Raw genomic sequence first — 63665 nt, 5'->3', positions numbered from 1 at the left:
GGATAGGCGAAGGCCCCTATCCGTCTCGGCGGCGTCACGCCCCCCTGCGGCTAGTGGGTTTCCATGGAGACCGCGGGCGGTCCAGGCCTGTGGGCGGGGCGATGGGAGTCTGTGGTCCACAAGGGCCAGAGTCCCCAGCCTAGTGATGTCGGCGCTCTATACGGAGGTGCAGAGGCCTGACAGTATCCTGAGACCACCAGGGCAGGCCGAAGAAAGGGATTTGCAAAAAAAAAAAAAAAAAAAAAATGAGATTCGATTAAAAACATCTTTCGTCGAAAGTAGGGACGGCCTGGTGGGATGACGATGACGATAATGGTAGAATCTATCGCTTATATAGCACTTCACATGTGCAAGACACGGTTCTGAGCTTACAAACAATTCTACGTAGTAAGTCGCTGTTGTGCCCATTTTACAGATAGCAATACTAATAATTGTTGAATGCCTGCTGAGTATCATTTTCATATGTGTTAGCTCATCTAGTCTTCACAACAGTTTTGTAGATAGGTCCTTTATAAAAAGATTTTTTTAATGTTTTTTTTTTTTTTTAATTTTGTGAGAAAAAGACAGGACGTGAACAGGGGGAAGGGCAGAGAGAGAGGGAGACACAGAATCTGGAGCAGGCTCCAGGCTCTGAGCCATCAGCACAGAGCCCGACTCACGGTTCGAACCCGTGAGCAAGATCATGACCTGAGCTGAAGTGAAACGCTCAACTGACTGAGCCACCCAGGCGCCGCTAGATAGGTCCTTTTATTACGTCCATTTTACACAGGGTGAAACTGAGGCTTACCGTGTAGTGCTCCTGAGTACCCGGCACGCATATGCCTCAATTATGGCTGTAATCAGAGAGGGAGTGAATGGATCTTGTTCTTTGTACTCTCCCAGCCTCTTGAATGCATTCCGTGCATTCATTTATGCAGCAAATATTTCTTGAGCACCTACTATGTTCTAGGTTCTAGGGGTACAGCAGTGAACAAGACAGATGATAAAGAAATAGATTTCAGTTACCTAATTCCAATTAGGATTAGAAATCAAAGAGAAGGAAGAAGGCTGTTCAGGCCAGTTAGAGAGAGGTCCCCATGCAGGTGAGGAGGAGGAATATTCCAATAAAGACAAAGCCTTCAGAGGGATGAAGGTGACATGACTGAAAGACCCCAAAAAGTCCAGTTGGGCCAAAGCAGGAATAAGCAAGGAAGAAAGTAAGCAAGTCAAACAGACAAGGACCGGGAAGTGGGCAGGGAGTGTCAGGTGAGCAAGATAGTTGGATTTTACTCTTAAGCATAAAGTGGAGCCTCTGGAAGGTTTTTAGTAGAAGATGATGGAATCTGATATGAGATTTAAAAGATCATTATGATCCATGGAGCACCTGGCTGTCTCAGTGGGTAGAGCGTGCGACTTCTGATCTCCAGGTCTTGAGTTCAAATCCCACAGTGGGCGGAGAGATTACTTTAATTAATAAATAAACAAAGAAATAATCATTGTGATCCAAAGAATTAAATAAATACCCATGAGTTCATACTGGTGTAAATAAATGATTGAATAAAAAATGGGCGGGGGGGGGGGGAAGAGACCACTCTTCCATATAGAAGATGTTCAATTAATAAGTGTAGAAAGAATGAGGGAAGTAGGAAATTATCATCAGGCAAACACCGCAATTACAATTTGCAGCAGGCGAGATCTACCAATGAGTGCTAAAATTTGTGGATGAAACTGGAAGGAGAAACACCTACCCCAAAAGTATCTCTCCCAAAATATTTATTAACTACTCGGTTTTTTTAAATGTATGTCCACAGATTGTTTGATATGCCTCCTTCCGGGAGGTGGAGCTTAATTCTCCACCTTGTTGGGTGCGGGCTGGATTTAGTGACTTGCTTCTAAGGAATAAAGTTATGGGAAGGGAAGCAACTAACTTGACAGTGGAGAAATCTGGCAGACATTACCTCAACCAGGTAACCAACATTGTCATCATAGCGATGAGTCATGTGCCCGGACCCTTGATATGATATGATGAGGAGGACACATCGCCTCCTCAATATCGTCACTTAAACCCCCAAACTCAATCTAGTTGTGAGAAACCATCAGATGTTTGTCCCAACTTGAGCGACAGTCTACAAAGACCTGACTAGGATACTTCAAAAACGTCAGGATCACGAGAAACGAAGCCTGACCAAGAAACTGGCACGACTTAGAGAAGTCTTAGGAGACGTGATAAATACATGAAATGTGGTGTCCTGGATGGGACCCTGGACCAGAAAAGAAAAGGACATCAAAGAGAAAACTGGTGTCACTCATATTAAGCCTGTAGTTTAGTGAACAGTCTTGTGCCAAGGTTAGCTAACCTCTTAGTTGTGACAACTGTACCGTGGTTATGCAAGATGTTCACATTCGGGCCAGTGGGTAATGGGTAGACAAGAACTTTCTGTGCCTCCTTGCAAATTATCTTAACTCATTGAGCTGCCATATTAAAACTACTGTAGACTGGGTAGGGTTTACAACCAAATTTGATTTCCCATAGTTCTGGAGGCTGGGAAGTCTAAGATCAAGGCACTGGCATAGCCAATCCTGGATTGTATATCCTTGCTATATCCTCCCATGACTGAGAGAAACAGCGAGAAAGAGGAGAGAGCAAAGGCACACGAACACTGGCTCCTTTAAAGGGCGCTAATCCCATTCATGAAGTCTCTCCATCCTCATGACATAACCACCCCCAAAGGTCCCACCTTCCAGTACCATCCCATCGGGGCTGGATTTCAACATATGCCTTTAGGCAAGGCACACACATTTAGTCCACAGCACAAATCTTCTGTAAATTGAACATTATTTCAAAATACCAAGGTTTCTGAAGAGAAGACTCTTCAAAAGTTCATTTGAACTTCTGTGTGGAGGATGTTGAGGGGAAGAGGGGTGGTGGGGCAAGAATGGCCTCAGGGAGGCCAGAGGGAGAGGTTATGGTGGCTCGGATTCGAGTAATGGCAGTGAAGATGGAGAAAAGCGGCTGTATTCGGGGCCCATGGGTCATGTTCAAGGACCGGGTGTCGGGGTAGAGATAAGAGGTAGGTTTCAGGGGCGTCTGGGTGGCTCAGTTGGTTGGGCCTCTGACCTCGGCTCAGGCCATGATCTCGCGGTTCGCGGGTTCGAGCCCCGCGTCGGGCTCTGTGCTGACAGCTCAGAGCCTGGAGCCTGCTTCGGATTCTGGGTCTCCCTCTCGCTCTCTGCCCCTCCCCCACTCACATTCTGTCTCTGTCTCTCAGAAATAAATAAAAATGTTAAAAAAAAAAAAGAAGAAGAAGAAGTAGGTTTCAGTTACTCTACATCCTTGCCAATATTTGTTATCTTCTGGGTTTTTTAAAAAAATATTTATTTATTTATTTTGAGAGAAAGAGATAGAGAACAAGTAGGGAGGGTCAGAGAGAGGGAGACAGAGAATCTCAAGCAGGCTCCATGCTGTCAGTGCAGAGCTCCGTGCAGGCTCAAACTCACAAACTGCGAGATCATGACCTGAGCTGAAACCAAGAGTCTGACACTTAACCGACTGAGCCACCCAGGTGCCCTGGTCATCTTTTTTTTTTTTTTTTTTTTTAATAGAAGCCATCCTAATGGGTGTTATCATTGACATTTTTTAAAATGTTTATTCACTTTTGAGAGAGAGACAGAGACATAGTGTGAACAGGCAAGGGGCAGAGAGGGGGGGACACAGAATCCAAAGCAGGTTCCAGGCTCTGAGCTGACAGCACAGAGCCCGATGTGGGGCTCGAACTCACGAACCGTGAGATCCTGACCTGAGCCCAAGTCGGACGCTTAAGTGACTGAGCCACCCAGGTGCCCCTCCTTTTTTTTTAAGTTTATTTATTTCGAGAGGGAGAGAGAGTGCCCATGTGTAAGGTGGGGAGGGGCAGAGAGAGAGGGAGAGAGAGAATCCCAAGCAGACTCTGAACTGTCAGCACAGAACTTGACACGAGGCTTGAACCCACAAACCATGAGATCATGACCTGAGCCGAAGTCAGACGCTTAACTGACTGAACCACCCAGGCGCCCCCTCACTTATTTTAAATAGGTATTACCTTTATACAGTCTTAAATTCAACACGGAGGAGACATAGAATGGGCCGTGAGCACGTGAAAAGATGTTCAACATTATTAGTCGTCAAAGAACTACAAATAGAGTCACAATAATATAGCAGGACATACCCACCAAAATGGCTAAAATGAAAGACTGACCACAAGTGTTGACAAGGGCTCGGAGGAACCATAACTCTCACAGCCGCCAGTGGGGGTGCAAAATGACACAACCACGTTGGAAGGCAGTTTGGCAGTCTCATAAAAAGTGAAATGTGCACTTACTGTGTGATTCAGCACATTTCACTCCGATGTATTCACCCGAGAACGTCTTTTTTTTTTTTAGATTTTTTTTTTTTTTTTTTTTTTTTTTTTACATAATCTCCACAGGCAATGTGGGGCTCGAGCCCACAACCCCGAGATCAAGAGTCACACGCTCCACCGACTGAACCGGCCAGGCACCCCTACCCAGCAGAACTTTAAAAAAAATTTTTTTTTTAACGTTTATTTTACTTTTGAGACAGAGACAGAGCATGAACGGGGGAGGGTCAGAGAGAGAGGGAGACACAGAATCAGAAGCAGGCTCCAGGCTCTGGGCCATCAGCCCAGAGCCCGACGCGGGGCTCGAACTCACGGACCGTGAGATCGTGACCTGAGCCGAAGTCGGACGCTCAACCGACTGAGCCACCCAGGCGCCCCCTCAGGAGAACTTTTAAAAAAGACATGTGTCCTCAAAGACTCGCTCAGGACTGGTCGTGGCCGTGTTATTTGTTAATCGCCCGAAGCGGGAAACGAGTAAAAGTCTATCAACACGTGATAAATAAATGAGTAATAAACTCATGTAATAAACAAAATGAAGTATTGTGCACCTAAAACTCACGTTGTATCTCAATTATATCTCAGCTTCTAAAAAAAAAATGCGAGCCACCTAGGCGCCCCAATATCTTTTTCACTTTATGAAAATGATCAAAACTGTCAGCCTCGCTCTGTACCCTTTTTCTCCTCACGAGGTTAGCCCTACCCACACTAATCCATGTAATGGTTTGAACAGTGACCCACAAAAGGGTATCCTGGTGTCCTAACCCTTAGAACATGCAAATATGACCTTATTTGGGGGAAAAAAAAAAAGACGTAATTAAGTAAAAGATCTTGAAATGGGATTATCCTGGATTAACCAGCTGGGCCCTAAAGCCCACGGCCAGTGTCCTTCTAAAAGAGAGGAGGAGGAACACAGACACTCTCATGGAGGAAAAGTCCACATGGAAACCGAGGCAGAGATGGTCCTGACACAGCCACAGGCCCAAGAATGTCAAAGATTGCCAGCAACCACCAGAAGCTGAAAGAGGTACAAGGAAGGAAACTCCAGAAGGAACAGCTCTGCCAACACCTTGACTTGGGACTTCCAGGCCCTCTCCACAGGTCCAAATAAATAATCTGGACTTCTGAAATGAATAAATGCCTGCCGTTCTAAGCTACCTTGTTTGTGAGCATCGGTACGACCGTTCCAGGAAGCTGATACATTACGTATATAGGGTGAGTCCCTTGTGTGTCCTAGATCTGATTCTCTATTTTTTTTTTAATGTTTATTTATTTTTGAGGGAGGGAGAGAGAGAGAGGGAGACACGGAATCCGAAGCAGGCTCCAGGCTCCAAGCTGTCAGCACAGAGACCGACATGGGGCTTGAACCCACGGACTGCGAGATCACGATCCGAGCCGAAGTCAGACTGAGCCACCCAGGCGCCCTTGGTTCTCTATTATTTTAACAGGAACACGTTTGGTTTGTTTATTCCCCTCTTAGGAGATTATTTTTCACTTGTTCGCACGACATATGTTCACCACTCACCTGGTTTGTATTTGACACTGCTCTAGGTGCTGAGGGACAGAGGTGACTATGGCCAAGTGCCCACCTCCACAGCGGGGGAGGACAGTGGACGGTGGGCAGATATGTAAGTCAGGATGTGAGAAATGCCAGGAAGAAAAGTAAGGCAGGGAAGAGGAGAGAGAGAGAGACAAAAAAATGTTGCTTCTGATTGGGGGTTCTGGTGAGGGGCCCTCCGAGGAAGTGACGTGAATTACAATCACCAGCCGTGTGTGATCCCACGCGGCAGAGAATTTTCACTGTAATAAACGAGCCTACAGGGAGCTCTTGTATGTATCTGTTACCGGCTGTGTAAGAGGTTTTCCAGAGCAGATTTCTGGTCCTTGGGTGTTGCAGAGAGAGTAATACCCCAAATAGTCCCCTTGCTCCTCCCAAGCCCCTACCCCGACCCCCACCTTCTCTGTCCCTTGCAGTCAGGCAGGACCACGTGACTAATCCTGGCCAGTGAAATGCAAGCAGGAGGTACTTCTGGGTGGAAACCCTGAAAAGCTGGCTTGGGAGTCCTCTCTTTTCCACAGAGCCAGTAAGTGTGGGGGCTGCTGTTCAAGGCGGTGCGGCTTCTGGTGGACTGGATCCCTGAGTGACTGTGTGGCTCAGAGTGACCCTGCTGATCCGTTGAGGTCATATTGTGTGGATGACCAACTCTGGGGTTAGTCGCTGACCCTTGGGGCTGCTTGTTACACAGAATGATCTTGCCTGCCCATCTAATACCCACGGGAAACCGAACCAATAACGAATGTATCTACATATATGTGTATCTGTATGTGATATATCTTATCATGTATATATATCCTTTGTATATAGATAGATATGTGTATATATATCTATCTTTTTATATATGCACATGTGAAACAGAACCAGTAAGATATCCATATCTAAATCATCTATATCTATCTTATCATGTATATGTTTATCCTTTATTCTTTATATATATATCCTTTTGTATGTACATATGTATATATCATTTTATATATGTATCTTCCTCTTTCAATCTATTTATAGACATAGAATTCTATCTCTATGTATTGATTGATCTATCTATACCTATATCTACACCTATTAATCTATAGAAAGATTTAGGGGCACTTGGGTGGCTCAGTTAAGCCTCTGAATTTGGCTTCGGGTCATGATCTCACGGTTCATGAGTTCAAGCCGTATGTCAGGCTCTCTGCTGTCAGCGCAGAGCCCATGTCAGATCCTCTGTCCCCCTCTCTCTCCGCCCCTCCCCCGCTCTCTCTCTCCTCTGTCCCCCTCTCTCTTTGCCCCTCCCCTGCTCCTCTCTCAAAAATAAATAAACTTTGTTTTTTTTAAGTCGAGAGTGATGCCAAGGCCGTGATCGATTTGACCTTCAGTGCTCACCTGCATGCACCCACCCACCTTTGCCCCCCATCTTCCTTATACCGACCTGGAAGTATTTTTGGCACTTGGGAGACAGTCTTCGAGAGCTCGTCCGCTGTCTTCCCGGTGTTGGCCTCACTGACAGAAATTCCTTTCCTGTTTCATCACCACTGGTTTCCCTGCCTTTGGATTTTGTCACCGGCGAGCAGCGGAAGCCGGTGTATTTGGGAACCTCTGCAGCCCGGTCTTCTGGCACTCCTGCGCCCCTGGCCTCCCTTTCTCTGCTTTCTGTTCCGTTCAGCCCCTCCATGGACTGGATGATGCCCATCCATTTGGGGGAGGGCAATCTACTTCACTGAGTTCACAGATTCAAGCGCTAATCTCTTCTGGGAACACTGTCACAGATGCACCCACAAATCAGGTTTAATCTGTGCAGCCCATGGGTCAGTATCACTTTATAGTATAACCTTTCACTGGACCTGTACGGTTAACCATCACAAGTACACGGCAGGCACGTTTTCGGTTTTACCAGATACTTCCAGGTTCGTCCTCTCTTCCGGACCCTCCTCCCTCCATGATCTTTGCTGGCTGTCTCCTGCCCACCCCTCGGCCATCAAGCTTTCCTCAGCAGTGTCCCTTGGGTCTCCCTGCTCGTTTTCTTTCCTTTTTAAAAAATGTTTATTCATTTTTGAGAGAGAGAGTGTGTGAGCAGGGGAGGGGCAGAGAGGTGGGGAGGGACAGAGGATGCGACGAGGGCTCTGTGCTGACAGCAGAGAGCCCGACGTGGGGCTCAAACTCACGAACCTTGAGATAATGACCGGAGCCAAAGCTGGACGCTCAACCAACTGAGCCTCCCAGGCGCCCCTCCCTTTCCATTTTATACTTTCTCTTTGGCCAATGCCATCCACACCTTGGCTGTGACTCTCATTCTGTAGATAGCCTCCGTATCCATTAGGACTTATTTTTTTAAGGATTTTATTTATTTTATTTTTCAAAAGAGAGAGAGAGAGAGAGCAGGGAAGGGGCAGTGAGAGGGAGAAGAGACAGAGACAGAGACAGAGAATCCCAAGCAGGCTCTGCATCACCAGTGTGGAGCCCGACACGGGGCTCGAATCCACGAACCACGAGATCGAGACCTGAGCCGAAACCGAGAGTAGGAGTCTTAACCGACTGAGCTACCCGGGCGCCCCCATTAGGATTTAGAGTATGTTGTTTTTTTGAAGGAGAGGAAAAGGGAAACAGTGGCTTACCCAAGAGAGACGTCTGTTTCTCCGTTGCATTCGAGACCGCTGGAGCCGGGGGTCTTGAAAAGCCTGAGACGCCGTGTCTCCTCTCCTATCTCTGAGCCTCACAGGGCCCCGAAGGCCCAACCAGGAGTCTCCCTGCTCTTGTCAGACATGTCCTCCATCCGGAGGGAGAGGCTCCCCACCCAGCTACCTCCTCTATCAGCCAGACCACCTGCACCCCATCGGGTCCTCCGCCTAATGGGTCACCTCCCTGGCAGCCTGAGAAATCATCCAAACATGCCAATCACACCCCCTCATGGGAACCAGAGGTCACCTCCCCCTTTCGTCACTACAAAGCCTGCCTGCCACAGCGCCTGCTTTTTCATTTTTTTCTTTATTAAAAAATTTATCCCAGGGGCGCCTGGGTGGCTCAGCCAGTTAAGCGTCTGACTTCGGCTCAGGTCACGATCTCTCAGTTGGTGAGTTCGAGTCCCGCGTCAGGCTCTGTGCTGACAGTGCGGAGCCTGGAACGCGCTTCAGATTCTGTGTCTCCCTCCCTCTCTCGGCCCCTCCCCTGCTCGCACTCTGTCTCTGTCTCTCTCTCTCTCTCAAAAATAAATAAACTTAAAAAAAAATGTATCCCAGCTTCTTGGTGATTATTTGCAAAATTTGCGCTAATTTGAGCATGTTGTGTTATGAATAAGCAATTTCCATTCTAAACTTTGGAGGCTACAACTCAAATAACTATGCTAATTTTAATCGCGAATTTGGTGACTATTCTAGTTGTTTTGACCCTGTTTCTTGACTTGGCTCCCACGTGCGCCACCCCCATGTGGCTATCTTGTATCGTTTAGAGCAGACCCCTCCTTCACCAACAGGGTGGGCAGGAGGTGATCAAAACACTCATCATTGCAGGGATGGCCTTCCATTGTATGTGACACCCAGGTTGCTTCTATCTTATCCCTCCACCATTCAAGAATAGTGGTCTTGACATCATGGCCCAAGATGGCTGATGGAGTTCCAGCCGTCACATCCACATTCCAACAGTAGGGAGGAGAAACACACTCCCTTTTCCTCAAAGTGGCACATACCACCTCTGTTTACACAGTCATATGGTTGTACCCAGCTGCAAGGGAGGCTGGGAAATGTGGTACTTTATCTTAGGCAGCCATAGGCCCAGATAAGTATCAGTGATTTTATGAATTTGGCTCAGATCTTGAAGGGCTAATTAGCCAGATGAAGGCTGATTGAGAAGGTGGCCTTAGCCTGGGTCTTGAGGTTGAATGCCATCAGAGCATGAGGGGCAGGCCCAAGGCACCTTGGGATCATTAGTGCATACTGATTTAAGGCCCCTCCTTTCCTTTCCTTCTTTCTTTCTTTTTTTTTTTATTTGAGAGAGAGAGAGAAAGAGAAAGAGAAAAAGTGATCATGAGCAGGGAAGAAAGACATAGAGAAAGAGAGAGAATCCCAAGCAGGCTCCACACTCAATGTGGAGCCTGACATGGGGCTCGATCCCACGACCCTGGGATCCTGACCTGAGCTGAAATCAAGAGTCGGATGCTCAACCAACTGATACCCAGGTGTCCACCGCGTTTTTTTTCCCCTTTCCTTTTCTAATTGGGAGACTACATTTCTCATCATCCTCTTGCTCTCTTTAACATCAACCCCCACCTCCTCCCCATACGCCCCAGCAAAGCAAAATGAGACCAGATTGCTGCCCTAGCTGCCCACAGTGTTCCTGCAACTGTCCCTTGTCCCCATGACCCTACAGTCCTCCCTACTCTGAGATCAGAGCCAACACTGCCTCTCCATGCAAACCTCTCCCGCACACACAGACACCATCCTCCACGCATGCATTCCATGAAGGTGTCATAAATGCTGATTATGCCAGGCTCTATATTCACGGACCATAGTCCTCCAGTGCTGTCCCTGCAGAACTCTGTGTTGGGTAGGGGAAGGCTGGACCAGGCAGGGCAGGGCTAGGAAAGGCAGGGCAGGGCTGGGCAGGGCAGTGCAAGGTAGAGAAAATGGAGTTTGTCGCAGGGAGATAAGGCCAGCAGGTCATTTACAAGAGCAGTGATTAGGTTCCTAGCTAATCAGCGCGGTCCATCCTTCTGGCCACGGGGACTGGTTCCAGACGGACATGTGACCGAAGCTAGTCCAATGAGATTGAAACTTGAGACTTTTCAGTTGGAGTGAAGCTCAGAGTGTGCCCATGTTGCTGCTGGGGATATCTTGGCACTAAACAGAGAAGCCTGCTGAGAGAGCCAAGAGGCAAAGGATCGAACGAGGATGTCATTTGAGCCACTGGATCCAGCTATGCCTGAATGATACATCCAGTGGATATTTCTGTTCATGAGTCAATAAATGCCCTCATTTGTTTGCACCAGCTAGTTTCGTTTGGGTTCTCTGTCCTTTGCAACTGAAAGAGGCCTGCCAGAAGCAGCTTGGTTCTCACCGGGACCAGCATCAAGGCAGTAAATTCAGCAGCTCTGTGAGGCTAGTCCCATTACTCTGCTAGGGAGACTGAGGAGATTCTGAGCCAGCAGCCACTGGTTCCACATGAGGATCTTGGGCTGAGGACTGTTTCTCTCTTCTGGCTGAAACTCAGACCTGTCTCCTGCCCTAGCCCTGAGGGACCCTGAGTGTCTCCTGTCATGAGTGCACGCCGTCCTGGGAAATGTGGGCAAATGATCACCTCCAAGCTTCTTCCTTTGTGGGAGGGGGATTACTAATGCAGATACCCTCTGTGTCCATCATTCCCCCACACTGGTCCCTTCCTCCCACTCCCCTGATGTACTGCCGTCTCTCCGTGGCTCAACCTCCCACTCTCCCTGGCAGGTGATGTCTGGAGCCTGCCAGGCGCCCCTAAGCCTCACCATCAGGCATTTATATCTATTTAGGGCTGGGGCCTGTTCTACCCAAAGTGCCAGGGAATTCAGATCCTGCAGCCTCAGCCGTCAACCAGTGCCTGAGGGAGGGAGTTGGAGAATCAATATCCCAGCTCCCTCACCCCTCAGGTAGGACGTGTGTCCTACAAAATCTGCCAGCACTCCCCAGCAGGACCGAGCCCTATGCCTCTGGTGGGAACTTGTTTGATAACAAGCATGACAAACCGTCCCAATTTGCCCAGGACTAAGGGTTTCCTGGGACACAGGGTTTTGAGTGCTGAAACTGGCGAGTTCTAGGCAAGTTGATTACCCCGGAGACAACTCGTCATTGACTACTTCTTTCCTTCCCTCTGTCATTTCCCTGCTCCCATACAGCTTCTTTGTCCAAGACAAATGCACTCAATCCTTGTCTCAAGCTCTGCTTCTGGGAAACCTCCCCCCCCCCCCCAACCTTCAACCTCCTTCATGCCCTTCACACAGCCCATCGGCTCGGCCACTTCTGAGCTGAGCACTTGTAAGGGGCAGATGTGGTGCTTAGAATTTTCTGTCCAAAATCTGGTTTTGCCTTTGAGGAAGGAAGGGTATTCTGTCATCTCTGTCCTATGTGTGGGAAAACTGAAGTTTGGGCAGGAAAACGATTTGCCTGAAGACACCTTGCGGGTAAGTGGTGCATCCTGGGAGATGGGATCTGGGGCAGAGGTTGGCTTCTTCTCCCCACGCTACTGCTCTGGTGTAAAGGCCAAGGAATGTGCCGGGAACCTTCTCACCCACCTCAAATGCGTTATCTCATTTAATCCTTATACCACTCCTGGGAGATGAGACGACCACTCCCCACTTTGCAGAGTGGGAAACCAAGGCCCAGAGAGGTGCCAGAGCCCAGGTTCAAGCCCAGGCAGGCTGGCGCTGAGTGCATATCCTTAACCACCCTTAACCACCGGGCTCGTGCTTCAATACGTGTAATTTCCTTTCAGGCAGCTGCGGCTGTGGCCATTCAGGGAGGAGGAGGAGGGGCCCAAATGGCAGGCCTGGCTGAGAGCCCCCAGGCTGGCATCTGGGCTGGCAGGCTGAGCCCAGGCCTGCCCTGACCCCTTGCTGCCAGCCCCAGTTCCTTGGGGACCCTCCTGTGGCCTGAAGCATCTTCCGCTCCTCTGCCCCCACCCCTATTTCTGCGGTTGGCCCAAATACCAGACAGGGAGAATCTTAGCCTTCCCCCAAGCATTCCATGCTCCTGTGGCCCGGCCCAGGCTGGCCGAGGTTACGCAAGCTGAGCAGGGGTGGTTGGTGGGGGTGGGACCGAGGGGACGGGCTGGCCTGTCCTCGCCGCCCCCATCCGGCAGCCCTCCCCAGGGCGGGGAAGGGGGTGGGCCGGCTAGTTCCCCACCCCCACCCCCCAGCCCCTGGGAGAACAAGCCGGGTGGAGGGTGGCCTGTGCCAAGAGATGGGGGGCGGTGGCGGCCACGGAAGAGGCTCCAGGAGGTGACCGCCTGGTTTCCATTAGGGAGCCCTGGTCGGCATTTCAGGCGAGACGGCAGAGCTGGGGCTGGCTATGGTAAGGTGGGGTGGGGGCGGGAGGGCAGGGGAGGGAGGGGAGCCTGCCTGCTCCCCCCTCCCCCCCCCCCGCCCCACGCGGGGATGCTCCTGTCGCCATGGTGACCTGGTGCTGGGCCTGGGGCCACCGTGACCCATCAGTCCCTCTACTCCCAGCGGCTGAGCCTGCTGCTGCTCCTCCTGCTGCTGCCCGGCCCCCCACCCACCCCAGGCATGGAGGACGCCGCCTTCCCCCACCTGGGGGAGAGCTCGCAGCCCCCGCCCCGGGCCTGCCCCCCGCGCTGCTCCTGCCCCCGGGCAGACACAGTGGACTGCAATGGCCTGGACCTTCAGGTGTTCCCGGACAACATCACCCGGGCAGCTCAGCACCTCTCCCTGCAGGTGGGGCCCCCGGGGGCCGGGGTGAGCACGCCAAGTGCCGGGTTTCGGGGTGATAGGGTGATGGGGGCGTTGGGCGTGCAGGTCTTGGCAGCGATGGAAGCTGGCCTGGGTGAGAGCATCGGGGTCTGGGCATTGGAGGCGAGGGCAGGTGGGGGGGGGACAGACACTGGAACTTTTAGGAGGGGCTGAGCATTTGGCGGTGTTACAAGGTCAATGTCTTGGCAGTTACAGGTTTGGGGGGGGGTCAGAGTGATGGAGCATGTGGGTCAGGTGTGGGGGTGATGGAATATCAGACATCTTTTTGGTTTATAGGGTTGTTTGGGGTCAGGGTGATGGGTGTCAGGGGTCAATTATGGGGGCAGATGGGGTGCCGGGGGGTCAACATCTTGGCGATCACAGGGTTGTTTGTGGTGACGGGGTTGTTTTGGTTGCAGGGTAATGGGGCTTTGGGGATCAAGTGTGGGGGTGAGGGGTGTCAAGGCTTACTTGCTTAAGGCGATGGGGAGCTGGGAATCGGGGCTCCGGCCACTTGCGGAGGGCTCAGGGGTGTGAATCCTCCCCCCCCCCCAGAACAACCAGCTCCAGGAGCTCCCCTACAATGAGCTGTCACGCCTCAGCAGCCTCCGGACCCTCAACCTCCACAACAATCTCATCTCTTCCGAGGGTGAGGGGTGAGGGGACCTCGGGAGGCGGCCCCTTCCCTCCCCTGCTGGGTCTGTGGGTAGTTCTGCGGTAGTTCCCAGAACTGCCCTTTGCTGAGCAGGATGGAAACTCAGGCTGTGGCTTTGGAGGACGGGTGGGGAGGTGTGTGGGAGGGTGCCTGGAGGAGCCCCTGCCAGTCGCCAGCCAAGAGCCCTGGGGCAGCTGGGAGCACAGACTCCCCCACTGCCCCCTCCCTGGGCCCCGGGGCCGCGGGGGGGGTCCCCTCACTGCCCATCCCGCTCCCAGGCCTGCCCGATGAGGCCTTTGAGTCCCTCACGCAGCTGCAGCACATTTACGTGGCCCACAACAAGGTGAGCACCCCCACCTGACCCCTGCCCCGGCCCTGAGGCCTGGCCCGCAGGGACATACAGCAGGGCGCGGAGGGCACGGCGGGGGTGGGGTGGAGGGCAGGGCTCCCTGACCAAGCATGGCCGCGTCCCCACAGCTCTCGGTGGCCCCCCAGTTTCTGCCCCGCTCCCTCCGAGTTGCGGATCTGGCTGCCAACCAAGTGACGGAGATCTTCCCGCTTACCTTTGGGGAGAAGCCCGCGCTCAGGTAGCCCCTGGCCCAGCCCGGACCTCTCCGACCTCAGATATGCCTGGGGTCACTCCCTACCCCAGGAGGCCTGAGGGGATCATGAGCCTGCCCTTGAGGGTCTGCAGGGGCAGAGTCCTACCCTGGGAGGGAGGTGCGGGGCGGGGGGGGGGGGGTGGATCTGAGGCAGGACACCTTGGATGCCGTCTGGAGAACCGCGACGCCAGGCGGAGACAGTGCGCGGACGCGTGCGCATCCTCACACTGGAGGCCGCGCTGGGGTGCAGGGGGCGGGGGCGGGGGCCGGTGGGAGGGCCGGGGGCAGGCTGGTGGCCGGAGCCTGGCTCCCCTCAGGTCCGTGTACCTCCACAACAACCAGCTGAGCAACGCCGGCCTGCCCCCTGACGCCTTCCACGGCTCTGAAGCCGTGGTCATCCTCAGCCTCTCCAGCAACCGGCTCAGCTACTTGCCGCCCAGTCTGCCACCCTCGCTGGAGCGGCTCCACCTGCAGGTGCCCCTCCTCCACCCTGCCAGCCCCCTGCCCGCCCCCTTTCCCTCTCTCCTGGGGGAGTCCCCCCCCCCCTCCCGAGAATGCCAGTAGTCACAAGTATCTTCGAGTCTTGCCCACTGGCGCGGGTCACTCGCGCCCGCGCTCTCGGACCCACGTTGCCAAAGCTAGCTCTCTGCTACTCCCTTACTCAGGAGCCTTCCATAGCTCCCTGCTGCTGTCTGTCCCCCGACCCCTGGTCTCACTGTCTCCTCCTTTCCCAGAACAACCTCATCTCCAAGGTGCCCCGAGGGGCACTGAGCCGCCAGACACACCTGCGGGAGCTCTACCTCCAGCACAACCAGCTGACGGACAGCGGCCTGGATGCCACCACCTTCAGGTGGGGCCTGAGACAGGGGAGGACACAGGTGCAGCCTCGTGCTGGCAGGAGGGGTTGAAGGTTCGGAGTCCAAGCCCCACCCCCCGCAACCCTCCAGCCCCCTCCGGGGTATGACCCCCAAACCGAGGCCTCATTTGCTGAGCACCTGCTGTGCACCAGGCTCATCGGAGCACCTAGCAGCCACCCTTTTGCTCCCAGCTCCTCTGTGCCTGGGTTCTATTATCCAAACGTCATCACCGCCGCATGCAGACTTGCACCCAGAACTCTGTCCTGGTCACCTCCACATCCAGCCCCGGGGCCGGACTCTGCCCTGATCTCAGCAGGTGCCCCTCCCACCCAGATCTCGCGACTCGCCCACCCCCAAGTTGGGGTCTCCGGCTTCTATCGCGGGAGCACTCCTCAACCCTCACCTCCAAGGTTCACCTGTCCCCCCCACCCCACCCCCCCCACCTCCCCCGCTCAGCACCCAGCCCCACGCCAGCCCTCTCTCCCACCAGCAAGCTGCACCACCTCGAGTACCTGGACCTGTCCCACAACCGGCTAGCCTCGGTGCCCGCGGGCCTGCCCCGCACCCTGGCCGTGCTGCACCTGGGCCGCAACCGCATCCGCAGGGTGGAGGCGGCCCGGCTGCGCGGGGCGCGGGGCCTGCGCTACCTCCTGCTGCAGCACAACCAGCTGGGGGCGACGGGGCTGCCCGCAGGGGCGCTGCGGCCGCTGCGGGGCCTGCACACGCTGCATCTCTATGGCAACGGGCTGGACCGCGTGCCCCTGGCGCTGCCCCGCCGCCTGCGGGCCCTGGTGCTGCCCCACAACCACGTGACCACGCTGGGCGCCCGGGACCTGGCTGGCACACCGGGCCTGGCCGAACTCAACCTGGCCTACAACCGCCTGGTCAGCGCCCGCGTGCACCGCCGGGCCTTCCGCCCGCTGCGTGCCCTGCGCAGCCTTGACCTGGCCGGCAACCTGCTGACCCGGCTGCCCGGCGGCCTGCCCGGCGGCCTGCACACCCTGCGGCTGCAGCGCAACCAGCTGCGGGCCCTCGAGCCGGAGCCGCTGGCCGGCCTGGACCAACTGCGGGAGCTCAGCCTGGCGCACAACCGGCTCCGGGTCGGAGACATCGGGCCCGGCACCTGGCACGAACTCCAGGCCCTCCAGGTCAGGCGCCGGCCGGTCAGCCACACTGCCCCCACCGCCCCTCCGTCCCCTCCATCCCCTCCATCCCCACGCCTTGCAGCGTCTTCCCACAAGGCCCCGAGATGCCTCAAAGAGAGCCCGGCAGACGGACCCGGGGTGGGTGAGGCAGAGCCGGCCTCCGGGCCTTGGGCCCTGCCGTCCCTGCCACCTGGTCCTCGGCAACCAGCCCCTCCGCCTCCCCGGGGAACACGGCGCCCTGGTTCCTCCTGAACGCGGCTGCTTCCACAGAGTTTAGAGCATCTGGGGGTGCAGGCGCTGTCCTAGGCGCTGGAGAGGTGGGCACAGAGCGACACAGCTCCGGGCCCGTGGCACCGATGCACTAGTTAGGGAGAAAGCGGTTGGTCAGTAGACGGTGTCGGGAGGGTGCCCGGTGAGGAAGTGCCACCCTCGCGAACGACTGCTTCGATCTCTCCCGCAGCAGGCAGGTCCCCATCTGGGACCCCAGCACCTAGAGCCCAGCCTGCCCCAGACGGAACTCACTGTACCTCTGTCGGGGCTGGAGGGAATTTGGCAACGCGGAGGGGGTTGAGGGGAGGAGGCCCAGGCTGGTGTGGAGTGCCCGGGCAGAGAGGTTTGGGGCTCAAGGCCCGGGGCCGCCGTGGCATCATCTCTGCCCAGGTGCTGGACCTCAGCCACAACGAGCTGTCCTTTGTGCCCCCTGACCTGCCTGAGGCCCTGGAGGAGCTGCACCTGCAGGGCAACCGCATCAGCCACGTGGGTCCTGAAGCCTTCCTCAGCACTCCCCGCCTGCGCGCCCTCTTTCTCAGGTGCCCCGGAGGCGGCTGGGGAGAGCAGGTCCTGGGGGCAGGGGGCCCTGAAGGGCTGTGGTGGGCTCCAGCAGGCCTGGGTGGGCCAGGACGGTTGTGCCCACCCCCCCCCTTCCTTTGCACCCACCCTCACGCCTGCATCTTGGTTACAGGGCAAACAGGCTTCACATGACCAGCATCGCACCGGACGCCTTCCTGGGCCTCCTGCACCTGAGTGTGGTGGATACAGCGGGCAACCCCGAGCAGGTCCTGATCCGGCTGCCACCCACAACTCCACGTCAGCCACGGGCAGGGAGCCCCCGAGCCCGGAGGGGTCCAGCAGTGTAGCCCAGACCCCTGGGGCTCCACTGGGTCACGGACCGAGGAGACGGTGCCTATCCGGGGCCTCAACCAGGCTCTCCCAGGCCTCAAGGGCCTGGCCAGGAAGCTGGGGACAGGGGCGCTGCGTCCACACACAGGGAGCCCCGGGAGAGACTCAAGCACGCAGCTCGCACGCCAGGCACGCAGACCACACCAGCCCTGCCGGACGCGGTCCCCACTCCCCGCACAAGTGGAGGCGGCAACAATAAAGCCTAATAACCCTGTCAAGTGCTCACCACCTGCCAGATGCCCTTCACCTTGCAGGAGGGGCTCTCACCATCCCAGCATCCAACGGAGGAAACTGACGCTGTGGGATGCTAAGAGGGTCAGGCAACCTGGTCCAAGTCCCGGGGCCAGTGAGCGGCCGGGCTGGATTTCGAGGGGTCAGCAAGAACCACCACGTGACAGCTGACCATACGTATACACCTGAACATACCCAAGGCCACCAGCTACAGAAACACACGGCACGGCAGACGCCCTCAAGCAGGCCACAGCCCTCACACATGTCCCCGGAGCAAGTGTGTGAATCGAACACATCCTTCACGGGCACTCTCCCCCCACGGCCTGCCCCTCTTATGGGCACCTTGCCATCAACCCCCGGGGGACTGTGGGAGAGACCCAGCTGGCCACGGGGCGGGGGCAAGAAACATCAACAGGACAGAGTGAGCCAGGCGTGGCCCTGGCTGTTTATTCCCTGTGTCAGCCCTGGGGAGCCAGCTGGGCTCTGGCTGACCTCAGTGGCTTCTTTGGGGTGTGGGTGGGCTTCAGGGTTAAGGCTGGGGAGGGATAGGAAGTAAAGTGCTTGCAGGGGCCCTCGGGGCTTGGTCCTAGCTGCCCCCCCCCCACCTCTGGGGCAGGCCGGGGGCCGGACACCCCAGGCTGTGCAAACGGGACTCTCCAGGGCCCACCCAGCCAGGCCGGGGCAAGGGGCACAGGCTGGCTGGTGGTGCCATCCTCAGGGCCCCCCGCCAGGAAGAACCCAGCGGAGGACACGTCCATCTGGAGCTGACGGTCTGCTGATTGTCTGCTTGTCTGGCCTCCGGCTGTGGCCTGGTCAGCTCCTCCCGGTGCCAGGGCCTTGGGCACTCTCCAGGGGCCGCCCATCCGGCCGACCCCTCACCTGCGGAGCCGCTGCAGCTAAGGGGGAGGCCACCAGGGTCAGGGAGGGGATACTCATGGCCACAGCCGTGCCCCACACCCCCCGGCCTGGCCGCTCACCTCACTCTCCACCAGGTTCCGCCTGTAGAGTGCCTCCTTTGCAGCCTCCTGGGGGCCGAGAGGCGGTCAGCGGGCAGCCGCGGGCAGCCCCGGCCCCCCAGCGCCCACCCGGCCCTCGCCTGGCTCACCCTGCTGCCGTCGTTGCCCAGGCGCCGGGCCGCCTCTGTGTAGAACTGCAGCTGACGCTCCAGCTGGGCCGCGTACTCTGAGGGTGGGGAGGGGTGAGGATGGGGGGGCTGCTGCCCTGCCCTCCCCCCCCCCACGCGCCCATCCCCGAGACCCTACCCCTCCGGATGCCCGGGCCCCCCTGCTCCAGCTGTGCCCTCTGCCACTGGCTGCGTTGCATGATGTCCTGGTACTGCTGGGCCACCTCCGGGGGCACCGGCCGCCGCGCCTGCCTCAGGGCCAGGATCTGGGGGGTGCAGAGTTGGGGACTATGATGGCCCTGCCCGGGGCCTACCGAACCCCCAATCCTGCCCCAGCCAGCCTGTCAAAGCAGGCACCCACCTTCCGCTCCAGACGCTCTTGATCAAAGGCCAGCACGCTGAGGCTGTGCAGGGGCCGGGCCGATCTGTGGAGTTGGGGAGGGATGAAGGGCCGCAAGGACCCCCCAAGCCTGACCTCGTTAATTCTCACAGACGCACTGGGCGCTGGGGAACGGCAGGAGATAAGCTAGGCCCACCCTGGTGTTGCAGAGCCCACGACCTAGTGGGGCCGAGGGCTCTACACTCAGGCAACTGCCGTGCCCGGTGGTCAGGGAAGGTTTTCCAGGGAAGAACGCAGCCAAGCTGGGAGCCAGAGGAGTCAGAGCCGGGCAGGGGAGTGGGGAGCAAGTGCTGGGTAGGGGGGCTCACGGCATCATCAGAAGACAGAAAAGCCCAGAGGCCAGTGAAAACGAGGTGTAGATAACCATGAAGGAACAGGAGGAAGTGGGGTGGGGCGAGACTACTGGATATATTGATAATGGTCCAATCACAAAAGATCCTAAAAATCAGGCTGAGAAGTGTCAGGACGTTTCAGGAGACGGGGAGCCAGGAGACGTTTTGCAGCAGGGAAGGGATGCACTACAATTCGTGCCTGATGGGAAACTGTCCAGGAGGAGCTGAAACAGGAAGAAGGGACTTCTCTCCAGCATGGCTTGACCCAGCCACCTACCTGTTCCCTGGCTCCCTCGAAGGGGTGGGTACGGGAGGGGCCTTCCCTTTGGGCCCAGCAACCTGCTTCAGTGGACAGAACCAGTCTTGTGATTCCCGGCCCGCTTGAACCAAGCCTCCCTCCCTGGGGTTGCTGATGGGCAGGAGTCTCACTGTGGGTGCGGCTGCTGGCACGGGGTCAATGACCAGCCACCTCTCAGTTGTGGTCTCCAACTGCTGGGCGGTCAGTGGCTCCCGAATCCGGACCATCACCTCCAGCCGCCCCCCGGTGGGCCTGCGACCATCCAGGACCTGGGTGGAAATGAGGGGAGGCTACTGAGAAGCAGGCAGTGGCTGGAGGCCCAGGGCCGGGATCAGAGAGAACCAGGGTAATTTCCAAAATCTGAGCCCCTAGATAGATAGAGCTGAGACGCCAATTGGTCAAAATGGAGCAGGGTGCTGGGAATATTTAGGGCTGGGTAGTATGGAGGTCTGGGATCCCTGGGGGAGAAGCTGGGTCAGTAGAAGAGACCCCTAGGAGGCCCAGGTCCTGTAGGGAGCTTTTGAATAACGTTAACAAGTGACACAGCCACACCAGAGCCTGTGGGCAAATGTCCACATCTCACCTCAAGGATCTCCCGGACCTCACACGCGGTCTCCAGGGCGTCCAGCTTCAGCTGGGCTGTGCCCAGCACCCGGTCGGTCTTGAACAGCCCCCTGTGTGCGTGAGGGGGACAGGACGGTTGGCCCAGGGCAGCTCCCCCTCCCCCAGAGTCCGCCCAGCACCTGCACCCCCAGCTCACCCCTTGTGGACCACTTCAAATTTGATGCCTTTGGTCTGGATGGCCCTTCGGAAGCCGCGGTGGCTGCGGTTGATGCAGAGTTTGAACTGCTCCTTGAACTCTACTCAGGGAATGAGGACAGGCCCAGGAGGAAAGAGGGAGGGGTCAGGCTATGGTTTCAGGTTCTCTCTGCATGGGGCTGGGGTGCCTCCCAGCAGCCACGGCCTCCTCCCCCTCCTCCTCGGCTCACCGGGGGAGTCTGTGTTCTTAATCACACTGGTCTTGTCTTTCTGAGCTTCTTCCTAGAGCCAAATCAAATAGGAGGCAGGAAGGCTCAGGGGCTGGGGCCTGCCCTTGGACCCCTGCCGACCCACTCCCGCGGATGAGGCTTGAGCCCATCTTTCCTCTCCTGGGCTCTCTACATACCACGTTGGGATAGGGGAAGTCAAACCGAACAAAGACATCCAGGTCGCTGGGAGACAACCCTGTGGGCAGACAACGGTCAGAGCCGGGCAGTGAGGCAGTCCCGCAGCCCTGACCCCTGCCTGGCGCCCCTCACCTGGGGGCGTGGGCAAGTTGATGCCCTTCACGATGAACAGGAGCATGTCGTTGCTGCTGAGGTCAGGGAAGATCCTTCCGGGAGGGCAGGTGGGGAGACAGAGGCACGTCAGCCCCAACGCCTGCCCGCCTTCTTTTCCCTTTGTGGATCCAGGGAACACACCCCATGCTGGCCTTTGTAGCTATATGGGCTCCTGGGCTCCAGTTTTAGGATCTGGACAGACTGGAATTCTTTGTCCAGATCTGCCAATGGCTTATTTTCGAGACTTTTCTTCAGTCTGGGACCCACTCTGCGCCAGCCAGTGGCTTCACTGCTGGGGGACCTTCCCTTCATTTAACGATACTTCTGGGGGGCGCTTGGGTGGCTCAGTCGGTCAAGAGTCCGATTTCAGGTCATGATCTCAGGGTTCGTGGGTTCGAGCCCCACGTCAGGCTCGGTGCTGATAGCTCAGAGCCTGGAGCCGGCTTCAGATTCTGTGTCTCCCTCGCTCTCTGCCCCTCCCCCGCTCGCACCCTGTCCCTCTCTCTCTCTCTCTTTCAAAAATAAATAAACATCTTAACAAATTTAAAAGAGCAATATTTCTGCAGCCCCTACTATGTGCCTGCTGGTGTCCTCACTGATGGGGATATAGTGAGACAGACCCCATCCCTGTGCTCATGGAGCCCAAGCTAGCTGAGTGAAGAGAAGACCAATGCATATATAAACAGAGAAAACAAAGCAATTCTGCAGAAAATTAAAATAGGGGAAGAGAGTGGAGCATGCTCAGGATGGGCTGTTGTAGACGGGAGTGGTCAAAGAGGGCCTCTCAAGGGAGGCGACATCATAGGTGATTCCGGATGCCAAGAAGGCGCTACTACACGGAGACCTGGGGAAGAGGGTCTGTGCAGAGGAAAGAGCCAGTGCAAAGGCCCTGAGGATGAACATGCTTGGTTTGTCTGAGGGACCAAAAACAGGCCTGTGTGGCAGGAGGCAAGCAACGTGGGGACAGTGGGTGGGGACGAGGTGATGGGGAGCCAGGCTGTGCAGATGCGGGAGAGCCAAGGTAAGGGGTGTGGGGTATCCTAGGTTGTTGCAGTGGCTGTGCCTAACCTCATCTGTAAGTGGGGGAAATGATCCCAATTCCCCACGGTGTGGGAAGGCTTAAAAGGAGCAGGACCAACAATAACCACGCTGAGGGCTCGCCCGGGCCTTGGGACAAGGCACAACTCTGCACTCACTCGGTCTTTCCCATTTCTCAATGTGTCACTGGCAACTCCCCAACACCGTCTTTCACTTGCACCTCATGCCTGCCTCAGGACCCTTGCATATACTGTGCTTTCACCGTGCAACCAAACTCTCCCCCAGAGGCAAGTCCTCTGCTGGCTTCTGGGGAGTGCAAGCCCCTCTCCAAAGGGGCATCTGGGCCAAGGGGCATCAGGGCCTTACTTGATGACGCTGAAGGTTCTCTGCTCAAAGCGGGCAGTGGGCGTGGGGAGACCTCGGGCGAATGCCTGCTTCAGAATCTCCATGCTCCGCTTACAGTCCTCTGCCAATTTCTCAAATCTGCCAGCAAGAGAGCCCTGTTCAGGTCCCTGGTCCCAGGGATGGGATGGGGGTACAGACGTCTGGCAGAGGCAGGGACAGGGGTACTCACTTGCTGGTTTCGGCAATGTTGCCCAGGTGGGTGAACTGGTTAGAGTGGTTCAGGCACATCTGAAGAGCAGAAGGCAGTGAGGGGAGGGGTGGGGGGCCACGACCCTGAGGCCTGCTGATCTGGGCCAGGGGCCCACCTCACCTCATGCTGCTGCCTTATGAGCTTGGTGAGTTCACCGTAGCGCCGGGCAGACTCCTGAGACAGACCTGGGCCAGGCCGCTGGACCAGAGAGAAGTCGTCTTTGTTGACGGGAGCGGGTGGCACCTAGAGAAGACAAGCCTCATGGGGAGGGGCCTGCTGGTTAGCAACAAACAGACCCGCGCATGGAAATGTCACCCCTTCTTGGAGAGGCCTTCCTGGACCACTGCTTTGCCCAGCCCTGGTCTTTCTTCTTCCCCGAGGAGAAAAGGGGTGTTCAGAGAGAAGTGGATGGTTCCTCCCAAAGTGGCACACAGCCCAGGTACTACATGCCCCAGCATCCCTTGCAGCCGGGCACAGCCATGGGATTCAGCTGCGGCCAGTGGAAGGTGAGAAGTGATGGCATTCCATGTCACTTGCTTTAAATGGAACTGCTTGCCTTGCCCTTTCTTTCTCTCACTGCTTCCCATGGACTGAAGGCAGGAAGGGCATCAGTCCACTCTGAGCACGTGGACAAAGACGACCTTCCAAGGTATGACAGAGCAACAAGATGGAAGGAACCTGGGCCCTGGAGGGCTCTGTCTTTTCCAGAGCCCAGACTGCCCCGAGTATTACATGCGAGAAATATATCTGTCTTCTTTCAGCCACTGAGTCGGGGGGGTACTTATCCGTTACAGAAGCTTAACCTGGATCCTGACTAATATACTCCAAGTTACGTGGCTGCTAAGTGGCCACAGCCCAACAGGTGGGTGCCTGGGGAGGTCCAGCAGGCCTAGAGGGTTCACCTTGGCGATATCCACAGGCAGCCCATTGCGTGAGGCCTCCAGCATGGGCTCCAGCCCCTTGGCCTGGCGCAGGTGCATTTTGGCACCCTCCACATCATTCTTCTGCTTGGCTCTCAGTGCGGCCTGTAGGAGCTGCTTCTTGCGGCCCTCCAGGAAGGCCAGTTGCTGCTGGGCTGTGGGTACAGGGGTGTCTGTGGATGCGGCCTGGCCCACAGCCAAGCAACAGGCAGCCCAGGAAGGGAGGGCATACCTACCTCTGGCGGATGTGCCCTTGGGGGCTGTTTTGGCTGCTGGGGTGGAGCCTGATTGGGGTGCCCTTGAGGGTGGGGCCTTGGGCTGGGCCGTGGGGGCCGGAGGGCTGGTGGGCTGCTGACAGACAGGGAGGGAATCAGAGCTCTCCCAGCGCTCACAATGGTTCCACTCCCCAAGGGGCCGGGGCCCGAAACTGACAATGGTGACTGTCTTAGTTTCTGTTTCCTCAGCAACGAATGCCCCATATAGTCTCATTCTCGCTGAATCTTCGCAGAGACAAAGACAGCCCCTGTACCCACTTTGCAGATGAGGAGGCAGGATCAGAGAGCAAAATGGCTTGCCCACGGCTGCACAGCCAGGAAGTGGCCAGGCCGGGAGGGAGGCCAGCTCTTCCCAGGCTCTGTCAGGGCTTTGCTGCCACTCCCGTCTCACCCCAAGACCCCAGCCCCTCCCACCTTCTTAGGTTCCTCATCCTCTTCATCCTCTGCGCCTTCATCCTGGTTAGCCAGCTTCATGGCGGTCTCCAAGACCCCCACCAGGCTCTGCTGGGTGGGCTCGGTGGCCTCCAGGCCCTGGATGGGGGGAAAGCCTGGGCGGCCAGTCAGGGCCCAGTCAGGAGGGAGGGACCCATGCCGCGGTGGCGGAGACGTGGGTTCCTCCCCTTCCTAAGGAGCCTCGGGGCTTTGGATGTACTTTGAATCCAGGAAGGAGCTGCTGCTGGTTCTGTGTAGATGCCATATTATTCCAACCTAATCTCCTGCTGCCTCTCACCTGACCCCGGGCCTTGACCAGACGCCAACGGGCAAGCAGGGGGTGAGGCGGGCTACCAGGCACAAGAGGCGGTCACAGGCCTGGAGGGATTCCCAGGGGACCAAGGTGTTGAGGAATAATTGCTCTCCCGGGGGTGCGCGGGCAGCTCTGAGAACCCAGAGGAGGCCCCCAACCCACTGCGAGGCTGCTGGAAGGCTGAGTAGAGTGTAAGGCCGAGAACTGATGCGAAAGGAGGAGTCGAACACAGAAGAAATGGAGGAAATCAGACAGACGATGGTGGGCCGGTGAACAGGCTCTCCAAGTAAAACCCCCTGATTTTTAGCGTCTGCCGATTTCCGTGGTATAAACACTCCTCTTGGGACCCAACTGTAAGCTACCAATTATCTAACAAGTTTGCAGAATTCCCGAACACGGAGCACACAGCTCCCTGGGCCTGTGCGGTCAGGAGGAACAGCACCTACGGAGGCTCAGAGGCCGGGAGGGGCAGGGGTGGGGGCTGTGCCTACCTGGGGGCACCGGCAGCTCGGCCACATCTACCGTTCGGCCCGCCTTGTGGGCTCGGATGGCATCTTGGTATTGCTGTAGTGGACACGGGATTAGGGCTACCTGGGCAAGGCCCCCGGGCGCTGTCTGCCTGCCCACTGGGCCCCCACACACCTTGACGATGCGCTCATGCATGCGAGCCTTCCGCTGGTCCCCTTTGGTCTTGGCCTGGGCCGCGGCCACGTGGTATCGCTCCATCCGCTGCTCCAGTGCCTCCAGGAGAGTCCGCGGAGGTGGGGGAACCTCTGGGCCAGACGGGGGCCGAGGGGGAGCAGAGGGGCAGGGTTAAGAGTCTTGGGAGGGAGAGACTCGTCGCCCTGGCCTGCCCACCACACAGGGTTCCAAGAGCCTACCTGGCGTGGAGGGCACCGTGCTGGGAGCCGGAGGCTGCGGTGATGGCGAGGGTGGCTCTGGGGGCAGCTGGTCTGAGGGCAGAGAGGTCCAGTCCAGTGAGGGGCTTGCTCGGGGACCCCCTACCCCACGCTGGTGTGGTCTGAGGGGGTCCCCAGGTGACCAGAGAGGGTGGCAGCACCAAGTCCCGGAGGCCGGGCAGGGTGGTGGGGTCCTCACCAGGGGGAGGTGGCAGGCGGGACAGGTCCACAGGCTCCCCCCGGCTCAGGGCCTCCAAGATGGCATCGAAGCTCTGAGAGAAAGGAGACGAGGGGAAGAGGCTGCGGTTGGGGGCCAGGACCCTGTGGGGAGCCTCTGTCCATTCCTCTGCAGCATCTTGCTTAAGCCCCTTCCAATACTGACGCCCATTTCACAGGCAGGGTAAACCGGGGCTTTAAGAGATACGGAAAACTACACGTACAGAGTGACTAAGGGTCAGGAGTCAAACTGGGGTCCGTCTGACCACAGCGCTCCTGTTCTTTGCCACCACACAAAGTCGGAAGCATCGTGTCTTCTCCCACCGGTCTGGACGCACCTTGGCCACACGGAAACGTCTGGCAGCAGTGGCAGTATCTCCCTGCTGCTTGGCGTGGAGGGCGGCCAACTTATATTCGCGCTGGCGGCTCTGCAGCTGGGCCAGGAGGTCAGGGCTGCAGGGACCTGGAAGGGGGAACAGCGTACGAACCGCCTCTGTTTAACCGTCACAACGAAGCCTGTTCCTTAGGCCTGACCTACAGATGTGAGCACCGAGGCTGAGAGGCCATGCCGTCTCCCCAAGATGGTGTGGCGGGGATTCTACCCCGGGACCTGAGAAAGAGACAGAATCCGCAGCAGGCTCCAGGCTCCGAGCTGTCACCACAGAGCCCGACGTGGGGCTTGAACCCTCGAACCGTGAGGTCATAACCTGCACCAAAGTCGGACGCTTAACAGACTGAGCCACCCAGGCGGCCCTCATCTTAACTTTAAAAAGTGGCCACAGTTGTCATTCCCAGTGTCGTGCAAATACTGACATTCACAAAACAGAACTATCACATCACTCTTTAAAACTTAATGTACTTTAAGGGCGCCTGGGTGGCTCAGTCAGTTAAGTGTCCGACTTTAGCTCAGGTCATGATCTCACGGTCTGTGGGTTCGAGCCCTGCATCGGGCTCTGTGCTGACAGCTCAGAGCCTGGAGCCTGCTTTGGATTCTGTGTCTCCCTGTCTCTCTCTCTGCCCCTCCCTCACTTGTACTCTCTCTCTCTCTCTCTCTTAAAAATAAATAAACGTTAAAAAATTTTTTAACGTTTTTTAATCTAATGTACTTTAACTACCATGGTGATTTGAAACTCACCAGTATTCACTTATTTTTATTTTTTATTTTTTTGCAAGCTCTATGCCAACTGTGGGCCTCGAACTCATGACCCCGAGATCAAGAGTCACACGCTTTACCGAATGAGCTGGTGGTGCCCCTTGTTTTCTTTAATTGCGGCAAAATACACATGAAATTTACCCTCTTAACCCTTTTTAAGTGTACAATTCAGTACATCAAGTACAGTTGACCCTTGAACAATGAGGGTGTCAGGGGCACCAACACCCCCTGCCCCCGCCATGCAGTTGGAAATCTACTTTTGACTCCCCCCAAATTTGACTACTCATAGCTTGTTGTTGACCGCAGGCATCACCAATAAAGACCACCGATCGACACGTTTCGTACGTTATGCGCGTTATATGCTGTTCTTATAATAAACGAAGCTGTAAGAAATGATACCAGGAAAGCCACAAGGAAGAGAGATACAGTGCTGCACTGTGTTTATCAAAGAAACAGGGGGCCTGCTCAGTTTAAAGCTGCCTTTTCTTTATCTTTTTTTTTTCATACTGGGTGGGGGGGGGGGGAGAGAGAGTATGAGTGGGGGAGGGGCAGAGGCAGAGAGAGACACAGAATCCGAAGCAGGCTCAAGGCTCTGAGCCGTCAGCCCAGAGCCCGACGCGGGGCTCGAACTCAAAGACCGTGAGATCGTGACCTGAGCCAATGTCGGACACTCAACCGACTGAGCCACCCAGGCCCCCCTAAATTGCTTTTTTAAACAGTATGCTAGTTACAGTATTAAATGACACGTTCGATAGGTTTTCAGGAGAAGTATCATTAAATTTAAGGCAACTGGTGCAATTTTTGACCTAAAAAAACAAAGGGCTATTGCACTTAACGACCACCGGGGTCCACAAATCCTAGAAACGCCTGGCAAGCTGCATGCATCGTACTTTTTCAGACTGACAACTGCACCTACAGCTTTAAGTTCAGGTGTATTTGCCTGAAAAGGTATCCGTGGGTGGAAGCAAAAGAGCGTTGACATTTGATCGGTTTTATCTCCGATCACGGTGAGTCTCTCAGAGTTAAGAAAATGTCCTTCCGGGGGCACCTGAGTGGCTGAGTCAGTTGAGCGTCCATCTGACTCTTGATTTGGGCTCAGCTCACTATCCCAGGGTTGTGAGATCCAGGCCACACTAACAGCTTAAGATTCTCTCTTTCCCTCTGCCCCTCCCCTGCTTGTGCTCCCTCTTGGTGGGGGGGGGGGGGGGCAGCAAAAACATTCTTCCAGGTTGAATCATTGGTATTATTAGCATAGCACTGAACAAAGCCTAAATATATCAGGCTTTTTGATAAAGAATTTTCATACGCCAAGAGCACAATTTTATCGCACTGGCACCTCTTGCTGACAGGGCTGGGGCTGGGTCCGCCTTCTACCAATTAACTCCCGTTTCCCTGTTCATTGTTTCCCAACTTCCCCTTTTTCTTTTTCAAAGCACCAGGAAACCTGCTTTATACCAACAAATAGACGGGAAGACACGGGGTCCTGCTATCACCATGTTGCGGGCTTCCCTGGACCCTACCCAAGTCGTATGCCAAAACCCCATCGTGAAAAAAGCTTTGGTGATTTTGGCTGAGCATTTCGGGTGACGATTTCCAACAACCTTCCCTGAACTTTGCCAAAACAATAGCTTAGAAACCAGCCGGGCTGTGGAAAGATTTAGACCTGGTGTTTACTTTCTCAACCGGGCCAGCCCAGTTTTAAGTGTCTCTTCGTATGTTTGGGGAGCGTTTGCCCCTGGGGCAGTGCCTGTGTTGATATTCTAGAAGGGACAGAGGCGGGCACTCCTTTTGGGTAGCGGGAGGAAGGCCACCGGAGAGGGAGAGGTTGGGAAGGAAAACCTCCCGCAGGTGAGGGTTTGTTTGGTTTTTTTTAATGTTTATTTTTGAGAGACAGAGAGACAGAGACAGAGTGTGAGTGGGGGAGGGGCAGAGAGAGAGGGAGACACAGACTCCAAAGCAGGCTCCAGGCTCCGAGCTGTCAGCACAGAGCCTGACGTGGGGCTTGAACTCATAAGCCCGTAGGTAAGTTTTAGAAGACAGACATGCTGAGGGCTGGGGAATTATCCACTTATAGCTCTTACGCGTTAGCCCTCAAAAGGGACTCCGACGCATGCTGCAAGGTGACACTAAGTGAAAGAAGCTGGCACCTAAGGACAACTCGTGTGTCGTCCCACTTACGTGAAGTATCCGGGAGACGCAGACTCATAGAGCGTAGATGGCGGCTGTCAGGGGCCGGGGGAGCGGAAACGGGGAGCTAGTGTTTCGCGGGAAGAGAGTTTTTGTTTGATGAAACAGTCTTGGAAACAGAGGAGACCGGTGCACCACATGGTGAACGTGCTACTCAATTGCACACCGAAAAAGGGTTCAAAGGGCCAATGTCATGTTGTATGTATTAAACCACCACACGTACAAAAAACGGCATTCGTGAACTCCAGAGACATGAGGACCTGGGGAGGCGAGGGGCGTTAAGGATATCTGACAGTCAGTGCAGGGCCTGCACCCCCACAGAATGGCCAAGTGCTGAGTAAACCCCACGCCTGCAACATCCCATGTCAGCCCAGCCCTGCCCCCGGCCTACCTGGAGGAAGCTGGGGCTTAGCCAAGCCTATGGATGAGGCCGGGGCAGAGGAAGGCGGGCCTTCTACCGTGACCCTGGGCTCCGGGGCTGGCTGGCTCGTGGTGGAGGCCGGCTGGGAGGGTGCGGGCGTGTGGCTGGGGGTGGCTGCCGGACCCTTCCCCACTGCCACGGGTGGTGGGATGTCCCCTTCGTCGATGGCGTTACCTTTCCGGACCGAGGCCAGCAGGTTTTCAAGTGTCTGAGAGAAGGTGTGAAATGGGTTTCCGAGGAGCCTGACAGCTGGGTGCGGTGGGCCGGCGGTAGGGTGCCAGCGCCCTCCCATCACCCGCCCGCCCGCTCACCTTAAGCCCCCGGTCGTAGCGCCGCATCTTGGCTCCATCTCCAGCTTGCCTAGCGCTTTCGATCGCCCTCTGGTAGAGGGCCAGCCTCTCCTGCAAGGTGGCCTCCACCCCGGGGCTGGGGGCTGCGGCTTTGGGCTGCAGGAGGGACCGGGGCAAGGTCTGGGTGGTGACCCCACTTGGGCTCTCCCCAGGGGCTCCCCTGGGCGAGTGCCTACCACACACAAGGCATGGTGCCCCGGGGGCCAGCTGTCCCCGCCGCCTCCCCCCCCCCCCCCCAGGTAGAAATCATCATCATTGTTCCGGGTGCAGGGAACTGGGTCTCAGAGGTGCCATGTCACCTGCCCAAGGTAACATGGCTGAGGGGCAAGGGAGGGCCTTGAACCCTGTATTATGGGGAGCAGGTTGTCGGGCTATACCTGAGCCACAGGAGGCTGGGACTCCAAAGACTTCTGCTCCTCCCCAAGGACCACATTTAGTTCTGCCTGCAGGGACACACGGCCATAGGCCAGGCATGAGGGCCTGCTGCACGGGGCAATGACAGCATGGGTGGCCCCCTGCCCTGCCCTGGGTGCTCACCAGCAGGTCGTCGTCAGCCTCCACATCCTCCTCGTCGTCGGTACCTTCCTCCTCATCCGGGTCTCTCATGCACAGGCTCGCCATCTTCTCAATGGCCTCCATGGGCAGGGGACCTGGTGGCAGTGACAGGCCCCAGATGGACTGGGATCCTTCAAGAGTCCCCATGGGGCGCCTGGGTGGCTCAGTCAATTGGGCGGCCGACGTCAGCTCAGGTCATGATCTCGCGATTGGTGGGTTCAAGCCCCACGTCCGGCTCTGTGCTGTCAGCCCAGAGCCTGGAGCCTGCTTCGGATTCTGTGTCTCCCTCTCTCTCTGCCCGCACCCCCTCATGCTCTGTCTCCCTCTCTCTCTCAAAAATAAATAAACATTAAAAAAAAAAAAAAGAGTCCCCAGCCTCCTGTCCCAGTTACCCATGGCCCTAAAGAATAGGGCAGCATGCCCCCCTACTGGCCCTTCCATGGCACCCCACTGCCCTCAGGCCCACCAGGTATGATCCCGCTAATCCTGCCGGCCTCCTCTCGTGCTTATCAAGCGGGACTTCCAACCCTGGCTCTGCAGCTTTCTTACTGTGGCGCCCTGGGCAAGTCACGTGACCTCCCTGGGCCTCAGCCTTCCCACCTATTAGACGAGGGCAAGTTTCTCCCTCACACATGCATCGTGAGGACTCAAGGTAAATGAGGTTCTAGAAAAGCACGTCGTCAGCACTTTGTCATTCGAATTATTCTCATTATTTGCATTACCTACGTCCTATAAAAGTGCCTTCAACACTGACTTAGCAAGTACTGGACCACTGCCCCTAGAGGAAATACAAGGTTAGGATCCCATGAGCCTCTGGGCACAGTTTCGTCAACCGGCCGATGCATAACCTAGTTCAATGTGTGCCTCTATCTAACTATACCTTTTTAAATACATGTTGTTGGTTTGTTAACGTTGAACTCAAGGCTACTCGTGTCTGAATGAATGAAGCTTATCTGCTAGCGTATTTCCTCCATAAGGCGCATCACAAACTTCTTGCCCTTGAAGACACGAGACATCTCTAAGCGCCACGCTTTAGTGCCATTCTGAACAGCAAAACGTACCACACAAAGAGTACCCACAAAGAGTGCCAAAATGAGCAAAATGCAGCCTTACACAGACTGTGAGAAGGACCCGTGTTTACTTGAAGCCCTGAGACACGAAGGCCGACGGTCATCTTGCTCTCTCTCAGCTGGGACCGCGCAAGGTGAGCGACTCAAACTTTCTGCAGCTCTGTGCACGCCCTCCAGGAATTGCCAAACCTCCCCGACTATTGATTTTGGTGTTACCAATAAAGTTTAGCCCGTTGGTGAATTCACAAATATGAAATCCGTTAATAATGAGAATGCACTGAATTAGCTAACAAGTATAAAGGTTCCGTCTCCCCTTGGAGCTCCAGCCCCAAACCCCACTGCAGTGTTGCTGACCCTGTCGCCTCCCACGGGGCGAGGGGGGAGGGCTTTGCATGCGTTGGGCCCCCCAGCCGCACTTTCTAGCTCTTCTGCTGATCATCCTTATTGTGGGTGTCTCTTGCGGGCACCTGGCCCCAGCTCACAGGTCTCCCCCATCCTTCTGTGCTTCCCTCACCCCAACCTGATCATGGGACAGCGTGTTGGAGGAAATGTGAGACCCTGTGTGAAGTACTTTACACACACGAGAAGATGAACTACTGTGACTAAGGGCAATTATTATTCCCATTTTACAGACGGGGAAAACGAAGTCCACACAGGTGCTGGGACTCATCAGTCACACAGCCAGTAAGCAGCACGACTGGGATTTGAACCCTCACTCTGGGTCCAGAGTTGATCGCTTAACCTCTTAACCCAGGCTGCGGGTTCTAGGAGGGCAGAGACCTTCTCCGTCTCCTTTCCCCCTTCTCCCCAGGGCCCAGGGCTGAGTCCTGCCCACAGCAGGTGCTCAGAGAATGTTCAGGGGTGTGTTGAGAGTCTCACCTTTGCCTTTGAGCTTCTCCAGGACTTGGGGCTGGCCCCCCACCAAGGCCAAGAACTCGGCCTCCAGTTCCTCATCGTTAACTCCGTCCTCGGGGATCATAAGGCCGTCTGGGGAGAGGTCAACCAGCAGGCCCAGCTGAGGGAACAGTAAGGATCCAGTCAGACCTTGGAATGCACCCCACCTGTCCAGAGGCAACCAGGACAGACCCAGGTTTCCCTCAGGAAGGAAACCCAGGTCTCGGAGGGAAAGCAATTTCCCCAGGGAAGTGCCAGGAGGCTGGAATGGGTTGAGAATGCAACAGGTGTTCCAAGATGGGCCAGGCCCTCTGGCCTAGATCAACCCGGGGCAAAGGGCAGGCAGAGAGACCCTGCTCCCTGCTCCGAGCCCACACCCACAATGTGCTGCTGACTGAGTTCAGTGGGAAAGACAGGCCCTACACCCTGCCCAAAGCTAAGCCACTCGGTACACCTGGGCTTCTCCTTCCAGCATACTCAGCAGAGGGGGCCACGCAGGAAGCCTGGAGTTATCAAGAGCACATAGAAGCCCGGACAACACAGAAACTGAAAGCGGGGTTTTCATTGTGTAACAGACCTGTCTTCCTATCCCGTTCCAGCTAATGACCAATCGTGATGTGATAATATTACACTGAACTACACAAAACGGCCTTTTCTGTCGGTCAGAATGGGCAAACACCGGCTATTACGTATGGCTCCTTTCAACAGTAATAAGTTACGCTTATTGGCTCAGTCGGTTGAGTGTCTGACTTCGGCCCAGGTCATGATCCCGTGCTTTGTGGGTTCGAGTCCCACGTCGGGCTCTGTGCTGACAGCTCAGAGCCTGGAGCCTGCTTCAGATTCTGTGTCTCCTTCTCTCTATGCCCCTCCCCCACTCTGTCTCTCTGTCTCCCCAAAATAAATAAACATTAAAAAAAATAAGTTATGCTTATTGAGTGTTAGGTTCTAGCACTTTCCATAAACTATTGCAGTGAATTTTCACAACTGTGCTGTGACATAGGGACTCTTAGGGCCTCCATTTTACAGACGAGGAAACAGGTGTAAGAGCTGTGAAGCTGAGTGTCCAACATGCAGAGGCCAGCAGGGAACTCCAGGTTGGCCAGATTCTAATGCCCGGGCACTAAACTATGGCCTGAGCTCCTTCCACCAAAGCTAAGAAAAATCAAACCTTCCAGGTGCCCGGGGCAGAGGAGACGGAAGAGGGAAAAGGACGACCAGACACAGTCCCGTGGGCTCATGGCAGCCGCTCTGGATTTTGCACTTAGCCCTGGCCAAGCTGTTAATCCCTATGACCTTGGGAAGCTGTCTTCACCTCTCTGGGCCTCAGTGTCCTCATCTGTACAGTGGGGATAGAAAGTCTGACTTGGCCTGGCTGATGCGAGGTTCCATGAGTGTCCAAACCACGAGTACATTAACTATCCTTATCTCAGGTCCGAGGCCTTCCCCTCCCAAACCGGAGAGGCTTCGGCAACAGGTGGCTCTGAGCCCAGGGCGGGGCGCCAAGAGCTGAGGAGCTGGGGAGCCGGGGCCACTAGGCCCCACTTTGGGGGCAGAACCTCATCTGGAAGGCGGGGACCGGGGCTCACCTGGGGGTGGTGATCGGTTCCCCTGGTGGGTGGGGCCCTCCTCTGAACCTGTGATAGGGGTGAGAACGGTTCTCTAGGCGGGGCCGTGGGGTATAGACTCACCTGGCGGGCGGCGGCGGCACCTCGGCCGGGGGGCCCCGGGGGTCCCTTCCTCTTGTGCATCTTCCAGGCAGGATGCCCAGACCACTGGCCACCTCGCCTGGCCTTGCCCTGCCTCCTCCCCTGGGGCCTATCGCCGCGCACGCGCACTTCCTGAGCCCCGCGCCCCTGGTTGGCGCCCCGCGACCGCTGACCCCGCGCCCTCGACCCCGGGGGTGGCCGCCCCACTTCCGCCTCGGCCTCGGCGCCGCGGCACCGGAGCGCGGCCACTGGACTTGCTGGGCCCGCCGCACTGAAACTACAACTCCCGGCAGGCAGTGCGCGGGCACGCGTGCGCACTGCCGGGCGGTGGGCGGGCCGCGGGCCGCGCGGGAAAGAGGCGGGGCGTGCGCGCGTGTGCGGGGGCGGTACTGCCATCGCGCCTGCGCACGGCGGTGCCGTGAATGCGCGGGAAAGAGGTGGAGCGCGCGCGCAGGTGTGAGGGGCGGTGTCGGCCGCGCGGTTCGCGGCGTCGCGCGGCCACCTGCGGGCTCTGGCCTCTCCTGGCGGCCCGGGTCTGGACAGTCCATACTTTTAGGTGGCCGGGGTAGGGTTAGTGTGGGTCCGGCCCCCGGAAGTCGGGCCCACAGCGCTCGGGCTTCGGGCCTTCTCCGCCCTTCCCCCCCCCCCCCCCCACAGTCAGCGCCAGACCCCCGGCCTCCGTGAGGGCCAACTTTTGCCCTTCATTTTCTCAGAAAATTCTAATGCAAGTAATTTAACCGAGTTGTTCCCCGACAGATCCAGGCAGACCTACCCGGTTCCTGATAAGGACAGAGTGACCTTGACAACTTCTGTGGCCCAGGTCGGTGTCGGCTTGTCTGGACGGCCCCAGGCATCCCCCACAGGGCTCCCTGACCCTTTGAAGGGCCCCAGGTGGCTCCTTCCAGGGTCCTCGGGTGTCCCTGGAAGGGCCTCCGACCAGAGCGGAGAGGGACGGGGCTTCCCATGTTCTGCCCCGACGTGGGGACTAGAGCCGTGTCCCCAGGGCTTCCCAGGCGGGCGGGCCGTGGCCTGAGGTGGCTGTGACTCCCCCCCACCATGTTCCCTCGGGGCCCAGCTTGACCTCCCCCCACTCCCGTCCCCCCCACCCCCTGCCCCCACCCCGCATCCCGGCAGCCTGATGGGCCAAGGTGCGGGGAGGGTGGCTTCTGCCCTCAGCCAAGGTCACTGGGGCTGTACCCAGGGGCAGGGACTGCTTACAACGATGGGATTCTGCTCATTTTCAGATTTCTCAAAGGAGGGATAAAATGACCAAGAGGAAAAAGCTTCGGACTTCAGGTATTTGGACACTCAAGTTGACACGTCTTTATTGCTGCTTCCGGTTACAGGAGGACGTGGGTCTGTTTGTTGTAGAAATGCTAACGCGACCCCACCAAGCCCCTGGGCGGGGGGAGTGACTTCATACGAGCTGGTGAGAAAAGTATGAATTGTGGAAAGTGCATATGGTAAAAAAAAAGTGAAAGCTTTCTGGAGTTTCCTCCACCCTCGGGTGGGATCCCACAAGCTTAAGGCAGGGGTGCGCTCTCAGAGACAACCTGTGAATAGAGCTACAAGGTCTTTTTTTTTTTAACGTCTATTTTTTTTTAACTTTTTAATTTTTTTTAAGTTTATTTATTTTTGAGACAGAGGCAGAGCATGAACGGGGAAGGGGCAGAAAGAGAGGGAGACACAGAAATCGGAAGCAGGCTCCAGGCTCTGAGCTGTCAGCACAGAGCCCGACGCGGAGCTTGAACTCATAGACCGCGAGATCATGACCTGAGCCAAAGTTGGACGCTTAACCGACTGAGCCACCCAGGTGCCCCTTTCACGTCTATTTATTTTTGAGAGAGAGAGACAAAGTGGGATCCGGGGAGGGGCAGAGAGAGAGGGAGACACAGAATCTGAAACGGGCTCCAGGCTCCGAGCTGTCAGCACAGAGCCCGACGTGGGGCTCGAACTCATGAACCACAAGATCACGACCTGAGCCAGAGTCAGACGCTCAACCGACTGAGCCGCCCAGGTGCCCCCAACTACAAGGTCTTTGATATACTACAGGGTCATCGGTTGGTGGCTAAGTGTTTCACTCTGGAACCAAAATCCTGGGTTGAGGGCAGCCTGGGTGGCTCATTCTGTTGAGTGTCCAACTCTACATTTTGGCCCTGTGCTGGGATTTGCACGGAGCCTGCTTGGGGTTCTCTCTCCCCCTCTCCCTCTGCCCCTACTCTGATCGCGTTCTCTCTCTCTCTCTCTCTCAAGATAAACAAATAAACATAAAAGAAAAAAAAAACTGGGTTCATCCTAGCTCTCATGCTGGCCCTGTGATTGCAGATGACTTACTTTGTGCCTCAGTTTCCCCTTTCTGTAAATAGAAGATAATAAAGGCACCTACCCTGTCCATTCAAACAATGATTCTCAACCTGGTGGGAGGATTTTTTGCTCCTCGGAAGACACTGGAAATGTCTACAGACATTTTTGGTTTTCACAACTGATATATGTGGGGAAGGTGGCAGGGACTGGCATTTAGTGGGTTGAGGCCTGGGATGTGCTCAAAATCCTAGAATGCGCAGGACAGCCCCCCACAACACAGAATGATCTGGCCTCAAATGTCAACAGTACTGAGGTGGAGAACTCTGCCCTAGAGCTCACATGTGGATTAGTATTTGTAAAGCACAGAGGATAGACCCTAGGTATACACAAGTGTATGCTGCTGTTGTGATTCTCCCCCCAGACTTAAAAAAAAAAAAAAACACACAAAGAAAACAAACAAAAAAAAAACTTCATTCTAAAGTAATTTTGGTCTTACAGAAAACTTTCAAAAATAGTTCAGGGTTCTGTCTACCCTACCTCCAGCTTCCCATGAGGTTAATGTCCAACAAAACCACAGGACAACGATCAATCATAATATTGCATATGAAACCAAGAAATGAACCTCGCTACACTACTTGTTTCAAACTTTCCTATATATACACCAATATAGTGTTTTCACTGGAAAATAGAATCATCACACATATCGACCTATAATCTGTTTTTTGCTTTATGGGATATCACAATCCTCTTTATTTGTCAACCTACATGTACGTTTCTTCACTCGAAAAGAAAAATACCCAACATTACATAGTATAGCACCACCTCCCTGTCATTGTCTAAGATAACTTAAACCTCGTAGAAGTTTAGAAATGATCACTTACTGGCTAATGAACATAAGGAGTAGCACTCATTTCCACCCCACCCCCCCAACTATGTGGGACAAAAATTAGCAACGGATTGAAAATGTTTTGTGTAGAAATGAGCAACAGGCTGCTTGGAAACACAGGAATTTCACTGACCTTGGAGGGGGAAGCTGGGGACAGCCAGGCCCACCCACAGCATGTCATTTGGGGCCTCTCTTGGCAGTGGCCTCCCTAGCTCGGTGGACCCCAGGCTGGCCCAGGACAGCTGTTTCTGTGTGTCCTGGAAGGGGTGGGGACAGAGGAAGATGATTCTGGCAGGTGGTGAAAGAAGCCCTTCCCTCCCAACGTCTTTGGCCTTTGGCGTTGAACATAAGGTTCTGCCTTAGTTTTTCTTAAATTAGTCCTGTGGGGATAGATCACAGGAAGGAAATGGGAGGCTCTTCACTTCTGTTGATATTTTTGTTTTTTATTTGGTACACATGTCCATTGGATGAGTAAAGCGAGCTGGTGTTTGGGCATCGTAAGAAACCAAATAAACAAAGCTGCTCGATTTTGCCTTTTTTGGCAGACCACAGGGTGGGAATATGCTTGTGTAAGAAGCATTCGTTGGAGACTTGCTCTAAGTACAGCACTGGCGCGGGCACCTAAGCAGGGTGCACCGGCAGGCGGGGCAAGGATGAGATCCAAGGGTGCCGCAGACTCAGGTCCTGCCCTCATGACCCTCAGGGTCTAGGCAGGGGAGAAAGAAAATTGCTTCTCGCCGGGAGCACTAATTCAAATACACAGCAGTAAGGTAAAGTTCTAAAGGGGTACACGTGAACCATAACAGAATCAAAAAAATTACAGAAAAGTCACAGTGGTCTACTGGAGCACAAACAGCCAAGTGAATGCTAACGAGGACCCTAGTGATAGATGTTGGGGATGGGGGGCTCATTCAGTGGGTTTACTTCTAGCTGAGGTTGGAAAGGATCTACCTGACTGAACTCCAGAAAGACCACCTGGTTTGCCTTTTTGTTCTCACTGGTCAGAGGCACGGTACATAGTAGGTACTCAATAAATGCTCAAGTGCACTTAAGTATGCAGGCTCTGGAGTTGGACTGACTGGATCCCATTTCCAGATTCCTTGGCCTCCAGGTGCCTCAGCTTTCTTATCTGTAAGATGGGCAGAACAGTGGGATGCTGCCTCAAAGTTTTATCATAACATACCCAACTTCTGAGGATAGCGTCTGTCATGGAGTTGTCTAGGTTCAACCTTTATCATTTGTTTTTTGAATAAATGAGTAGGTTGGGGCCAGGTTTGGAGAGGTATTACAAGTCAGCCACTACTGGCAGTTTCCGTGTAAGGGTGTTCCCTTCATTCAGCAAATAGGTGTTAGGCTCTTAATTGCTTTCAGTGATGGGGAAGGTATTGCAGATATTCAAGGGGCCGAGGAGCAGCTGAGATGTCACCTCCCTAGCACTCGATAACTGTAGGTCCCAGTTTTCCCAGGATGGATATTCTGCAGGCATCACAGAAAACTAGAGTGGTACATAATTTAGTCCTATCAGTGTTTCCTGGTGGTGATCTCTGTTTTACACGTGTGTTTATTTAATCATGTACCAAGTATTTATTGAGCACCAGTGGTATACTAGATGATCTTCTAGGCACTTGAGACTCAGTAGAGAGTGAGATAGACCCCTCTTTGTATGGATCAGGTTGTATTGAGGGAGACAGAAAATAACCAGTACATCAGATACTGGCAAAAACAAAAGCTGTGAAGTGAATGAAACAGACCGTGGGTCTCTATAGGGGGTGCCCTATAGAGAAGTCAGGGATGGCCCTCTGCAGGAATATTTGAGCTGAGACTCAAGGAAGCCAGTACACATCTCTCCCCACCTTCCCAGAGAGACAGGTGGCTGGACCAGGTTGTCTTATGTAGTTTGGTGCCAGGCCACATCAGGATTTGGTCTCAGTCATGACCAGTCCTTAGGTAAAAAGCCTTTGAATCCCATGGCCACCTAAGCTCCTGGACAAGATTCCTGCTCTTGGAACAAGCTTGTTCATGTTGCAGCAGTGGCCCTGCCATGTTGGTTGTCAGCCATGGAAGTGCCTGCTCCTTGTACCTCCCATCCCTTCATTTTCCTTTCTCTCTAAACTAGGTGGAGAAGGAATCCGTCCTCCAAAACTCCCAAAGAACCCAAGGCTAGGAGACTCTGGCAGGCCCCCCCAGAGTTCTGAGTGGGGCTGTTTGTGTCTCCCTGAAGAGTCAGAAGGCAGATCAGGACCTGTTCCCTCTGCCGAACAGAGGACAGAGGAACCAGTACAGGCAGCCTCCAGGTAGGTGGCTTGGAACATTCCAGCAAGCCTTCCCACCAACAGTGGGCACAGCACAGCCGTCCAGTAGGCAGGATGCAAAAGCGTGGGGACAACCATGACCCATCCAATGCCACGCCTCCCTCTGCGGGTTCAGGTCCCCTCAGGTTGCTTCTCAAAGCCATTCCTAGGAACCTCCTTTCCAGGGAGAAAGGTTGATATTTTAACCACGGGCAAGGAAAACCTTGAATGTTTCAAGGTCACTTGGTAATAGAATGCATCTTGTCCTCTGCTGGTCAAATCCATGTTTATCCCACATTCCTTCTTAACCAAGAAAGGATCGATGGAGTTGTGGGTCTGCGAACTAAGAAGCCATGAAAGGGGATAGCAAATATTATGTGCCAGACAGTGTGCTAATAATAAACAGTTTATGTCTGTCTGTTCGTTTAATCCTCGTGGCTATGTGAGGTAAGTTTTTATCCCTGTGTCACAGGTGAGGACTCTGAAATTTCAAGATGTCAAGTGACTTACTTGCCCAAGGCTACTGAGCTGGTGCAGGGCAGGCTGGGGTCTGGCTGTGTCTGGCTCCTGTGTTCCTAACCACCATGGTTTCCCAGCTTCCTTATTTTTATTTTCAGGAATATGTAATTAAGCACAATGGGGGAAAAAGAAAGATCTGGAGCATAGTCTATTCATGGAGTTAAACCACATGTAACTACAACAAAGTAGAAAGGGTTAGCAGGAGTTAAGAGGAGGATTCCTGCTACCAGAAGTCTTCAAAGAAAATATCATGGATCAGTGTACCAAATTTTCTGAGTAAACAATTGCGGCACATGGTCTGACCAACAGAGCTGTTTTTGGCGGTGGGGGCTGTGTGGTCGCAGGTCATTGCAATCTTAAGACTAAAGGCAGCCCTGTGGTGTGCGGGCTATGAAGAGGGGCCGCATGTCACAGCTAACCCGTTCTCCCAGACAGGTAGCATGATGTCACGGTGCTTCACGCTCCTGGAGAGGCCAGCAGGGCTCATGGGGTCCCAGGCACTGCCCACCCTACTGTCTAAGTCCATAAGAATAGTCAGAACCTACAGAAGTGGGTTCCCACTCTCTTTTTTCTGTTTTTGTTTTCAAAATGTTTAATTAAGAAATTCTATGTGCATAGAAGTACAACAGAAAAAAGCAAAGCCAACAAGCTTAACACATTTATGTTGAGAAATGAAATCTTTACCAGTACCCTAGCAGCCACCCAAATAATCCACTCCAATTAAAAATTTTCAAACTCTTGGGGCAGGGTGGCTCAGTCGGTTGAGCATCGAACTTCAACTTAGGTCATGATCTCACAGTTCATGGGTTCGAGCCCCATGTTGGGCTCTGTGCTGACAGCTCAGATCCTGGAGCCTGCTTCAGATTCTGTGTCTCCCTCTCTCTTTCCCTCTCTCTCTCTCTCTCTCGCTCTCTCGCTCTCTCGCTCTCTCGCTCTCTCTGCCCCTCCCCCACTCTCACTCTGTTTCTGTCTCTCTCGAAAATAAATAAGCATTAAAAATTAAAAAAAATTTTTTCAAACTCTTGCTGTCAGTATCTAGATTTATTCTGTCTCCATAACCTCCTGACAAGGTTTAAACCTGTTACTGTATCTTCATACTTTTTCCTGTTCCACTTATAAAGGTGAAATCGTGAAGGTTTAGTTCCAGATTTTGATTTTTTTTAACAACACATACATCCACATTTATTTAGATATAACCATAAGTCTCACAATCTTTTTAAAAAGACCTAATATTTGGGGGGCGCCTGGGTGGCTCAGTTGGTTACGTGTCTGACTTCGGCTCAGGTCATGGTCTCGCAGTTTGTGAGTTCAAGCCCCGTGTCGAGCTCTGCACTGACATTGCAGAGCCTGGAGCCTGTTTTGGGTTCTGTGTCTCCCTCTCTCTCTCTGCCTCTCCCTTGCGCTGTGTCTCTCTCTCTCAAAAATAAATAAACATTAAAAAAAAAATGACCTAATTTTTTAAGGCCTTTGGGTTTATAATAAAATTGGAAAGAAGGTAATGGAGAGTTCCATATAGACCCCTGCCCCCACACATGCATAGCCTTACCCATTGTCACGATCACTCACCAGAGCTGTGCATTTGTTACCCAGGATGAACCTGCACTGACACATAATAATCACCTGCAGTCCACAGTTTACTTTAGAGGTCACTCTGTGTGTTGTATGTTCTGTGGGTTTGGGCAAACATAGAATGACATGTATCCACCATTAGAATCTCATGCACAGTATTTTCACTGCCTAAAAATTCTTTGCGTTCCACCTGTTCATCTCTCCTCTCTCCAACTCTGGCCCCACGGATCTTTTTATTGTCTTCATAGTTTTGCCTTTTCCAGAATGTCATAGCGTTTCCATCATACAATATGTAGCTTTTTCAGGTCACTTATTTCACTTAGTAACACGCATTTAAGCTTCCTCTCTGTGTTCTCATGGCTTGATAGCTCATTTCTTTTAATGCCGAATAATATTCCATTGTCTGGATGCACCACAGTTTATTTATCCATTCACCCACTAAATGCAATCTCAGTTGTTTCTGCATTTTGGCAATTAATGAGTACTCCTGTTTTTTCTGACATTGTGTCTTTTGCATCTACAACTTCCTTTCTCTGGAATTTGCAGAGTTGGGGGTTAGAGTGTCATTCCAAATGTGAAATCCTATTCTTATTTCAGGAGCCAATTCCTGGGATTCTAAGGGTAAAGTGCTGCCAGAGTAGGAAGCTTGGATTCTAGATGTGAGACTGCACCCTTCTTGGCAGTCACATGTCACCCTAGGCGCAGCTCCCCTTCTCCACCCCACCCTCTCCAAGCAGGTGCTCCAGGACCTCCCTTGCAGGAGACTGAGCACTACTTTGCCTTTGGATTTATTCTGTTTGTCTTACCACGCGCACGGACAGCTTTCCAGAACTTCAGAACCACCTCTGTTTTGCCTTTCTCCACCCAGCTCCCCTGCTGAGGAAGCACAAGCTCCCGCCAGTCTCCTCGGGGAACCAGAAAAGGAGCCAGCACCCCTTCCTCTTTCCCAGGTGAGCCTGTTCTATGGCCTCATATATGTACTACAAATGCTGCCTCCCTTAAGCTGGAGTTCTTATCTCCATTCAGCATCAACAGGCTGACAGGTTGGTGAGACTGTGTGCTGGGGATGGAGTGGAGGGCAAGGACTGCATTTGAAGCTGCAAGAAAGGAACTGGTTTGGCGTTTGTTTTCTGAGACCTCATTCCGCCCTTATCTTTATTGCTGCTTTGTTCTTGTATCTGGTTCACAGAATTCAGCCAGGAGGTTTGTCCCCCAGTTTGCAAAGTCCAGGAAGACAGTGACAAGACCAGCAGAGTTGAGGGAAGAGGACCTCAGGAGTGGAACCCCTAAAATCAGCCAGGTGAGCCCGTTAGACACCCAGTAGCTGCTTGGACCAGCCTTGGCTACTGAGTTCAACCTTGGTTTTCTTTGGCATCGGCTAGACCTGCATCTGTCTGCATGCCCTTTTTCAGTGCGTGATGCTACAGATGTGTGTGGAGCGTGTGCCACGCCTGTGTGAGGCGCTCAGGACAGCTGTTCCTGCACCCAAGTGGTCAAGGCCACAGCCCTTTTCCCCAGGTTGCATGATAGTAGTAAAAATGCAGAAAGACAATCCACATTCTGTCCCTGAACCCCTTTACTTCTTGGAAGCTTTTGTGTGGTTGGGGGCAGGGGATGGGTCTTACAGCGTACTTTCTTGTCCTTTCTACCATGAGCTCCCAGGGTGATGATGTCTCTGGCAACAGGGGCCCCTACAAAAGTGAGGGATGGGCATCCCCAGCGGAGAACGCCCGATATCCTTTAATGGGCGAATGGCTGAACACACCATAGAGCACAACCCAGCAACGAAAGAGGAACAAACCAGTGATACACGCAACAATCTAGATGGATTTCTAGGGCGTTATGTGGAGTGAGAAAAGCCAGTCCCAAGAGGTTATATACCGTAGGGTTTCATTTGCATAACGTTATTGAAATGAGAAACTTATAGAGATGGGTTGGTTAGTGGTTGCAGGGAGTTGGACCAGGGTGGGGTGGGGAGGTGAGTGTGGCTACACGTGGCAGCACAAGGGACCCTGTGTTGGAGATTTCCCATATCTTATTTGTGTGGTGGATGCACAGCCTCCACCACTGAGAGAGCTTTGTAGAACTTCATACACACACACAAACAAGCATAAGTCAAGCTGGAAAGCCAAATAAGGTCGGTGGACTTGATCAGTGTTGGTATCTGGACTGTGATATTATACTCAAGTTATATAAGATGATACCACTGGGGGAAACTGGGTAAAGGGCATGACGAATCTTTTTCTGCCATTTCCTTATAACTACATATGAATCTACAATGATCTCACAAAAAGTGTAATTTAAAAACAAGAGGGGTCGGGGGGTGCCTGGGTGGCTCAGTCAGTTAAGTGTCTGACTCTTGGTTTCAGCTCAGGTCATGATCTTGCGGCTTTGTGAGTTCTAGCCCCATGCTGGGCTCTGTGCTGGCAGCACAGAATCTACTTGTGATTCTCCCTCTCTCTCTGTCCCTCCCCCGCCTCGTGCGATGTTTGTCTCTCTCAAATAAACTTAATAAATAAATACATACGTGCATACGTACATACAAACAAGAGGTCGGGTGCCTGGTTGGCTCAGTTGGTAGAGCATGAGACTCCTGATCTTGGGGTTGTGAGTTCAAGCTCCATGTTGGGTGTAGAACTTACTTAAAAAAATAATATTAAAGGGGCGCCTGGGTGGCTGGGTCGGTTAAGCGTCCGACTTCGGCTCGGGTCATGATCTCACGGTCCGTGGGTTCGAGCCCCGCGTCAGGCTCTGTGCTGACCGCTCAGAGCCTGGAGCCTGTTTCAGATTCTGTGTCTCCCTCTCTCTCTGCCCCTCCCCTGTTCATGCTCTGTCTCTCTCTGTCTCAAAAATAAATAAACGTTAAAAAAAAAATTAAAAAAAAATAATAATAATATTAACTAACTAATAAGAGGGGTCTTAGCTTCACTGTCGACTGAAAATGTGCAGGAAATGCTATGTGTAACTCAGCGGCTGGTTGCCAGTGGCTTTACTGAAGCCAGACTGACAGGCCATGACCTTCGATGCTCTGATATTTGCAACACACACCCTCCTAGAAAGGTTGGACTTGACTGATGTAGGGAGGTAACTGTGGAGGAGGCATCTCCCTCAGTGCTGATAACTGTATGGAAGAAGCATGGGAAGGGGGGGACAATCGCTGTCTATAGGGTGCCCTTGGGTACAGACCTCAGTCCCTACCTATCAGATGTAATTACTTGTAGTCCAGTTTGAAAGGAGAGTTGATGGCATGGTTGTGAGAGGAAGGAAGGTGATGGGTTGACTCCAGGGTTTGGGGCCTGAATAGCTTGAAGGATGGAGTTGCTGTAGTTGAAACAGGGAACCTCTGAGGGCATACTCAGGAGCTGGTGTCGGTCCTGTGACATTGGATGTCACGAGGAGATACCAGAGGGAGATTCCAGATACCAGTGTCTCGACTTGGGGGAGATCCAAGGGCTGCAGTGGTTCTGCAGGTTTAGGTCTGAATGCCTGGATTGAGCTGCCATCTACCTAGGGGACAATATCTATCTACGTCCCAGTCAGAACCCTCTTTCCCACCCTGTTCTGGTCATCTCTGTCTCCATTAGGGACATTTCGCTTCTCCCTCTCTCTCTTAAGGTTTTTTTTTTAGTGTTTGTTTATTTATTGTGAGAGAGAGAGCAGGAGAGGGGCAGAGAGAGAAGGAGAGAGAAAGAATCCCAAGCAGGCTCTGTGCTGTCAGCATAGAGCCTGATGCAGGGCTTGAACCCACAAACCATGAGATCATGACCTGAGCCAAAACCCAAGAGTTGGATGCTTACCCGATTGAGCCACCCAGGCACCCCATCTCTCTTTTAAGTTTTTTTTTAAATGTTTGTTTATTTTTGAGAGAGAGAGAGAGAGAGAGAGAGAGAGAGTGCAAGTGGGGGAGGGGCACAGAGAAGAGATACAGAATCTGAAGCAGGCTCTAGGCTATGAGCTATCAGCACAGAACCTGATGTGGGCTTGAACTCACGAACCCACAAGATCATAACCTGAGCCAAAGTCAGATGCTTAACTGACTGAGCCACCCAGGTGTCCCTTAAGTTTTTATGTTGAAATAATTATAGGCTCATAAAAAATTGCAAAAATACTATGGACCCAAGTGTCCACTGGTAGATGAATAAACAAAATATTGCATATCCATACAATAGGATATTATTCAGCCTTAAAAAGCAAAAACATTCTGATAAAAGCTACAACATAAATGAAACTGGGCAATATTATGCTGAGTGAAATAACCCAGCCACAAAAGGATAAATACTATAGGATTCCACTTACAGGAGGTCCCTAGAGGAGTCAAATCCGTGGAGGCAGAAAGTAGACGCTCGATGCTTGGATGCCCAGGGCTGGGAGACAGGGATTAATGGGGACAGAATTTCAGCTTGGGAAGATGAAAAGAGTCTTGGAGTTGGAAGGTGGTGACGGTTGCACAACAGTGTACATGTATTTTATGCCACTAAACTGTATACTTACTGGTTAAGATGGTGAGTTTTATATAATGCGTATTAGACCACAATTGAAAACAAAAACAGTACAGGGGCGCCTGGGAGGCTCAGTCGGGTAAGCGTCCGACTTCGACTCAGGTTATGATCTCACAGTTCGTGGGTTCGAGCCCCGCATCGGGCCCTGTGCTGACAGCTCAGAGCCTGGAGCCTGCTATGAATTCTATGTCTCTCTCTCTCTCTGCTCCTCCCCTGCTCATGCTTTGTCTCTCTCTCTCTCCTTCAAAAATAAATAAAAACATTTAAAAATTAAAAAAAAGAAAAGAAAACAGTACAGAGAGGTCCTTGTGTGCTCTCCTCCAGTTTCCTCCAGTGGTAACATCTTCTAACTAGCATCCATTGCCAACACCGGTCAGTTGACGTTGACACAATCCACAGGCCCCCTTGATTTTTATATCCTTGATCTGTCCAAGAGGCAGTGTTGGTGGGAAGAAGGAGCTGATGGAAAGAGGGATTCCTCTGCTTCTGGTCCCCACTCCAGCCCCTGGGTCTAACTATGCCCAGCACTGGTACTGAATGGTACTGGGTGCACCATGTGTAACATCTGAGACTTTGTACAGGTATAGTTACAACTAGAAAAAATTTTAGTTGATTATTGAAGGCTCAAGGCTGGGTCTTTTACTCTCCATAGGAAACACCGCCAGGGCCCAGTAGCCAACAGGCCAGAAGCCGACTGCAAGAGGAGTCACTAGGGCTTGCTTCCTGGGAGGCCAGGGAGCTGGGAGCCCAGACCCAGGTAGACAGCACTCACCCTGAACACAGAGACCAAAACCCCATGACACCTGTGCCTGGAAGTGGGGATTCTCCGCCCTCGGCTTCCACCAATGTCTCTCCAGAACGGGGGACGGTACCCTTGGCCTCAGAGAGGGCCAGCCAGGACCACCTGTCGGAGCAAGGAACCAATACACCGGATGGTGAAAGCAGGAAGGGATGTTGGGTTCTAGGCTATCGTGGCCAGAAAGGGCTCCTGCTGAGCAGTGATGCTGAAGAGAAGGAGCCAGACCGAGGAAGCCTCCAGGAAGCAGGTGTCCAAGGGGGAGCAGAGGCTGACCTGCCTGAGGGGCACAGAGAAAAAGGAGACAGTGTCCTGGGTCCCTCCTCCACTCAGGGCCCAGAGCCCGGATCTGCAGACCAGGCCCTCTCTGACCCCATGCAGATACCCAGCAAGACTAGCAGGGAAGAAGAACAGAGCTGTAGCGGCCCAAGTCACTCCTCCCTTGGGACCGTTGTCATCACAGACAGGAGGACAGACCCCACTGAGCCAGAACAGAGGGCTCCAGAGGTGGCCAAGCCAGATGAACAGGCCAACACCAGGGCACCTTCCTCTCCCAGTGGGAAGACCCCTGATGGAGGCCACAGTGGGGCCCTGCTCAGCTGCATACTTCTCACTGGGGAGACAGGAGGCAGAAGGGAGGCCAAGTGGGAAGACAAGCCCCCTGGCAACATCCTGGGGGGCCCTTTAGGCTCCCTGGCTCTGGATCGCAGGATAAAAGAGCCCATAGTAGGTGCTGGAGATTCCAGTCTTCTAGCCTCAGAAATGGGCCCACCTGTTGATCAAACAAGGGCGCCTGGCCTGGATGAAGAGGGACTGGGGGGGATGTGTGCACTGCCTTTGCTGTTGCAGCCTGAAGGTGAAAAAGCAGCTGAGTTAAGGAGCCAGAGCCCTAAAGAAGACCTTGACTGGTTCAATCTGTCTCTTGGAGCCTTTGCTCCTCCAGTGCACAGAGAAGCAGTGGGTGGCCCTTCCCAGGAGACCAGGGCCTGCCACGACCACCCAGATGCCCCTGAAGATCCCACAGGCTGGTCTGAACCCCCTCCTGGCTCTGCAGACCAGGCTCTCTTGGGGGAGTCTCCAGCCATGGAACCTCACTTCCTGCCAGACAGCCAGATACGGGATGCCCTAGAAGTCCCTGACCTTGCAGCCTCACCTGAGCAGGTAAGAGCTTCCCCACATGATAGCCAGACCATCCCGAGATAGGTGTCAAGTGGCCATGAGCCCTGTCACAAAGCACCCACCGGTGGGGAATTTGGGGTGTGTGGTCATCTGTTTATACAGCACACGGGTCTAGGGGAATGAGGTTTAGCTTCAGTGTGTATGGAGTCCGTGATTTTCCAGATAGGACAGTCCTGCCTTTCTGTAAGGAGTTTGTGTGGGAACTGCAGAGCCCCAGGCAGTGACACACATGCATTCCGTCAGCCCAGGCAGAGTTGATGGAGGTCCTCCATTCCTTGACTGCAGCCCCCAGGTGTGCCCACCCTCTCCACGCTTCAGGGCCTGGCCCTGGCTGCAGGTGCCTGAAGGATATAAAGAGGATGCCTGAAGCCTTGAGGGGTACCTTTGAAAAAGCCAGTGTTGTCAAAGCTGGGCATGGGGGAGAGGACTTCAGTCTCCAACTGAAAAGAGCCTTTGCCCATCTTAAGGGTCGTTTCAGGGTCCTGATATGAATTTTTTTTCCAAATATATACAAGAATTTTGCTTTCCTGCTGGAATTCGTAGGGACTTTCTTTCCTTCAGGGATCTGCCTGCCCAACAGGCAGTGGGAGAGCTGCCCCAAATCACCTTTCCTGGCTACTGAGCCTGCACCGGCCATTGGCATTCACCTGTCTGGGGCAGGTGGCAGCCTTGCTTTGGCCCCACCCCCAGGGAGGCACCACATCCCTGACCACTGGCACACCTGAATCTGGGCTAAGTGCTTTGTGGTCACACCCTGGAAGGTAGGTGGTTCTCTTTCCACACACTGGGTGTGGATAAGAGGCTGAAGGAGGTTGGGCACCTGCCCAAGGTGAAGCAGCTGAGTGAAGCAGGCTGGGTCTGTTCCCAGGTTGGCCTGATTCTGCAGCTGTGCCTGTCCTGGAACACAGAACCCAGCTTGCTTCACAAACATTGGCCTCTGTTTCTTCGGCTGTCCTGTTGAAATGTTTAAAAAGTTAATTCAGGGGGCTCCTGGGTGGCTCAGTCGGCTAAGCGTCCGACTTCAGCTCAGGTCACGATCTCGCAGTTCGTGGGTTCGAGCCCCACGTCGGGCTCTGTGCTGACAGCTCAGAACCTGGAGCCTGTTTCAGATTCTGTGTCTCCCTCTCTCTCTGACCCTCCCCCGATCATACTCTATCTCTCTCTGTCTCAAAAATAAATAAACGTTAAAAAAATTTAAAAAAAAATTAATTCAGTTACATGCTTATCAAGAGCCTGCTCTTCCAGGAGTCAGCACATCAGGCGTGGTCGCTGCCCCTGTGAGGTTTGTGGTTGTACTGTTCCCACCTGCCTCTCCCAGAGTAAACATTTTGTACCCTATCATTTCAGCACTTAGAGTTTTTTTATACAATATGGCCCCGAAACACAAGCCTAGTATTTCATCTGGTGCCTAGCTGAAGAAAGCCAGCTGTTCCAGCCACAGAGGGGAATGTGGTTGGGTTGAGCAAATGTGAGTCTCCAAGGTGCTGCCTTCCCAGGGGATGGCCAAGGGTCATCTTTGGCCCTTCACCATGTTTACCTGCAAGGTAGCTTCAGACCAGGCCCCAGGTGCCACATGTGGGCCCCCAGTACCTTGTGCCACCCATTTCTCAATCACCAGATGAGTAAGATCATGGAAAGCCAATCGCCGTGCAGTCCACTCATAACGTTTGAAGACAAGTACCTGGGATAGATGGGCGTTCAGCTCCTGGCACAGCTGAAATTTTATAATTGAAGCCCCATCCCTTGAAAAATATAAACCCCTCCCTTGGACAGAAGAGTAGTCTAAGTTACCCCCAGTCTCTGGCTGCTGGGCAGTGACTAAAGGAGCAGTTGGGCTATCTAGTGGCATCCAGCAGGCAAAGAACAAGCCCTTCCTGATCGGCCACCAGTGACTTTGGGCTTTGAAAACACCAAGGAATCCGCAGTGGTGGGACCCAGCAGACAGCCAGGGTGGTCAGACCTGACAGGCCCCCCAGGGGCGGAAGCGCTGCCCTGACAAGGCTGCTGACGCCTGGGCACGTTTTGTTTTGATAATGGGCGTTCCCAAACAAGTTGGGGCGACCCCGGCACAGGCAGGTTCCCACGGAAAGCTTCTGGATGGGGCCCAGCAGGAAGGCTGCGTGGACAGGCACACTTGGGAATAGAGTGCAGGTAGATGGAGAGAGTGGCAGCAGCGGCCTGCCCACTGTCCCTCACAGTGACACAGCCATGAGCACTGCTTCGGAGGAGGCAACTCGGGGTGTCCCAGAGGTTACACAGCAATGACAGAGCAGTTTCAAACCCAGGTCTCCTCACAGGAAACTATGGTGTTTTCTTCTCATAGTAGCTCCCTTAAGATGTAACACTCCCCACAGAGACACTGGGGCCTCTGTAGGCCACCGCCACGTAAGTCACTTAAAAAAAGCTGATTCCACGTCCCTCTTGGGTCCTAGAGTGGTGGCCTCCAGCACATTCTGGAGGAGAACTGCCCTCACTGTGTCAAACATTCACAGAACCCTGGTGGAGGCAGTAGTACCTGTCAGGAGGGAGAATATTCCTCATGGCCAAGAACAGCACAGGGAGTTGAGTGAACATGTGATGCCAAGTTGTATTTTAAGCCACAGAGTCACTTACATGAAAGTCAACCAGATGCCTGGGAGATAACTGGACAGGCTTCCCAACTCGGCACTGCTGGCATTTGGCCCCAGATAGTTCTGTGTGGTGGGGCTGTCCTGTGCACTGTAGGGTGCTGAGTGGCCCTCCTGACCTCTACCCACAGCACGCCCATAGCACCTTCCCCAGTACCAAAGTGTGCCGACCAGCGTGAAGTGCCTAGGGGTGATCCTCCCTGGTGAGAGCCGCTGGGCTACAAGCAGCTCTTCACGTCTGTTCCTTGGGATTCAGGGACGATTTGCAGCTGTAAGCTGTAGCTCAAGCCCTTCATCCCATCCCCCACTGCTGTCAGGAGAGAGGGGCTCGGTTCTGAAAGGATGTCTTTTGGAACGGGTCCCGTCTTACTCTAGGACTTTGGTCCCCCCAGAAGAGGCCCTGGGCCGGCCACTCTGCCCAGCCTCTTTGCCTCTTTTCAGAGGGAGATATGTCACCTCCATGATTGAGCCTGACATTTTCCATGAAAGTTAAACCACCGTTGACATTTAGAAACTTAAACTTCTCAGGGTTATCTGGCTTTCTCCCCTATTAATTATAAATTTTCCCTTAAAATGTATTTGCAAAATCTCTCCCTGACATGAAACCTGGTGACCTCTTCCCCTCAACACCAGATGCCCACCTCACCCCAGTCACCATTACTGGGGGTCTTCTCTCTATCTTTCCAGATACTGCAGGATGAGCAGGAGACAGTGCTACACCTCAGCCATCAGAGACAGAGCCATCTGCCAGCACAGATCAGCCCTTCAGAAAGCACAGGCCCGGCAGGGGACACCAGGGTCAGGCCCCACATTGCCCTGTCTGCTCTTTTGGAATGGGGAGGTGGGGAGAGCAGCCGGGGCTGGCGGCCCCAGGGTCTAGCTGTTACGGCATCCCGTCCCTTCCCTACACCACTGTTCTGCAGGATTCTCTGCCTCCGTGTCCCTGACATGGCCCGGAGGAGCCGAGAGGTCCCCTGCATGACCCTTCCCTGTGCAGGGCTCACAGCTAGGTCATTCATATGTGTGCTCTCTCTTCACAGTTGTTTCCTCTGGGGAGCAGGCTGGACTCTTGTTGGCCTGGCACAAGCCCACATGCTGATGGAGGCCCCCTCACTGACTTCCAGCTGAGGTAGACATGATGGGGGGAGGCTGACCCAGGACCCTTGCCCCAGTACCGGTTGTCCCTAAGTGCCTGGGAGGGGAAAACGTCACTGCTTTCCTGGAACTGGCGCTTCCCACACTCTCCCTCACCATAGGCCTGCCTTGCCCTGGATGGGCCTCAGTAAGGGAGCCAAGCCCCATCTTTCAAACTGTGCGTGTCGCCTGATCCCCACGAGCGGAAAAATCGTGATCATCGATCTACAGACAAACCACAGTCTCTTCCCAGAACCCCTGGGAAGGTGCCCCCAGGTCCATGGGTTGTTGTGACGTACCATGTACTTTTTGTGGAGAGAGGTTCTAGAGCTTTCCCTCAATCTCTAGAGGGGAAGAGGACCCAGACAGGGCTAAGAACCGTTGGCCCATGTGACCTTGGGGTCTGTCCCCACTCTGGCACCTTCTGGCCCTCCAGGGTCCCTGACTGGTCCCATCGCCTCACTTGGCTCTGTGCCCCTGTGAGGCCACTTTCTCCCTCCTGCAGGCCATGGAGCATGTGTATGCGCGTGCGTGTTGGGGGGGGTCCTCTGTCTCTACCCCAGAGCCTTTCACAGTCCCATCACCTCCCTTTGTGTCCTTTCTCCCCACCCTGCCAGGCGCTAACACTGAGCCAGTCCTCTCCTGTTACCTTGTACTTGAACTGGCCTCTCTGCAGAGGCTGCAGCTTATCGATTATTCATGGCCAAGTTTCTGTTTCTGGCTGGCAAGTGTGGAGGAGGGGTGAGAGACACAGCCCTTGGCAGAATTTGTCTCCTTCCTTTTTCTCCTCCTCCCCCTCATCCTCAGGATAGAGGTGGCCACGTTCCCACCTCTTACCCATGCATAACATCTGTAAATAGTACCTGTTGTACCACGTGTTGCCACACACACACACACACACACACACACACACACACACACACACTGCAAGGGGATCGGTGGCGGTTTAGTCACAGTGGCCCTACTATTGCTTGAGCAAAGAGGAGAGAGATTCATGTTGTGAATCTCCAGTGGCCTCTGATATGACCCACATGGATGACTGGAAGCCCCAGGCAGGTCATGGGTCTGGTTTAGTGGCCTGTGGCTGAGTGGGACGTGCAGAGGCTAAGGCAAGCCAGCTCAGGGTGACCGAGGCGGGTGGGGCAGAACTGGAGTTCCCACAGTGACAGCCCAGCAGACGCTGCCAAGCTGGGGTGTGGGAGGATTTAGGAACAGCTGTTGGCTGGAGTCCAGGAGGGCAGCCCACTGCCCACACCCGCAGGCCACGTGTGTTAGTTTACAGTGGGTGCTGTGGTGCATCTACCCTTCCATAGATACTAATGCCATCCAGTGCCAGCTCTTCCAGGAATTGCTCTGGGCATGGGGGAGGCCGTGTGGGACAAAACACAAAACTTCCATCTGGTGGGGGTGGGAGGGTGAGAGACCAGCAAATTAGTCAGATGGTGAAGTGTTAAGAAAAAGACTGAGGAAGGGGTTAAAAATTTACAGTGGTGATCAGGGAAGGCCCCCTCCCCCCACCAGGAGGAGATATTTGGGAAAGAACATTCCAGGGCCCTAAGAAGTGCTCAGGGAACAGCCAGGAATTCAGTGTGGCTGGAACAGGGGGGGAAGGGAATGAGAAGGAGGGGATGGGGTCTGGAGGTGCTGGCAGATGGTGCAGGGCTGCAGGGAGGGGCACTGGGCCCGACCCGGTTTCCATTTTCACAGCCCACCCCACCCCAGCACTGAACGGGGGACAGGCTGTAGGGGCAGGAACTGGGGGCCAGGGAGGCTGTGGCAGCTGTCCAGACAAGGACCAAGGTGGTGGGGAGGCGGCTGGATTCTGAGTGTGCTTCTCATGGTACAGCTAGCCAGGTTGGCCATGAGGGCTCTGCCTGTGGTGGCTTCGTATCTGTAAAAGGTATTAACATCCAGAGAAGACCGCTCCAGGCCCAGCAAAAGCCCCCAGAACAGACTTTGACAGAGCTGTCCAGTGAGGTCAGGCTTCATGTCATCCCTCCCTTCTCCCCCAGGACCTGTGTAGGGATCAAAGCTTGCGAAGCTGCCAGGATGGAGGACGCAACAGACACCGTGCGTGGCCTTGTCGTTGAGCTCTCCAACCTGAAGTAAGCATTGGGTAGGGATCCACGGATGAGTGGGGTGGGAGGGGTGGCAGAGGGGACAGGGCCTTGGAGGGTGGTGGGGAGGGCCCAGTGCCAGCATCTGCCTGTGTGCGTGTCCATGACCCGTGAGTGTGTAGGTGTGTGAGCTTGTGTGGGAGAGTGAGCAGCCACTTGTGCCCGAATGAGAGGTGAGGTCCTCGCACGGACGTCTGGTGGAGCACAGCTCCTGCTGGCACTTCCCTGCAGCCGGCTGATCATGAGCACCCACCGGGACCTGGAGGCTTTCAGGCGCCTCAACTACAGGAAGGCAAGGCCAGCAGGGAAAGCGCCGGCACCCTACACATCAAAGGGAGCTGGGAATCTCCCTCCAGGGGAGCGATCCTGGAGGGATTTGTAGATTACTTCCAGACCACCTCAGGAGCGCCCTGTGCGCACACTTGTGTGCAAGCTCACAGTGTCTATGCGTGTTTCCTCTGCGCTGGCCCCCAGAAGTGCCTGGTACTCCTGCCAAACAGCTGGAAACAATCCCTCGGCAGACCCCGGAAAGCCTGCAGGCCGTGTGTGCCCCCTGGTTTACCCTAGAAGATGCTCCAGCGTTTCCCCAGTGGGCCCCAGAAACCTTCCCTCAGCCTACCCAGAAGTCAGCTTTCCATGGGAAACACAGGAGGCCAGGCCTCAGTCAATAGCCTCCCTTGGGAGTTGGTTCGGGAGGGGACCTGCTCCTCCCTGGGGCTGCAGCAAAGGCCAGAGGCAGGAGGCTGGAGGCTGACTGTGCCCCCAACACTCAGGAAGCCAGCTGCTCTGAGCAGGGCCCATAGCTGCCAGGACGTTTATCTGGATTTGCAAATTTCAGTTCTTTAGCTCAGGTTATGGGAGGTTCAGAATTTGTTTCTTTCCTGGAGGAGAAAAGGGTTCCCTTTGTTGGCGGTACCTTTGTTTTTCTCCAGATTTCCATTTTATTTGTTCTGGTTAGAGCATTAATAAATGATTCCCTAGTGTGGATCTGGACCTGTTGTTTGGGGTTTGAGGCATTTTCAGTTCCTTATGTTTTGCCCACAAACCTCCCTAACCACCTCTTTCTCCTTTTACTTCTCATCCTCCCCAGGAAGGCAGGTTGGGCCACTGCCGGGCCCTGTGAATCAAGGGGTCCCCACAAGATGCTAAGTGTCAGTCTCCAGGAGTGGGTGGCTGTGTGTCCATGTGTGTGTACACATCCAAGCACACACACACACCCGGATCTGTGGGGCAACAAGCCCACTGAGACATCATAGTTGATCACCCAACTGCGGAGTTGGTAGGTTCGCTTTGAGAGCTCAGATGGCCTTACCCATCCCCCAAGGAAAAAGCTGCTTCTAGGCCCCAGACTGGAAGGAGGCAGTCCTGGGGGATTGTTAACTGATACAAACACAGCTAGTGGCTGCAGGTGCTGCTGTCCAACCCATTTTACAGAACACGATGCTTCAATTAAATTGGTCACCAAAAGGTTGACCAGACTGGAGACTTCATTAGTCCTTTGACCTGTGATTCCTGCACCCATTTCCTATAGTCAAGGCAGAGATCCCCTCCTACTGCCTTCTTAGACCCCAGGAAACCCCATGCTGGAGGAGAACAAGGTGGGTCATGGTCCCCCTTCTCCTGGCTGGATGTGCAGCTTCTTCCTTGAACCTGTCTGGACATGCCCCTTCTCCTGGTACCCTGGGTCTCAAGTGCCAGCAGCTCTGGCCTATACAACGAGCACTTACAAGCAGCTGGGGGTGGCTGGGATGTTGTGTCCCCTAACCCAGTTTGAAACTCTTGGGGCTGCTAAGGAGCCTTTCTCTGGGTCTTCTTCCTCCTCCTTCCCTCCCCTCTCCAAGCAGAGGGACCAGGCTGTCCTCAAGGACTATCTCCCATCCCCAGCCCTCCTCCTGGGTGGCCTCGGGTCCTGGTCCACGTCCAAAAGCCAAGGGCCAGAGGGGACCTGCAAAATCCAAATCCCGCTTCCACCCAACTCTGGGAGACCGTGTGAGCTAGGGATGGAACCCCAGACCCCAGGCCAGCCCTTGGCTTGGGGGAAGAATTTAGACAGACACTTGCCACCTGCTGCCCTCTGGAGGCCAGGGGAGCAGACAGGGAGTGGGGATTCCCACAAGCTCAGCCTTTGCCCCAGGAGAACTGGATCACACTACCTGGTAGGGACAGATCTCCCTCCCCTGCCCAAGCAGAGCCAAAGCCACGATGCCTTCTGCCCAAGGCCTTGGCTGGCCCAACCCCCCAGGACATATTCCCATTCTTTGCCAACCCCCTCAAGAAGTCCTTCCCTGTTCTGAAGGGTCTGGCATGTGACTTCATGGCCTTGGCTGCTGGGACATCTGTGATGACCTAAACATTCACTGAGGGCCTCCTTGGTCAGGATGATCTGGGGAGGAGGGGGAGGGACAGTCTCCTATCAAGCCCCCACCTCCAGGGTGGAGGATTCTGCCCATTTGGCATGTCAGTGTGTGAGAGACGGCTGGAAGGGAGTTCAAAAATACCAAACATCACAGAAATGGCTTCAGGGTGCTAACCGCGCAGCACGTGCCGTGCTCAGGTGCTGGACTGCCACCCTGTGGTGCCCACTCCCATTGAGAATAGAAAAGAGGTGCCCCATCCCCTCTGGAGCTGTTCACACTACCTTGTCCCAAGACCTGGCCTCTTCTGACGCTGATCCATTCATAAGCATTTATTGAGTGCTGAGTGGGTGGCCAGTGCTGGGGAGGGAGGGCCAGGGTGACTGACAGCCACCTCCTTCCTCATGGGGGGGCTCTTTCAGCTGTGCTCCCAGGCCCTGCTCTCTGAGCCAGGCCTCCAGGCTGGGGGAAGGGCCCAGGGGCAGGTCCTTGCAAAGTGGACCTTCCCCAAAATACATCTTCCATCGAGCTTGGGTCCCCACACCCAGGGGAAGGCAGCATCTCCATCCTCCCTGCACCAGTCTCCTAGGCAGAAGTGGAGGGACAGCAGGAAGAGGGTGAAGGTCCAGAAGACTTCCCAGCACCTTTGGAACCTGGATTTTAAAAAGCGGAGGGAAGGAGAAAAACGATAATAGGGTATGATTCAAGGCTCTCCAAGTCCTCGTTCAAACTTCAAGGCTGCCGGGGCTCTGGCGCCACCTGGGGGCCGCTCCTGGAATAGCATCCCTGTGACCGCCAGATCAGGACAGCCCAGGGTGGGACCCAGAGCTGGATACAAAGCCCGGAAACTCCCACTCTGGCTGGCTGCGCTGCCCCCTTGCGGCTGTAGGGCTCTGGGACTCCACATTTGTTACACCCAGAATGTTACAGGAGGCTGGCCTTTCTGCCAATATTGTGGTGAGGGCTGCTCCACCCCACCCTCCAAACCTGGGGAGTTTTCCTATTCCCTCCCACTTAAGAGGGGAAAAAAAGCAAATTCTGAGGCCATCATTTCTATGTACCCTCGGCTTCCCCCATTTCCCAGTTGGACTTCACTGCATCTCTTGGGGAATATGGTCTTCTGCTGGAGGGACTCATCTCTTTGGACAAATGTTGCCTGCACAGCTTCTGGGGGTGAGGGTGAGATGGTCCCGCCCAGTCACTTCCCTCAAGGAGCTCACACTCTGATGGAAGAGGCTATACCCACATCGGGCACCCAAATGGGCAACAATATGGCCCAGTCGGACCTGCCTCTTCTGTTAGCCATCTTCCACAAAAGCAATTAAAGTTGCTAAAACGATTTGTTTTAAAACCCCACAGGAGCTGAGGCCTTTCGCATCTGTAATAACTGCTGCCACGTAAACTCGAACTACACCGAGCCTGCGGCCTGCCTGGTCCCTGGCCTTCCTGCCTGGCTGGGAGCTCGTTAGAAATGCAGGTGCTCAGGCCCCACCCAGACCTGCAGAAATGGAATCCACATTTGATGATCGCTCTGGGGTGACCCATGGGGTGAGCCAGGCAGTGTGGGGCCAGTTTAGACCTCAGGGAGGCTTCAGCCAAAGCTCTCATAAACTTATGCCCCAGCTGCCCTCCTGAGCTGATCCACATACAACCTGACGTTTCCCTGGATGCTGGGTCTCTCCCTCCTTGCTGCCTTGACACCTTTGCCTGGAGGACCAGCCTCCTTCCTGCCTTCTAACACTCTGAAATCTGTCCCGACAGTCCAGCCTACCACGGTCTAACATACTGTTAACATGCAGACCTGGTCTTGCCCCTTCCGTGGCTCCCTAGTACCCAAGTCCAAGATTTGTAAGGCTTTTGTGCTGTCCCCCCCAAGTCTCTGACACCTCTTCCACCATACATGCACACACATTCTGTCCCAGATACGTTGACTTCACTGGGTTCCTGAACGAGCTCCGATGCCTGGGCCACACTTCTCAGCACTCCATCAAACTGAATTAGACTTTCAAAAGTCACTTCCCCCAGGAAGCCCTCCTGGACCCCTCCATCCGGATCCAGGTGCTTCCTCCGGACTCTCCCATTCAGCACTCATCACACTCTCTGAAATGCCGCTCTCCCATCTACATTTTCACATCACTGACCCTGCCCAGCACTCAGCACAAAACAGACACCCAAGCTGTTTGGCGAAAGAGTGAACAGAGGAGGAGCATGAAGAAGCCAGGGTTCAGAGACGCTGAGAACTTCTCTCAGGCCACACAGCTCCTAAGTGCCAAGCAGGACTGGAGCCCCTGCTATACCTAACTGCAGATCCCACTACTAGTGCCCACAGCCTCCCCGACAGATCCCCCCCATGCCTGGAAAAGAAGGCGTTTCCCACATGGGCCCAAAGAGGGAGAGTCTTGCCCAAGGCCACAAGTTACTCCCAGCCCCAGTTTACTCACTTTGGGCAACACTTATAGAATATTGCTCTAAAGTTTCTACACAGATCATCTCCCCCCACCCCTCTAAAGTGGGTGCTTGGGTTAACCCCACTTCATAGAGGCCCCGAAGGACTCAGCCACAGCCTGGGGCAGGTCCCCTCCACAGCGGGTCTCCCCAGCCACCTGCACAGGCTGCCGCCGCTGCTCCCGCGCCCGCTGCTCCCGCGCCTGCTGCTCCTCCTCTGCGATGCCCCGAGTCCTGCATCCTCGCCTTATCAGGCCGGGATACCCTCTTGCCAGCTGAGTTGCGGGTGGTATAGCTGTAGACGGAGGTGTAGCCCTGGCCAGTGAGCGGGCAGAAACGACGGGTGTGGGCACGCTCACGCGTAGCGCCGCACTGAGGGCACACGTAGTCACGAAGGATGGGACACAGCACCCGGCCGGCCTCGTCCTTGAGCACGTGGGACTGGTAGATGGCCCGGGACTCTCCGTTGTGTTTGCAGAAAGAGCACAGGCGTTCAGGAGCTGCTGAAGATTCCGGGCTGGGCCTCTGACCCCCTGGCCCTGGAGCTGGCTGTGGCTGGGGGTCCAGCCTGGTCTCAGGCTCCCCTTCCCCACGCAGAGCCCCGACCAGGCGTGCCAAACCCAGGTAATCCGTCCATAGGTTGAAGGTTCCCATAGCTGGGCAGCGTGTGTGCCAGGTAGAGGGGCAGAGAGAAGCAGCCTTGCCTGCCCAGAGCTCCGCTTTCTAACCCGTCCTCTGCCCCTCCCTTCCCCTCTGTGGAGCCTAGGAGTCTGGGCTGTCAGTTCCCTCCTTATACCTCCAAGGGAGTGTGAAGGGGGAGGAGCAGGCCATGGGAGGTTCCTCATTGTCACAGGGGGGCTTGCTGCCGCTCCCCCATAAAGGCACCTGCCAGGGGATACATGGTCTCTAGGTGGGCTGGGGGTGATGGGGAGTGACAGGACACAGGCTGCAGGGGGCACCCACAGTTGGGAGCCACCCCCCACACAGAGGGGCATGGGGAGGGCTACCCCTGCCTACCCCTCTTGGAGGCCTGTGAGGCCAGCCAGTCCTGCCCCACAGGGAGACGGGGAGGGGAGGGGGAAGCCCCACCCCAAAGACAAGCACTGATGTAGTCAGTAACTTAGTAACTTGTGTCTTCCTTCCCCTGGGCTGGGGGAGGGGCCGGGTGCCCCTGGGCTCTTTGGGGAAGGTGGGGAGCCGCATGATGCACCGGCTGTCTCTGGAAGGGGGATGGTGCCTGGTTCATGGGGAAGGCCAAGGATCAAGACCCCCAGCTCAGGGGTCCCTCAGGGAGCTTTCACACCTATTTCAGCGGAACCACTTTCATGGACGAACACCCTGAGGTATGAGGCCACCTGCCCATACTTCACAAAGACAACACAAAAGCCAGTCTCCCCCATCCAGTTACCATAGCCCCTAAGGCTAGGTGCTGGCCCTGGGGTGGACAGGAAGTGAGAAAACATTATGGGGGCAGCAGAGGCACAGGCTGGGTTAACGGAGGGGGGACCCCCCAGCACCTCAATCCCCACCCACTCCCTCAAATGAGACCCTCAAGAGTTACCCAGGTGGGGCAGAGACTCGGCAGATGAAGGGATGAGCAGGCACCGAGGTGCTAAGTGGGCAACCAAAGGTAAAGCAGAGGTCTGTGGGTGCTGGGCCCAGGACCTAGACACAGAGAAGAGGGGCTCTGCTGCCTGCCCACCCCATTCATTGGTTGACTGACTCGTTCAAGAAATCCTAGTCCTGAGTCCTCTGGGAACAGGGCTCACTATCCCGTCAGGAAGGTTTTCCAGGTGCCTCCCAACTCCCCCCACTCCCCTGGATTTATTCCCCAAATCAGGCTTGTGTCCATAAGGATCCCAGATGCCAGCCCTCCCCAAGGGGTGAGGAGCTGAGGTCAGGGCGTCGCGTGAGTGGGTCTTATCCCCTAGTCCCTTCCCCTCAGGCTGTGTCCGGCCCAGCCACAGTGACATTCATCCCTCGGTGGGTCTGGCCTCCGTCCTCACAACCCACCGACAACAATGAATGTTGATTGTGACCTTCGCTGTGGCCTAAAGGAGGGGATGCCCAGGCTGGATCTGGGAGCTACCCCGGCCCTCCAGATATAGAAGGCAGGGGTCATGATGGGTGGATGGCAGTTCCAGGCCTCGGGGTCCACTCAACGGTCGATGGTTTGCCTGAGCTGCCCAAACTCACCGACAGGTTGAATGTTCCCCCAAACCCTTGGCAACTTCTCCGGGGCGGGGGGGGGGGGGCAGGACTGGACAGTCGGGTCGGGGCAGGAGAGACTGGAGGGGGTGAGGGACCTATTAACTCAGTAATTCAGCAAGCAGGACCTGTCTGCTCCAGGACCTGGAAAAAGCACAGGATAAATATAAATAACTGTAGATATTTACATAGGCTTTGCTACATAGAGGCAGCAATACTGGGCGGTGGGCTTGTTTCTCCGCGCATCTACTCAAATCATCCTCAAAACGGTCCTGGAAGGTGCAGAGGACTCCTATTTGTCAGTTGGGAGACTGAGGCCAAAGGGCACCCACTGCTAGTGAGAGGCAAAGGAGGGATTCCTAGTGGCCCCAAGAGGTCTGGCTGCCAGACGGTTATTGCCCCAGGACATTGATGCAACAGAGATAAACAAGTCATTTTAATACAATGTAATACCTTCTGTGAGCTTCACTCTGTTCCCCGCAAGGCAAGATTGTTTATGAATCACAACAACCCCAGGGGGTTGTTCCTCTTTGCAAATTCGGGGCTAGCAGTAGGGCCACTTGGTCCACCGGACAGCGGAGAATCCTGAGGACTAGAGGAGAGACCCCCCCCCGCCCCCCCCCCACCATGTGCCCCCTTGATGTGGGGGTACAGGGTCGCTCACCCTGGGGCTTCAAAATAGGCATCAGTCAAATCCCTGCTCAGACTCCCAACTGCACCAAGATGCTGCCCCCTCCCCATTCCCAGTCCCTCCCTCCAGGGGCCCACAGATTTGGGCTCCCACCCCCTCAAGGTCCCCCACCCCAACCCTCCATGCGCAGTCTCAGGAAAAGCCACCTCCAACCGGGGTCTGGGGACTGCCTGGGGAGAGGCCTTCAAATGTCCAGTCCCTTCTCAGTTTACTGGGAAATACTGAGGGGGTTAGGGATCCCAAGTGTGCTGAGCTTAAGTTAACCCCAAAACGCCCCTTGTCAAAGGTGGACTGAGCCAGCACAACTCTCCAAGCCAGGTCCCCAGATCCCTACCCAGAGCCAGCCCCCAGAGACCCTTGCACCCACCCCGGCCCCTCCCTAAAGCCTGACTCTGAAAGCCCACACTCCTATGGCCAGTTCCCGGGACCTGTCCTCTAAAGCCCACCCCCAGAGTCATCCCTCATAAAACCACCTTCAAAGCCCATCTTCAAAAAGTCCACATCCTCTAAGCCCTGCCTCCACACCCCGCCCTCTGAACCCACCCCTTCTGGCACCCCCATATTCCAGCTTCAGGAGCACCCAAGGCCACTAAGCCCCACCCCTCAGTCCCACCTCTAAAGTCAGCCTGCCTAGACCCCCATAACCCCCTCCCTACAGAGGCCCCAAGGCCACCCCCTTGAAGCCCACGGTCCTTAAGTTCTGCCCCTGTAGGACCTGTCCCCAAACAGGAAGCCCTGGGAGGGGATCCTGGAAATGCTCGCTCCTGTGAAATTCCCCTACTTCATGAAGCCCCTTCCCTAGAGCCTACATTCTTGACCTTGGCCAGGGATCCAGCCACGTTCCCACACCAGACTGGAGTTCAGAGTAGGGAGCCCTCCCCCACCACTCATCAATCCAGCCAAAAGGGCCCCATTCTGAGGATAGTTTGAGGGCCCCCCTTTACCAGGCTCAGGATATCTAGGCCCTTCTGAGAGAGCCATGTGGGGTCTCCTGCAGTGAAAATCAAGGTCCTAAAGAACAGAATGCCTAAAACTATGGGGGAGAAGCGTGGTTCAGGAAGGGAAGTTTATAATAATAATGCTTTACCTACATCACTATTAGGATACCCATTTTATCGATGAGGATGGTGAGGCTCTAAGAGTTTGGAACAGAACTCACCCAGGTTCCTCAGAAGCTTTGTTTGTGACTATGACTATGGAGCTAGAATGAGGGGTCATCTGGCATAAGGTACTGGGCACAATGGTGGGGAGACTCCTCAAGACACCCTTTTCCTTCTGTGTCTCCTCTCTGACGTCATTCCTTGAGGGCTCTGACCTTGACCTACCAAAGAGGGAAGTCCCTAAAGGGGTTGTCTCCAAGACAAGGACCATCAGAGGGTGCCTGGTCCGGAGGGTCAGAGCCCAGGTAGGAAGGCAGGGTTTCCAGCCAAAGGAAGGGGTGGGAGGAAACCCAAAGCCCCTATAGGCCCTATGGAGGAGGGGTTGCCTGGGGCTTACCCTGGGTCTGCCTGTCTCTCTGTCTATGGTGGTCAGTGCAGGCTTCTGCCCTTG

General features: G+C 54.7%; 4 protein-coding genes across 19 annotated transcripts; 2 read left to right on the top strand and 2 right to left on the bottom strand.

The window, feature by feature from the left end:
* The first annotated feature begins 12768 nt into the window (after window positions 1-12768).
* On the top strand, window positions 12769-18478 carry PODNL1 (podocan like 1). Of its 5 annotated transcripts, none has more exons than XM_042978351.1 (10): window positions 12769-12935; window positions 13091-13315; window positions 13886-13979; window positions 14264-14328; window positions 14463-14572; window positions 14905-15061; window positions 15322-15437; window positions 15935-16592; window positions 17250-17426; window positions 17551-18478. In XM_042978351.1, the coding sequence occupies exons 1-10, from the start codon at window positions 12933-12935 to the stop codon at window positions 17965-17967; spliced, it is 2022 nt and encodes a 673-aa protein (XP_042834285.1). In that variant the 5' UTR covers window positions 12769-12932; the 3' UTR covers window positions 17968-18478. The 5 variants fall into 5 exon arrangements, with proteins under 5 accessions (XP_042834285.1, XP_042834289.1, XP_042834286.1 ...); XM_042978355.1 differs by having other exon boundaries at window positions 17250-17398; window positions 17551-17799; XM_042978352.1 differs by lacking the exon at window positions 14264-14328 and having other exon boundaries at window positions 14930-15061.
* Window positions 18417-34753, bottom strand: CC2D1A (coiled-coil and C2 domain containing 1A). 5 transcript variants are annotated; one of them, XM_042978346.1, is made up of 29 exons: window positions 34478-34753; window positions 32775-32910; window positions 30808-30920; window positions 30648-30713; window positions 30232-30369; window positions 29891-30128; window positions 26498-26622; window positions 26143-26215; window positions 25926-25997; window positions 25687-25817; window positions 25536-25608; window positions 24714-24847; window positions 24261-24375; window positions 24007-24179; window positions 23225-23347; window positions 23084-23142; window positions 22876-22992; window positions 21451-21524; window positions 21318-21376; window positions 21142-21193; window positions 20913-21012; window positions 20736-20826; window positions 20284-20421; window positions 20132-20196; window positions 19484-19547; window positions 19262-19388; window positions 19105-19181; window positions 18977-19024; window positions 18417-18895 (listed from the first exon to the last, which is right to left on the bottom strand). In XM_042978346.1, exons 1-29 carry the CDS (start codon window positions 34535-34537, stop codon window positions 18875-18877), a joined length of 2862 nt encoding a protein of 953 aa, XP_042834280.1. In that variant the 5' UTR covers window positions 34538-34753; the 3' UTR covers window positions 18417-18874. The 5 variants fall into 5 exon arrangements, with proteins under 5 accessions (XP_042834280.1, XP_042834283.1, XP_042834282.1 ...); XM_042978349.1 differs by having other exon boundaries at window positions 20132-20193; XM_042978348.1 differs by having other exon boundaries at window positions 24261-24372.
* A 131-nt stretch (window positions 34754-34884) lies between these two features.
* BRME1 (break repair meiotic recombinase recruitment factor 1) lies at window positions 34885-59428 on the top strand. 8 transcript variants are annotated; one of them, XM_042978337.1, is made up of 12 exons: window positions 34885-34949; window positions 35252-35315; window positions 35740-35791; window positions 39802-39979; window positions 42933-43014; window positions 43254-43364; window positions 47216-48520; window positions 51853-51963; window positions 52206-52294; window positions 54312-54404; window positions 55507-55695; window positions 58130-59428. In XM_042978337.1, the coding sequence occupies exons 1-11, from the start codon at window positions 34918-34920 to the stop codon at window positions 55670-55672; spliced, it is 2283 nt and encodes a 760-aa protein (XP_042834271.1). In that variant the 5' UTR covers window positions 34885-34917; the 3' UTR covers window positions 55673-55695; window positions 58130-59428. The 8 variants fall into 8 exon arrangements, with proteins under 8 accessions (XP_042834271.1, XP_042834273.1, XP_042834278.1 ...); XM_042978343.1 differs by lacking the exon at window positions 34885-34949 and adding an exon at window positions 34981-35065; XM_042978341.1 differs by lacking the exon at window positions 34885-34949 and adding an exon at window positions 34987-35060.
* On the bottom strand, window positions 57101-61248 carry NANOS3 (nanos C2HC-type zinc finger 3). The gene is made up of 2 exons (XM_042978345.1): window positions 59374-61248; window positions 57101-57423 (listed from the first exon to the last, which is right to left on the bottom strand). The coding sequence occupies exons 1-2, from the start codon at window positions 59867-59869 to the stop codon at window positions 57356-57358; spliced, it is 564 nt and encodes a 187-aa protein (XP_042834279.1). The 5' UTR covers window positions 59870-61248; the 3' UTR covers window positions 57101-57355.
* Window positions 61249-63665: the final 2417 nt, after the last annotated feature.

Source organism: Panthera tigris, chromosome A2, assembly GCF_018350195.1.
Source record: "Panthera tigris isolate Pti1 chromosome A2, P.tigris_Pti1_mat1.1, whole genome shotgun sequence".
Lineage (NCBI taxonomy): Eukaryota > Metazoa > Chordata > Mammalia > Carnivora > Felidae > Panthera > Panthera tigris.
The sequence above is the reverse complement of the archived record's forward strand: the minus strand, read 5'-3'. Positions and strand labels throughout refer to the sequence as shown.

Bases quoted from the DNA above. Each gene is read 5' to 3' on its own strand.
- PODNL1 (XM_042978351.1), top strand. The intron at 13,980-14,263 runs GTGAGGGGTGAG...TCCCGCTCCCAG, and splicing joins CAATCTCATCTCTTCCGAGG to GCCTGCCCGATGAGGCCTTT. The intron at 17,427-17,550 runs GTCCTGGGGGCA...TCTTGGTTACAG, and splicing joins GAGGCGGCTGGGGAGAGCAG to GGCAAACAGGCTTCACATGA.
- CC2D1A (XM_042978346.1), bottom strand. From the start codon at position 34,537: ATGCACAAGAGGAAGGGACCCCCGGGGCCCCCCGGCCGAGGTGCCGCC. The intron at 21,525-22,875 runs GTAAGGCCCTGA...CCCTCCCGGAAG, and splicing joins AGAACCTTCAGCGTCATCAA to GATCTTCCCTGACCTCAGCA. The intron at 19,548-20,131 runs GTAGGTGGCTGG...CCAACTCCACAG, and splicing joins TCGAGGGAGCCAGGGAACAG to ATCGGCCCGGCCCCTGCACA.
- BRME1 (XM_042978337.1), top strand. From the start codon at position 34,918: ATGCGCGGGAAAGAGGTGGAGCGCGCGCGCAG. The intron at 34,950-35,251 runs GTGTGAGGGGCG...GTTCCCCGACAG, and splicing joins GAGGTGGAGCGCGCGCGCAG to ATCCAGGCAGACCTACCCGG. The intron at 35,316-35,739 runs GTCGGTGTCGGC...GCTCATTTTCAG, and splicing joins TGACAACTTCTGTGGCCCAG to ATTTCTCAAAGGAGGGATAA.
- NANOS3 (XM_042978345.1), bottom strand. From the start codon at position 59,869: ATGGGAACCTTCAACCTATGGACGGATTACCTGGGTTTGGCACGCCTG. The intron at 57,424-59,373 runs GTGGCTGGGGAG...TTTAAAATCCAG, and splicing joins AGCGGCGGCAGCCTGTGCAG to GTTCCAAAGGTGCTGGGAAG.